Genomic DNA, 60,948 nt, shown 5'->3' with positions numbered 1-60,948 from the left:
CGCTGCCTTTTAAACCGGTAACAAGCGTCTGGCTCTTGCTCCGTTTAAAAGGCAGCAGCGCAGCGGCCTGGACCCGGCAGGAGGCGGTGCTGGGTCCCACGCTGCGCCTCCGCCTTTTAAATCAGTACCACAGGCAGAGCCGCAGCGGGGTTTCCAGCTTGCGCCCCCGCCGGGAGCTAACCCAGCTGCAGGGTAGTAGGGGCTGGGCAGCAGGCGGGTTGGCTACGTGTAACCTGCAGAGCCACAGCGGGGGCAGCGCGTGCCCCCCCACCCCCCCATCGTCTAATGGACTAGTCCATGGACGTTCCACTGAGTACTCGGTTGCCGGCCATTAGCACCCCTAGCAGGGACCTTCGCTCTGTCGTTCTCTGGGACCCGAGACTGCACAAGAGCAGCCCGACCCCGCCCCTCCCCTCCCCGGCAGCTTCTCTGCCTGCACCCCCCACTCGTTGCTAGGCGGGAACTCTCCCTCCACAGCGCTTGGCAGGCCCCGCCTCCGGCGGCCCGAGCGCGCGGTGCCTCTCTCAGTGCCTGACGTCGCCGTGTCATTTCTTGCGGGGCCAGACCCGGGCGGAGGCCGCTGCCCTATGGCGGTGGCGCTCTCTGCGGCAGAGGCTTTGGGTCGCTTGGCCGCGGCTCGCCCTTTTGGTGCAGGCGCGGCGCGGGCGCCTGTTGCGAGCGGGGGGCCTGCGTGGCGGCGGGCGGAGCAGGAAGCGGCCACGGGCGGGGGAGGGGCCACGTCTGAGAGCTGCGACTCACCTGAGAGGGGAGCAGGGCCTGGCTCGCCGCGGGGAGGCCGCCGAGATGCCGCTGTTCGCCCCCAACCCCTTCGAGCAGGACGTGGGTGAGCGAGCGGGAGTCCGGCCGCGGCGGGGAGCGGGGCCTGTCCGAGTGCCCCTGGGCGGCGGGCGGGGGTGTGTCGGGGGCGCCGGCCGGCCCCGGGGGAGCGCTGGGGCGCTGCGGGGGGGAGGCTGGGGACCGTGTTCCTGCCGGGCGTGGGGTGGGTGCGTCGGGGGTGACCGGGCGCTGCACAGCTGAGGGCTGAGCCCTGTGGCGTAGTTGGGTGCGGAGGCTGGTGACGGATTAGAAACGCAGCAGGGACACGGTCCCCGGAAACTGCCCTGAGCACCCCCCCCCCCCCCAAACGTACCGGGCACCTGCAGGCACAAGAGGAGACACGAAACGCGTGTTGCTTCCAGCGACTCTTGCTTGTGCGTAGCTTGGCCGGCTTCCCGGAGGGGCTCTCTTGGCTGCCAACTTCTCTTGTCAAGGGGTGGATTTCAGGGAATTCCCGTGTTTAACGTCTCCGACCGTGTCACCGGGAGCTGGGATTTCAGTCCTGACAGCGGTTCTTGCACTTCTACAACTTTTCTTGAAACAAAACCATTTTATAACATGTTTATACAACACAACTGGAATGTACATTGCAATGTTGCTAGTATGTAAATGCTGACCAATAACAAGGCCCCTGCCCCACGTACTAGTTAGCTTATTTTTTCCTTCGTAGTATGTAAAGACCAGCATTATAATAAATTACGGTAAGGGTCTGATTCATGGACAGTGATAATTTTTGAAATTTAATCATTTGGAAACTGAGAGATGATATGAATGCTTAGGAAGTTGGGAAATCAGTGGTACGGTATTCCATACTACCTAGTTGGTGTCGGTCCAGAGTTAAATTTCTGAAATTCAGAAATTTGATAGTGTTAAACCAAGCTGTAGCATTTATGAAAAAAATACTGATATGGATCAGTAAACAACTGGAGTAGATGGCTTGTGATAATCATTGAATGAAAATTGTATATACTACTTTCTTTTTGGCTGCAAGTCTCAAAATGTTGTGTTATATTAATTTAGGAAGTAGGGATGTTAAATTTCTATTAAATAACTAATCAACTAGTTGATGGGATTTCCATTGATTATTCCATTAGTCAATAAGGACTAGCACTTTCTGCCTTTCAAAGATTGAAATGACGTGTGGAGCCTGGGATGAGTGGGGGACTACCTGCTGGCCCCGGGCTCCACGCGGTGTTTCAGTCTTTGCAGTTCACAAGAGCTCTCTCTGGGGCTCTTGTACATTTCAAAGAGGTGGTGCCACATGGAGCCTGGGGCCAGCAAAGGACTCTGAGCTCCCCAGGCTCCCTGCAGTGTTTCCGCATTGAAATGTACTAGAGCTCCAGTGAGAACTCTTGTACATTTCAAAGGCTCCATGCAGGCTTCCTCTTTGAAATGTACAAGAACCCGGGGTGGGGCTCTTGTGCATTTCAAAGTTGGAACACAGCTGCTGCACTCCTGCCCCCTCCTACAGAGCTGGAGCTGGTGGGAACTGGTTCTTTGTGATAGAGGCAGCAAACTGGGGGAAGCGACTAGTGTGTCGACTGTCCAATAAGCTTTTGCTTATCGGGTAGTCAATTAGTCGCTTACATCCTTAGTAGGAAGATGTCTAATGCACAGGCAACAGTTTAGGAAAAGATACCATGGCAAAAGTGTAATTAGGACATTTGGTTGCTTCAAAAATCTTAATGCCCTTTTAGACTTTCACAGATAATATGTAAAAGTGACGCTGCATGTATGTAGTATCACTTTTATTATTATTTTTTTCCATAGTACTTTTTCTCCAAGGATAAATGTAATTTGACTTTGTAAAAGCTTTTAGGTAACTGGCATGGACTCTTGTAGCCCCTGGACGGAGGTTGACCACTGGTGCTAGTCCTCAGTCGTACTTGCTGGGGAAATCATAGTGAGGTGCTACAAGCTTTTAAACCCCTAGTCCAGTATTTCTCACAGTGAGCTGTGGGCCTGCTTTGGTAGAGCCTCTAGCTTCCTGCACTGCTTTGTTTATCTAAGGATCAGAAGCCACAGAACTTCATGGATCCCATTGGCTCCGGTTTGCCTTGGGGATGTAAACTACTGGTCGAGTAGTCAAGTCACTACTCCACTAGTTCCTTCCCTTCTCTCACAGAGGCAGTGGGAGGTGGTAGAGCAGGAATTGGTACTGGGGGGAGCTATCTTAAAACTGCTACTTAACATCCCTAGTTTGCCCTTGGCTGGAAACAGTGAACCAGAGCCAATGGGGGAGCAGTGAGGCTCTCTGGCTACAGACCCATAGATAAAGCTGCAAGGCCCGCTGTCCACTTTGAGAAGCACTGCCCTAGACTTAAGTGTTCTTGCTGTCATTTGGGGCTGTGAGTCTGTAACCTTAAGTGGGAGCCCTTGAAGAAGATCAAGTTGATATGAAAGCAGCTATGTACGCAAGTTTGAATGGCATTAAGTGGCACATTTATTTGGCTTTTCCATCTCCAGAGATCTCGGATGAAATCACTATTGAAGAATATTGGTCAGATTTTCACCCTGGTTTCAATGTCTCACAGTAAAATGTCTGGTGGAAGTGAATTTGATGACATTTACCCATGTTACAAAGTGGTCATGTAGTTCTACTTAGAAGGAGCCACTGAGGGTGTGTCCAACTAGGGATAAAAAGCCTACAGCTGGTCAGCATCAGCTGACTCTGGATCACAGGGCTTATGTTTTCTGGCTGAAAAATTGCTCTGCAGAGGTTTGAACTTGTACTGGAGCCTGAGCTCTAGGACTTTGCAAATGGAGTATGGTGTCCCAGTGCTCGGGCTCCAGCCTGATCCCAAATATTTACACAGCAATTTTTAGCCAGTTTTTGAGCCTGGGCTAGGTAATACGGTCCACCGCTGACTTTAGTCTACGCTAAAAATTTAATGTTCAATAATCAGAGGTAAATGTAATGGCAGGGGGGAAACAATTCAAAAGCTTACCAGTTTGGTATAAAAACCCATTAAAACTTAAATTTGTTTTATGGGGGCATTTTAAATAGCATTCAACATTCATGTTTTTTCGGTAAACTCTGAAATATTCTACACTATATTTTAATGAAAACTGCTCTATATGCTCTTCTACTATTTAAGCTAGCAGAATGAAAGAAATGCTAACCATTTTTTACTTTAACAACTTTTTTTAACTAGTGTGCTTATGAAAAATATTCCCTTTTTTTCTTCTTTCCTATAAAACCTATTATGAATTGCTGTTGACATATGGTTGAGGTGAAGGTTTAAAAACCTGCCAAACCAGCTGTGCATGAAGTCAATTCATTCTATTTAAAAGGCCTTATGAAGTCTATTTGTCTGCACCAAAGTAAGGATGTTAAGGACTAGTAGACTATCCGATAAGCAGGGGCTCTTGTACATTTCAAAGGAGGAATGTGGAAGTGCCTATCAAGTAGTCAATGGAAATTCCATTGATTACTCGACTAGTCAATTAACTGCAATTTAATATCCTTACGCCAAAGGGGACTTTTAAAATGGCTCTCTGTGGTGTATTTGCATGAGTCAAGGTTTGCGGGACTCAATTTTGTCTAGAATAGTGGGGAAGAGTTAAGAGCTTGGAATTGCCAAATGCATTAATGTTGTGCCATTCTTTAAAAAATGATCTAGGTGCTCTGTATGTGTTTTGTAAACCAGGACAAAAAAGTGGTGACTTTAGAAATAATAGGGCTGACTCCTGCAGATCCTTGTCATGAAAACACAGCTTGATGGAAGTGTGAATCTTACCAGAATAAAGATTTTTCCCTTCAGGACATTTACCCTTTTAAATCATAGGTTAGAACAGTGATCACCAACCAGTAGATCGGGCTCTACCTGCAGGTAGATCTTGGAGCCTGACAGATGATCCTGACTGACTTGGCAAGGAAGCTATCAAGTGCTGGCACTTCAGTTGTCCCTCCCCCCCACTGTCATGTTGCTCTTACCCTCTGCCTTGGAGCTGCCCCCCCCCCCCCCCGGGAGCCTCCTGTTTGCTGTGCAGGGTGTGGGAGAGAGAAGGGAGGGGGTGCTGATGTCAAGGTGTCCCTCTGCCCCCCATTTCTGTACCCTATTTCCATACAGAGAAAAGGGGATGGAGGGAGCTTGGCAATGCAAATCTGTCACACTTTCACACTGTGTGTATCTCTGTCATTCTCACAAACATACACTCTCCTTCATCCTCATCTTCTGACACAACACATACATGAGGGGTTCTTATTACTTCTGTTACTGCTTGCAAAGTGTGTTATTTTTGGTGTTTGACTGGTCTGTGCATTTCATTATTTTAATTTTTCTCTTGTGTTTAAATTTAATTTTTTGTGTAGTGAGTTCTAAAATGCCTAATCTGTCATGGCTGGAGTAATTATCCCTATGGTAGTGGTCCCCAATGTGGTGCCCGCAGCACATGCGTGGTGCCAGCCCCAGGCACATGGTGCATGGGTGGCCCCTGCCTCGGGTGCACGGCACATGCGTGGTGCTGGCCCCTGGCGTGTGGCGCATGGGCGGCCCAGGGCGCGCAGCGCATGCGTGGTACCAGTCCAGGGCACGCGGCACATGGGCGGCCCTGCCCCCGGGTGCGTGGCGCATGCATGGTCCTGCCCCTGGACGCGCGGCGCGTGAGCAGCCCCTCCGCCGGGTGCCCAGCAGTCCTGAAAGTTTGGGGACCACTGCCCTATAGTAATTGCTGCTCCTGGAAGTGGCTGGCATGTCCCTACAGCCCCTGAGAGAGGCAGAGCAGGGGGTCTCCACATGCTGTCCTTGCCTGCAGACATGGCTCCTGCAGCTCCCATTGATAAGTAATGGGGAACTGTGCGTGGCCAGTAGAAGCTGTGAGCTCAGTGCCTGTAGATGAGGGACAGCACATGGAGCCATTGCTGTACATGCCATCTGCTTTCAGGAGCGGTGCAGGGCCAGGGAAGGAGTAAGCCTGCCTTAACCCCACTGCTCCACCACCTGGAAGCCATCTCAATTAAATGGTGCCTAACTGGAGTCTGCTTCCTGAACTCCGGTCCCAGCCTTGAACTTCCTCCTGCCCCAGACGTGAGTCCCTCTGCACCAAAACTACTTCCCAGAGCTTGCACCCTGCAACCTCTCCTGAACCCCAGTCACCTACACTGGGCTAAGCCTGGATCCCCTCCCACATTTCAAACGCCTTGGCCCAAGACCAGAGCCTGAACCCCAACCCTCTTTCCCAGCCTGGTGAAAGTGAGTGAGGATGGGGAGGGAAGGCAGATGGAGTGAGCAGGATGAGACCTTGGAGAAGGGGTGGAGCAGAGGCAGGGCCTCAGAGAAGGGGCAGGAAGGAAGTGGGGCAAGGGTATTTGGGTTTGAGGTAGATCTTAAATTGCACTTAAATTGAAAAAGCAATTTTGTGGTTAGAAAGGTTGGAGACCACTGGGTTAGAATGTTAGAAATGCCAAAATACCTGCATATATATTTTACAATAGCACATAGCTGCTTTTGTATGATTTTTATTGCTGTAATCCAAATCTACATATGACTATCTTCCTTTTTAATCTGTTTTTTCTAGATATCCTTTATACTTGTGAAATTTGTTTTTTTGCTGTTTCTTGGAATACCTTTGAAAAACATACTAAACAGAATTTTATTTTGCCATGGGTATTGTTTTTCTTTCCTTAGATAGTAAACCTGGATATGTTTAAGTGAAAGCTGGATCTCTTTCTTAAAGCAGCAGAAACAGATAAACTTTTATGTAGGCTTAATCATTTAATATCAGAATTGGTGTGGAAATGATTGGTGTCAGAGTGTCAAGGTGATGAATAGTGAGGTTCTGGAACATACACACTTTTTAAAGATCCTGTTTTCATGTATATGTTTGAAGTAAAATACAAATGCCGTCTGAAGAATTATTCTTAAATATGCTACATAGAGCAACTGATGCTTCTTAAGAGTAAAATAGTCAAAGATCTGGAAATATTCGCTGAAAGTAGGTGAAATAGCTAACATGGTAGAAGGAAGTTATTTTTTGATTAAATGAGTTTTTAAATTCATGATTAGTCAGCTGAGGCAGCACTTGTGTATAACATACAGTAACAATGTTCAGTAAATCCCACTTCACCATTGGATAAGAGTGTGTCTAATAGTCATCCATTTTCTTGAAAAAGTACGATTCATTTTCTTGAAAAAGTACCACTACCCTTAATTAAATAAATCTGACAAAGAATAGATTGCCAGTGAACACCAGAAGAGAGCGTACCTGATAAAATTTGAGACCCTTTTTAAATGTACAGGCAGTCCCCGACTTACGCGGATCCGACTTACGTCGGATCCGCACTTACGAACGGAACTTTCTCGCCCCGGAAGTCGGGGCGAGAAAGCCCCGTTCGTAAGCTGCTCCGGTGCCCCTGGTCTGCTGGAGACCGTCTCCAGCAGACCAGGGGCACCGGGCGGGTTCCCGCGCTTCTGAGGCTTTGCCAGAGCAAAGCCTCAGAAGCGCGGGAACCGCTGCTGCTGCCCCTTGAGACCCGGTGCCTGTGGTCTGCTGGGGACGGTCCCCAGCAGACCACAGGCACCCGGACTGAAGCCGCAGCCGCGGGGGGGTCCCGCGCCTCTGAGGCTTTGCCAGAGCAAAGCCTCAGAGGCGCGGGGAACCGCCGCTGCTGTCGCTTTGACTGAAGCGGCAGCAGCGGCGGTTCCCCGCGCCTCTGAGGCTTTGCTCTGGCAAAGCCTCAGAGGCGCGGGACCCCCCCGCGGCTGCGGCTTCAGTCCGGGTGCCTGTGGTCTGCTGGGGACCGTCCCCAGCAGACCACAGGCACCCAGACTGAAGCCGCAGCCGTGGCGGGGTCCCTCGCCTCTGAGGCTTTGCCAGAGCAAAGCCTCAGAGGCGCGGCACCCCGCTGCCGCTGCGGCTCTGCTCCCCGTGTCCCTGGTCTGCTGGGGGGGAGGGCGCAGCTAGTGTGCTCCCCCCCCCCCAGCAGACCAGGCTTTTGTTTTGGACTCTGGGGCAGAGCAGCTGGGGCGCTGCCGATTGGTCCTGCAGCGCCCGTGGGCACTACTGGACCAACCCGGCAGCACCCCAGCTGCTCTGCCCCAGGTCCTGATTCAGCTGCTGCTGGTCAGTTTCAGCAGCGGCTGAATCAGGACATCTGGGGCAGAGCAGATGGGGTGCTGCTGGGTTGGTCCAGTAGCACCCCAGCTGCTCTGCCCCAGGCGTCCCCAAGTCAGCTTCTGCTGAAACTGACCAGCGCTGACTACAGGAAGCCCCAGGCAGAGTTGCTCTGCCCCGGGCTTCCTGGAATCAGCTGCTGATCAGTTTCAGCAGCAGCTGACTTGGGGACGCCTGGGGTTCTTAAGTTGATTCTGTATGTAAGTCAGAACTGGCGGTCAGTTTCAGCAGTGTCTGAATCTGGACGCCAGTTCCGACTTACATACAGATTCAACTTAGGGACTGTAGGTTTGTTCTTATCTTGTACGTAACCCGGGGACTGCCTGTATATCAGAATTAAATTATATCTCATTAAGCCAGAACATTTTTAATTTTGATGTAACACATCTGCTTGTTAGCTCTCAGCTATACCTCAAACTTTTAATTAAAAAATGCAACATAACATGTAGAAAACTTCTTCCTCCATTTGTATTTCAGTCTCTTTTGAGAAATAGCCACAAAATGAAGTAAAATTACCCATTAGTAAGAAGTTAAACTTTTTAGTTTTACTGAAAATATATTGTACAGTGATAATATATTTACTTAGCATTTGTGAAAGAGGCTCAGCAAAACTGCCTAGTTTTATGTACGAGTGTTTAATCTCTAGAGACCTCCAAAATATAATCCTTAGATGACAAGTGAAGATGTATTTATTGGTATTAGGTTCTAATCTGCATTACAAAACCATCACATAATTTGTCATGACTGGCTGCCTCCACTAAAGGGAAGCCAGGAGTGGAATAACAAATGTCTTGCAAGTTGGAAATAAGGTTTTTTGGCAATGGCATAAGCACAGTTATTGCCCAGCTCCAGTGCAAGTAATTCGGCTCCCTGTGAATGTTGTTTAATTCTTTAGTTTCATGAAGTATTTAATGCTCTCAAATCATATTGCCACAATAGCCAAGGAATGTAAAAATTCACATGCTCAATTATGTAAATATTTAAATACTCATTTATTTCTTTCGTAATTCAAGCAATTGCCGTTTCCAGTTTTGTGTAAAGACCTCTCCAAGTGCTATTTTAGGAGTTGGATGTTTCTCACGCCTGGTCCACACTAGCAGATTCGGTTGAAGTTAGTTGTGTTAGGTCTATTTCATAACTGCCAAGTAGGAATGTAAAATTTTGATTAACTGGCTAATGAATAGTCGATAAGGGCGCCTCCGCCTTTGAAGTGTAGCAACAGCTACAGGGCTGTTGCTACACTTCAAAGGCCAAAGCACTGTGTGGGGAACACGGGACCAGTGGGGGACTCAAGTAGTTCCCTGCTGGCCCTGTGCTCCCCGCAGCATTTCAAAGTGGCAGCGCTGCACCCTGTGGCACTGCTGCTTTGAAATGCTGCAAGGAGCCAGGTGTCAGCCTCCACACAGCATTTGAAAGCGGCAGCGCCGCATGGAGAGCCCTTTGAAATGCCACATGCAACCTGGGCCAGCTGGGGACTCCCAGCTGGCACCAGGCTGCGCACAGTGTTTCAAAGCAGCAGACTCTGGGCTCCGCACGGCACTGCCGCTTTGAAGCACCCCCTGTTCTCTTCCCCCCCCCTTGCTTCCTCTTTCTGATAGAGGCAGCAAGGGTGGGGACAAGTGACTACTCAACTAGTGTGTTGACTATCTGTTAAGCATTTGCTTATCAGACAGCCGACTAGTCATTCACATCCTTGTTACCAAGCTTTAAGGGCAGTTAAAGTTGATTTCAGTTCAACCTTGCACGGTCAACTTTGGGATAATGCAGATGCAGCGTTGTAGAAGTCGATGTTTTTGGACTCTGGAAGGTGTTCTTCAGTGTTCCAATGTGCTTGCTCTAGCTAGCATTTTCAACTCTGCTGCTTTCAGATACACAGTAAAAGCCCTAGAAATATTTGAGTTTTGTTTCCTGTTTGACCAGTGTGGGGAGCCCTGTAGCACACCTGACCATGCATGCTCAAGGTCGTAAAGGAGCTCTAGCATGGACCATGCAGGAAATACTGGATTTGTTTTTGTGAGGAAAGGAATCTGTGCAGGCATCACTGTGAAGCAGCAGAAGAAACGCTGATGTCTGTCAAAATCTCACAGGTCACGATGGGGAAAAAAAAGGATATAGCAGGAACATCCAAGAGTATCATGTGAAAATAAGAGCTCAGGGAAGCATAACAGAAAACAAAGGAGGCAAATGGTCAGTCTAGGTCAGAGCCTCAAACATGATAGAGATTATCCCAGAGAACAGGTCCCTCCTTGCCTTTGCATGGGTGGAGCAAACACACACTGGCTGCATATGCGCTTATAAAGCCACCTTGTACCCTCCCTCTTGCAGGACCCCTTGCAAATGTGGACCCCCTTTTGCAAAAGCAGATGCCTAGATAGCCATGACATGACTGTTGTACTTTGCAAGCACTCGTATATTTTCAAAGCAGAAGCAAAAGAGCAAGAACCCCAAACTGTTGCTTATTGTGTCTGCCACTAAACCAAGTCCAGCTGCCCGGTGCTGTGTTGTCTTCCTCTCTAGCGGGTACTTAAAATGATAACTTAGGTCTTGTACATAACACATGCCTTTTGTGCAGCATAGTGCTTCATTCATTGTAAAGGCGTAAACCTGTGTTTTACAGTGTATCTCCTCTAAAATCTACCCTTGTTTTTTTTCCCCAATGCAGCTGCAACAGTGACTGTTATCCACTTCCCCAGATCCTCCAGTACTTTGGCTATCACAGATCAGAATGAAAGAGTACACAGGATGAAATGTTTAATGAGCATATGCAGTCCACCTACACTGACAGAGCATAACTGAATACATGAAGGAGAATAATGTTACAGCTCATGTGTTCCAAACAGGAGGAGAGGAGACCATGCAGGGAATGCAAGTGTAAGACTCAGGATGAGATGTTGAGGCTCATGGGGGAGCAAACATAGCTGACGAGGCACCTGGGAGAGGCACAGGAAAAGCCTTTGGAGCATAGTCTCCTGCACCCTATGATAAATCACCTGCCCGCCTCACTGGGTTTCATAACTGCTTCCCCCAGGCACTCTAGAATGTGAGGGTAGAGGGCTAGTCACAGTCAGCCTTTCACTCAACTTGTAGGGATGTCTCCTGGAACAGAGGGCTGTCATTCCCACTGGGATATTGTAATAAACCGCTTGCCTTTGAGATCATGCCTTGAACTCCTTTTCTGTTTCTGTTCTGTTCTCTGTTTTCTAAGTAAAAATGTGTAATTTCAGAACAGGATCTTTAATGTTTGTGTCAAATATGTCGGGGGGGAACAGTCTACAAGCCAGAACCCATATGCAAGGGGCACCTGGTTAAAAGCAACATACGTGACATACACTTACATTGCCGTCTGGTCATTCATGAAACTGGTTTTCCAAGTCTCTGATTCGCGGTGCCCCTCAATTGGGTCTCTTTATTCTGCTGTTGTATGGCTGCTCATAATTAGCAGCTAGGTAATCTGCATCGAGCTCCCCATCCCACCAGAAACTTATCCCCCTTACTTTCACATATATTATGGAGCACACAGCAAAGCAGCCACAGCAATGAGAATATTTCTTTTGCTGATGTATATCCTAGTCAGTAAACTGTGAAAGCATCCTTTTAAATGACCAAAGGCCCATTCTACCACCATTCTGCACTTGCTCAGCCTGCAGTTGGACTGTTGCTTACCTCTGTTCAGACTGCATGTGTACAGCTTCATGAGCCACAGGAGCAAGGTCCAAGCATAACTATATTGGCATTTCAATACCTCCAATGGTAATTTTCAAATCCGGGAAGAAAGTTCCATCTTGCAGCTTTCTGCAGAGACCAAATTTCTTAAAAATGTGTATGTTGTGCACCTTTCCCAGCCATCCTACATTGATGTTGGTGAAACAACCCTTGTGATCCACCAGCACCTGCAACACCATCAAGTACATCTTGCAGTTTATATACTCTTTGGCAAGGTGCTGTGGTGTCAAGATAGGGATATGTATTCTAAGTATTGCCCCATCACAGTTAGAGAACCCACTTGCGGTCAAACTATCCACTATGTCTTGCACTTTTCCCAGACTTGTACTTTTCCCAGAGTCATTATCCTCCTACTAGAAGGGTATTGATCGCGTTGGCTGCTTGGATCACAGCAGTCCCCTGTAGATTTACGCACTCCACATTGATTCCCAGCTGACCAGTAGGAGTCTGGCATTGCAAGCTTCCACAGGGCAGTTGCCAGGGTTGTCAGAGCAGGTCTCGTTCTGGTATTGCTGTGCTTCAGAGTGGGGGAAAGCAGTTCACAAACCTCCGTGAAAGTGGTCTTATGCATGTGAAAGTTTGCAGCCATGGATCATCATCCCATAGCTGCGTAACTATGTGGTCCCTCCAATCTGTGCTTGTCTTGTGGAAGCAGAATCAGCGTTCCACTGTGTCAATGGGATCAACTACTGCCAGCACATGCCAATTGCTCCACTTAATGGGTTTCTTCATGTCTGTATTTGTGGCCTCCTCACATTCTTTCTTGTTCCGGCAGCTCCTGGCTAGGCTCTGGAGAAATGGCAGCATAATGTGTGAGGTGTTTGCAGTGCTTGCCACAGCAGTTTGTAGCTGAGCAGGGTCCATATTTGCCATGCTATGGCATCTGCACAGATAACCAGGGAAGATGGGGAACATAAAAATTATTTGCTGTTCCTTTCAAGTGCAGGGCGGGAGGAGGTAAATGCATCATTGGGAGGCTGATGATATGCACCTAGAACCAGCTTCTGCAGTGTGTTTGTCCCATCAGGCACTGGAAGCCTAACCCAGAATACAAATGGTTGGCAGTAACTGTGGGATGGCTACTCACAGTGTATTACTGTTAAAGTTGAAGGTAGCCACACTGTCGGGGATGTACTATGTTGACCTCAAGTGCCCAGTGAGGAGATGCACTTTGACTTTGAGGAGTAACGTTTGAGTAACTCATTTTTTGAGGAGTAACATTAGTTTGAGCCAAGGAGTTTGATTCGAACTAACGCATCCCGGAGTGCACTTCCTCGTTCAGATCATCTGGCGAGTGGAATAGTACGTGGGTGAGATTATGCTAATGAAGTGCGGGATATTTAAATCTCCGCTTCATTAGCAATTTCAGTTGGCTACATTTGCATCCCTAGTTCGCACTAGGGAGCAAGTGTAGACGTACCCTTAGAGACTTAAGGGGATTTGGTGGTTTCTCTTACTGTAACCAGGTACCACAAAGATTATGATCATTAAGATAGGCCTGCTTATTAAGAGTATTTGATGGAACCCAAAGCATAAATCTGCGTGTTAGCTTTTCCATATTGAATAGCATTAGAAAGCTATTTTAAAACTGTAACAATATTAAAAATAAATCTTAAGACAACACAAACTTTTAAACTTGTCTCTTGAAAATGATTTGTTTGTTTGCTTATGTGATTAAAATGATATGGTCCCACTGTGAGATCTTACAGTTGAATTTGTAAGTACGTAACTAAATGACGTTAGGCTGCCGGGGGAGGTGGAGTGGCTGGAACACAATAAAAGGTGGATGAGCAGAAACACTTTAGGAGGAACCATGAGTTTTGTAAAAGAGTAGTTTGTGTTTATTGCTTTGTCTTTTCCTCTTACCAATTCCTGACAGTGGTGAACTGTCATAGGAAGTCTCATTGAAGTATGTATTTTAAGAAGACAGTTGAAGAGGCTAGTTTATGAAAACAATAAAAAAAGACTATAAAGAAAAGGTGATTCTTAACTTCATTTACTAAACGTGTAACTATGTATAGACTTAACCTTCAGAAAAATCTAAATACAAAGGACCTCAACATGAAACTACTAAACTAATTATGCAGCATAGTATATTAAGGATGTTAAATATCAGTTAATTGAATAGTCAAGTAACCTCATGAATACTTATCAGTTAGTTGACTATTTTGTAGACCTCGGGGGCAGAGCCAGCAGCACTCCGGTCTCATTCCTGAGGAGCCCCTTGCCACTCTGTGCTGCTGCCTCTGTATCAGAGGCAGCAGCGTAGGGTGCCAGGAGGGAGCTAGTCTGCAAGGGGAGCCAGTTTAAAATTCAGCTCCCCTTGTGGACGAGCTGCCTGTAGCCACGGGCTGCTACCTCTGATAAAGAGGCAGCAGCCCCTGTCTAGGGTGAGTCTGAGCTCCCGGACCCAGCACAGACCGGAACTGAGCCGGGCTGTCTCCCTGCCCAGTTCCTAATACACTTTGGGCTCGTCTACACTGGCCCCTCTTCCGTAAGGGGCATGTAAATTTCAAGAGTCGTCGTAGGGAAATCCGCGGGGGATTTAAATATCCCCCGCGGCATTTAAATAAAAATGTCCGCCGCTTTTTTCCGGCTTTTAAAAAAGCCGGAAAAGAGCGTCTAGACTGGCCCCGATCCTCCGGAAAAAGTGCCCTTTGAAGTAAGAATAAGAGCCTCCGGAAAAGGGCACTTTTTCCGGAGGATCGGGGCCAGTCTAGACGCTCTTTTCCGGCTTTTTTAAAAGCCGGAAAAAAGCGGCGGACATTTTTATTTAAATGCCGCGGGGGATATTTAAATCCCCCGCGGATTTCCCTACGACGACTCATGAAATTTACATGCCCCTTCCGGAAAAGGGGCCAGTGTAGACGTAGCCTTTGAATGCAGAGCTGTAGCGGGGGTAGGACCTGGACCTGGCTTGAGCCAGTAATGAGCCGAGCTGCCTGCCTGCCCAGTTTCTAATACACTTTGAATGCAGAGCTGCAGCAGGGGTAGGTCCCGGACCCGTCACAAGCCACGACTGAGCTGGAGTGTTGGCCAGCCTGCTAGAAAATGTACTGGCAGGAATGGGGGGGGGGGGAAATGAGTGTAATCTATAGCATTAACCTATAGGCTTTTGCTTATCAGTTAATCAACTACACTATTACATCCCTATAGTTAATAATTTACAGCATTAAACTTTGAAATACAGGTTGAACCTCTGTAGTCTTGTACTCTGGTCCAGCAATATCTATGGTCCGGCATGATTTTAGTTTGCCAGATGTCTGCTTATCATGGGTGTGGCCAAGTTTCCCACATTCCTATAAATTTTGCTTATAGCCATCAGTCCTGGCTTTCAGAGTTCTGTGCTGCTGTTTAGCTCTAATTTGTCTGTAAATATCTTCTAACAGCCCAGTAAGCAGTGGAAGTGTTGGTAATGCTGTTAGACAATATTGACCTTCTATGGTCCAAATAGAGTTGCCAGATGGTTTCAACAAAAATACCGGATACACTTGACATTACATCACAATCTACATTACACCTTATTTAGAAAATACTGGACATTTATATTTTCTCATTTATATTTTCTCAATTTGTTTCCTGAACAGAAAGCTCAAATACTGGACTGTCCAGTTCAAAATTGGACACCTGGCAACCCTAGGTCTGGCAAATTCTCTGGTTCAGGACACGGAAACCAGTACAGTCTTTTGACTTTTGTTTCTGATGAATGCTAATCGTACTACTTAATCTTGCTGTGTAATAAAATGACTTGTGTATATCATAAAATATTACCTAAACTTGCAAACAGGGCTATAGAAACCAGTAAATGTCAGCATTGGTTACTTTAGAAAAATATCACCCTTGTAATTATGTATAAAAGGTGCTCCTGTAACAGGAGCTAGTCACTAAATGATAAATCTAAAGTCTGTCCTTTCTTTTTCTTTGTAGAAAAGGCCACAAATGAATACAATACCAGTGAGGACTGGGGTCTTATTATGGATATATGTGACAAAGTTGGAAGTACTCCTAATGGGTAAGATGTTTCAGCTTCACAATATCTTATTTCACGTTCATTTAAAAAAAACAAAACAGTGTGAACCACTGTTGGAAGAGTGGAGCTTCCATATCTGTGCCAGCTATGCAGAAATTAATATGGTCAATTAGCACTTTGATAAAAAGTACTAACAATGTCCATAGTTGTGTTTAAAAGTGCCTGAAGAAGTAGTTTTGAAACTATTTTAAATTTTCTTCCAAAAGGATTTCCAGCAGAATAATTGGTGTACATTGGACTCATACCAATTTTCATGCCATATTGCACAGTAGATAGTTATTTGTATTAAATAATGTGGCATGAAATCCCTAAAGCATGCAGGCCAAAAGGAGAAAAAAAAAATCTAGGTTCATTGCAGGAACTTATTGAAAGGGAAAGTTACATTTGATGAAAAATTGTATGTGTCATAGACGAGCATAAGACGGATTGAGGGCAACATGGCGAAGAATAAGTCAAGACCAAAATGAAGTTTAATATATTTAAATACAAACAGTAGTTGAAGCATCCTGTAATAGTCCAATATAACAGCTGATCTTTGTCTCTAGTTTGGCTGGCTTTTATCAGTCAAAGGTAACTCATGTTTTATAATGTACAGGCAGTCCCCGGGTTACGTACAAGATAGGGACTGTAGGTTTGTTCTTAAGTTGAATCTGTATGTAAGTCGGAACTGGCGTCCAGATTCAGCCGCTGCTGAAACTGATCACCAGTTCCGACTTACATACAGATTCAACTTAAGAACCCCAGGCGTCCCCAAGTCAGCTGCTGCTGAAACTGATCAGCGGCTGATTCCAGGAAGCCCGGGGCAGAGCAACTCTGCCTTGGGCTTCCTGTAGTCAGCGCTGGTCAGTTTCAGCAGCGGCTGACTTGGGGACGCCTGGGGCAGAGCACCTGGGTTTGCTGCTGGGTTGCTCCAGTAGTGCCGCTCCTCGGCGCTACTGGACCAACCCGGCAGCACCCCAGCTGCTCTGCCCCAGGCGTCCTGATTCAGCCGCTGCTGAAACTGACCAGCAGCGGCTGAATCAGGACCTGGGGCAGAGCAGCTGGGGTGCTGCCGGGTTGGTTCAGTAGCGACCAGAGCGGCGCTGCGGGACCAACTGTCAGCGCCCCAGCTTCTCTGCCCCAGGCGTCTGGAGAAAAGCCTGGTCTGCTGGGGGGGGGCGCGTACTAGCTGCGCGCCCCCCCCCCCAACATACCAGGGAGACGCGGGCGGCGGACCGAGACGCACTGCGGTCCCGCCGCCTGGGTCCTCCTTGGCTTTGCTCCCTGTCTCCCTGGTCTGCTGAAGACCAGCAGACCAGGGAGACGGGGAGCAAAGCCTCTGAGGACGCTGGCAGCGGAACAGCCGTGGCGCGTCTGGGTTGTCCCGCTGCCAGCGTGCTCCATGGCTTTGCTCCCCGTCTCCCTGGTCTGCTGGTATCCAGCAGACCAGGGAGACGGGGAGCAAAGCCTCTGAGGACGCCGGCAGCGGGACAGCCGCGGTGCGTCTGGGCTGTCCCGCTGCCAGTGTGCTCCGCAGCTTTGCTCCCCGTCTCTCTGGAGACCAGCAGACCAGGGAGATGGGGAGCAAACCCGTTTTTAACTGCGGATCCGACATAAGTCGGATCCGTGTAACTCGGGGACTGCCTGTAGTTATCTTTGCATCTGTGGAACTATCAACACAGAAATCTCGGAAATCTTTTGCCTGATTTTGCAAATAATGCTGATGTTTAAGTTTATTGAACTAAATATGACCAGAAAACATTTTTTATACATGTGACATTACACACTGCATAGTCACATCTTGTTTAGTCAGTCTCTTATTTATGTGGGCTGATAAAATGATGAAATGTTAATTATAAACAAACATTGGGAGGGTTGGACACTCTCTCTCTCGCTCTCTCTCTTTCCTATATATATCTCCACTGAAAGCATTTAAACTATCTTTTTGAGGGAGGTGGTGATTTTGTTATCGGAAGTGGTGTAATCGTGGTTGCAACCTCTAACTTGAGAAGGATCTTCTGTGTTACTTGTCTAACTGGAAAACTATGATTTTGGGCTCTTTAGCCTTTGAGAGAAACAAGTCTAAACTTTTTTCCTTACACTTTTCATGTCCATTCTTGTACAGTTCAAATGTTTTGTGTTCAGCTATTGGGGATAGAATAGAATGATTTATATCTGTTTTGCTACACAAAACCCTACTTTTAAATCAGATTTAAGCTGTTTAAAAACTATTTTTAGACTTTGTGCTATTGTAATTGTAGATTAAAATCTCTATATAATCATTATAATTTTTAATGCCACTACTGATGATATATCTTATTTGAAGTTTACAAAATTGCTGAAGGCAAAAATCAAAATATTTAAAATGTAGACCCTGATACAGGAAACATTTAAACAGGTATGTAATTTGAGTTACTCTTAAAAGTGATTTCATCAGATATATATATATATACACACACACACACTTAAAATCAAGCATGTACCAAAGTGTATGCAGCATGGGGGGTACAATTGTATTTTAACTTATTTCACTCAGTGCTAAAAAATCTTTGTCATTTTAAAACAAAACAGTATCATTGTTAATAATTAAAAGTGTTTTAGACTTTGAATATAATATGGTTATAGTGCTCTTTATTTACCATAGGCACTGTTTAAAAAAATTAAAGTTACGCTTAGTATAGATGAACATTTTATCGGAGACTTCTTAGTTGAAAAAATATCTGTAACACCTGAAATCTTTCTAACATTTAGGAAATTAAAGAAAAAAAGTGAAAACAAAAAAAAATCTGCTTCAGCATATTGACTCTAAAATAATTATAAAGAGCTAGCAGTGTGCAAATAAGACTGAAATAAAAAAATAATTGTTTCTATCCACCTGGAGATTTTTTTTCAATATCTAGACAGAATGCACTCTTTAAAACATGGTAATTGCTTTGTATTGTAGAGTGTCTTCTTCTTTCTTATCTATTTCAGGTCATCCCATTCATGAGGTTGTGTCTCCAACCATGGGTGGCAATTCCCAAACTTGCATTTTTGTAGAAATATCAAATGTTGGGTTGGCTAAAATGTTAGCTTTTAAAACACGTATTGTGCATTTCATTGGCAGACTTGACTTCACTAATTGTTAACTACATGGGGACATTTTCATTTGTGATTCACAGTGACTGAACTATGCCATACTATCTCTGATATTTCTTAATTCTCTCCTAGAGCAAAAGATTGTCTCAAAGCCATAATTAAGAGAGTCAGTCATAAGGTACCACATGTTGCTTTGCAAGCACTCACAGTAAGTATGCTATACTTTATTTTACAGAACTTTACATCTGTATCTTTATGTACTCAGGCAACCATTATGACCAAATTCTGTTTATGATAATAAACCTGTTTAACTCCAGATGAAGTTGGTGGGATTTGCATGTTTATCTAAAGGTGGAATTTAGCCCTGACTAATCACTTTATTTTTTTAACAAACACTTATTTTGGATAAATCATTGCCATAGCTGTCTTCAACATTTTTTGTAATTTTATTTCTGTTGTCAGCTGCTAGGAGCCTGTGTGTCAAACTGTGGGAAGATTTTTCACTTGGAAATATGTTCCCGTGATTTTGCAAGTGAAGTACGTGGTATAATAAATAAGGTAATGAGTTAACTTACTAAATATTCTTAAGGAATGGATGGAATTCTTGATATGAATTTTCTTTGTGCTCTCAGTATATTTGTGACAAAGCCTAGCTTTTATTCTGTATAGATAATATTTGCCAATTCTGATGCATTTGCAAATACAAACAACTGACATCTTGCTTATGCTGAAATCTGTGAATACTTTCATTTGTGTGGGAAAATGCTAAGGAAGTGACTCTTGCAGCTACCTAAGGTAATGACTTAAATCATTTGCAGTTAGTTACTATGGGAATCGTAAGAAAAATTTGTGGAATCTTGCTAAACTTGTTCACTTGATAATGTTGAGGTCTCCTCTATTTGAAGAAACTACCTTTTGCTTGAGTGGGAATAAATTTATATGGAAAAACGACCTAAAAATGCTTAGGTTAACAACAGTACATGGTAGGGATGTTAAATTTAGTTTTATCAGCTAATCAACTAGTCAGTGGATTTCCCATCGACTAGTTGATTAGTCGATATGCAGGGACACCGCAGCTGGGTTAGCTCCTGCCCTACATTTAAAAGGCTAAAGCACAACAGGAGGGACCCAGAGTGAGCCAGGAATCAGCTGTCCCAGCTTGTGCCAGCCCTTCCTCCCCCGCTGCGCTTCTGATTTTTAAATGTATTAAGAGCCAGCAGGTGCTTAATACCTTTAAAAAGCAGAGGTGCAGCGTCTGGGACTGGGCATGAGCCGGGAATCAGCTGATTCCCGGCTCACGACCAGTCGCACTACTCCCCCTTCTCCCTGTGGAGATGGTGCTGGGGGGAACTAGCTTTTAAGACGGCTCCTGTTCCACACGTGGGGGGGTGGAAAGGAAGTGTCTAGTAGAGGGACTAGCCAGCTATATGATAAGCTTTTGCTTATCAGATAGTCTGTTAGTTGCTTACGTCCCTAGTGAACATGGTTAAGTTTAAGTGAGAAATAGAAAGCCTTCCTTAGATCTTCTCAGGCCTTTTCTACACTTGCAAGTTTTGTCACCAAACGTGACTAAAGTTGTGACAAATTACAATTTTGGCGACAAAAAACTTCCACCCTCCGTAGGAGACTTTTGTCTCAATGGGCACGCACAATCCTGAGCAAAAAGAAAACAGGAAGGGAAAATGTAAGCTTACGTGGCAAGGTTCAAGAGACTTTTCCAGTCAAACAGCAATCCTTCAAAATATGGAGATTAACTCCAGTGAAGCCATTCAGCAGTAGTTCAGTTTACAGCAAGCAGTAGGGTAAGAGAGAAACTACAAGGGCTACAAGTGAATTTCAGAGAACAAATAGCTAAGATCAAGAAACTCTTAATATGTCAGAAGCATGGTGAAATAATTGGTGGGTCATGTGCAGGGCTTGACAAATGACGGGGAAAACCGCTCGCCAACCCTGTACTGCGCATGCGCAAGAGCCGCATTGCTCATGTGCGCGCCGCGAATGAATGGGGAACGCAGCTGAAATCTACTCGCCACGGGCGAGTAGATTGTATAGTTTGTCGAACCCTGGTCATGTGGACTACCGGGTGTTAAAGAAGGAGTAATTAAGAAAGCTAAGGATTTTGCTGAGAAGTTGAATAACTTCTCTGTATCAGATGTCACCAGAGAGGCTGTTGGAAAGATTCCTAACCAAGATCTGCTCCTTTTTTTTTTTCTTTAAATGTGAGGGATTATCAGAAATCAAGGCATTAGAAGAGATACTAAAACAAACTGATAACTTAAAGCAATAAGTAACAGGGAGCAGATACCTCCATGAGTTCTGAAAAAGTCCAAGTAGGAAATGAATGAATTGCTAATAGAAGTATGTGTCGAGAGAACCCCAGGTCCGATGATGCATACCCAAGGGGGGGGGAGAACAGAACCAGGTGGACCGTTTTAGTAAATAAAAGATATTTATTTATGACAGTGATGAATTTATAGTATTTATTCTAATATTTTTAATAGACCATGATAATGAATTTAGAGTATTTATTATATTCTGCAATTTCTAGTTAAACTTGTCAGAAATATAAGGATGGGAACGGCAAGAGGAATAGTCTCTATTCTAAAGATATCCAGCTACACTAATTAAATAACAGTGGTAACTACCAACTCTATGTACTACCCAAAAACAATTACAACACTAAGCTTATACAACAAAGAAAATCAAATCATACAAACCAATTTACACAGCATACGGAATATTTCAAAGAAATCGGTTCGGTTGCGAAGGCCTTGGTTACTCCCGGGAGTCGGGGGAGGTGACTGGTTGGTTGATCAGGCCGGCAGAGCTTTGAAGTATACGGAAAGGCACACACATGGTGGTACGTGTGTTGCGAAGACCTCCTTGTGCGAACTGTGCGATGGGTATTTATCACCAAGTCTGCACATCGCATTCCCGTGCTTGCATATTACCATATACGGCCCAGCGGTCACCAAGTGGGGGTTTGTGGGTTGGGCCGAAAATGTGCAGGTTTCATGCAACCAGGTAAGCCCCGCAGTTCTCATGCCAAGGTGATGGGTGGGAGAGTCCAAGGCTATTTTCCTCTTTTCACACCTTCCCTTTTTCTAAAGGCAATGGTATGCAGAAAGGGTGGGCCGGTTTCTCCCAAGGAGTACTGCAGCCCACTATAGCAAGAGCAGCCTGGCCAAAGTTTTTACAGGGGGGGCAGGGTTTTTTTTCTAACAGTATGCAATCCTGTTTAAAAAGAGCAACTGAAATGGGATTGGAGGATAGCAAATGTTTTACCTGTGCAGGTGATCTGAGATATGAAAGACCAGTGTCATACATCTGTGCCTGGTAAACTGGTTGACATGATGATTTTAAAAACAGAATAATAAAACATCTGGAGGATCATGATACCATAGGGCCTAATCAGCATGGTTCCTTCAAAGGGAAATAGTATCTCATTAACGTAGTCGAAGTCTTTGATAGCTCATAATTAGAGTGGGTTGAAAGAACATCAATGAAAATGACTAGGGCCGTGGGAAAATGCTCCCATGAAAAGAGGTTGGGATTATTCTTCTTAGCAGGGAGATAAATAAGGACATAAATATATAAAGTAGTGATCAGCATAGAAAAGGTATATTGGGCTACTCTGTTCTTAGTGTCTCATAACATGAAACAAAGGGGCAAACAAAGAAATCAAAAGAAATTCAAAACCAGTAAAAGAGAATACTTTGTCTCTCAAAGTATATTTAGACTGAAATTATGCCACAGGTTATTGCAGTGAGACTAAAGCTCAGCAAGACTGAAAAAGAGATTGAAAATGGGTAACAAGAATATGCTGAGGTTTTAGTGCTAACAATTTGTTGAAAGGGATGTTAAATGTTATACTTCAGAATTTAAGATGATTTAATCTAGGGATTTGGTGCGTTGGGGTCAGATTAGCTCTCAGATAGGCCCTCCATGGGTGTAATTGCCAATGCCATCTGGTTCTGGCTAAGGGGCTTGTTCGTGGTGTAGTTACTTGTGCTTTTGCTACTTGAGAGCTAGGACCTTATCACTTGACAGGGTCTTAGAACCCAAATGTCTACATTGCAATTAAACAGCTCCTTAGACTATGTCTATACAGCAATGTAAGCTTAAGGGTATGTCTACACTTCAGAATAAGTTGATTTTATTTAATTTGACTTTGAGCATCTGATTTATCAAATGTGACTTTTGCATGTGTCCACTAGGTGGCTGTAGTTGACAGAGCACATCCTCCCTGCCAGGATTGCATCAACTCAAGGAGTGATGCACTGTGGGTAGCTATCCCAAAGCCATTACAGCAGATTGGCACCCTAGCCCAGAATTCCAGTGCCTCATGGGATGAAAACATTGTTGTGGATAGTACTGGGTGTCTGCCGTCACCCTCCTATGTCTATGGCTCAGAACCAGAGCAGCTGTTCTGCTAGATTTGTCGTATGGTACACTTGTCTAAGCTCCTTTATATTCATGTAGCATTGCTGTGCGTCCACAGTGTATCCTTTATCCACCATGCCCTGTGTGACTTGAGCATAGATATCATTTCTTCTGCTGGTTCAGAGTTCTGCCTGCAGGGACTCTTTCCCCCTCTCCTGCCCCCAAGCAAACAGATACAGCACCTTTCCTGAAGGTACCCTTCTGGAGTGAGTTCTGCTCACCACTCCTGAAAGCAGCTGGCATGTACAGCCATGGCTCCATGTGCTGCCCCTCATCTATCGGCATTGACACCACAGCTCCTACTGGCCACAGTTCTCCATTATTGACCAATGGGAGTTGAAGGTGTCTGAAGGCAAGGACAGCATGTGGATATCCCCTGCTCTGACTCTCTCAGGGGCTGCAGGGACATGTCAGCCACCTCCAGGAGCACAGTTACCACAGGGATAATGACTCCAGACATGACAGGTTCATCATTTTAGAACTCACTTCTCAAAGAATTAAATTTAAGTGTAAGAGAGGGATGGGACTTAGGTGCCCATAAGGAGCACATGGTACATTAGTCCCTTTGATGCGTGTCTCAATTGAATGACTGCAGTTTGAGAAGCTTTTATTCTTAATTACCATCTACTCTAAGAGAGGGCTCTCCACTTCTAGGCTTAGTCATGTTTGCAGGAAAATGCCAATGTGCACCTGTTGTGAGGATAATTAGGACATCAGTCTCCAGGGCTGTCAAACTATTAAAATGAAACTTTGCAATTCTTTTAAAAATGGAACATTTGATAAAGATGTGTTTTGTTTGATTTTTAATTTATTTTTGTCTTTTTGTGTTGAAGTTTAACATAAAAAATAGGTTTTGGAGGAAAAACATGTGCACATATACCCCCAGTCTGACTATTGAGCAGTGAAGTACGTCCTTAAGCTTTTTGTGCAGTGTGCTCCAGTATCCCCAGGAATCCCTTATTTGTCCCTGCTGCACCCTCTGAGGCAGAAATAAAGAATCCACCGGTGGCAGTGGGGAACTTCTGGGGCTGACTTCCACTTACCTCCTTCACAGTGCTCTGTGTGGGCACCTTTGCACATGCAGCCTCAGGGTCGGCCTGGGAGCAGGAGACTGCACAGTACGGGACCAAGCAAGCTACCGTGCAAGGTGGGGATGCAGGAAAGCTGCAGGCTCAGCACAGCGAGGGGAGGAATGACCCCTGTTACCAGATTTGCCCAATACTCTTGGGTATGCTCATTTATTAGGGTTACTCTTATGGGACTGGGGAAGGTTATCAATTCTATCAGTGTGCTGCTTGTGCTTGCTTGTGCTCTCATATGGAGCTGAATTCTCTCCCTTTTGTCAATTCCCCCTTCCACTGGAGCTCTCCTGCAGGAACTAGGTTCCTTAGGATGGGGTTCTTCCTACCGTAGCAACACACACTTACACTCAAACCCACTAACGGAGCACGCCTGAGAGGACTGGGTAATCAGCATTCACAAGCTGTCCCTTCATATGTCCCTGGATTCAGCAGGCTGAGTTAACAGCAATGCCACACTGCACCCTCATGTGCCTTTGGACTCAGTGGGCTGGATTAAACTGCACTTTAAGCTGCCATCCTCATAAGCCTCCAGGTTCAGCACCCCCTATCCCCACTTTCGCACCACAGTCATTCACTGGTAAACCACATGATGAGCAAACCCCCACAGGATTTTGGGCACTACTGGGATCTTTAGCTTGGGTACAAGAAGTGTTGTTGCAGAGCGAATGGGGAAGCCAAAACAACACCCCTTGAAGAGTGAGCGAAAGAGAAAGAAGCAACCAGCTTAATAATGAAAGTTATTTATTTCTGAGTAGTGAATAGATATCAAACGGTTACGATATTAAATCTAAATTGGAACGGATTAGAAATGTTAAGGCTAGCTAACCATATAACAGTTTACATAGGGCAGAGTCAGGAGGCTAGGCTTAGACATAGGTAGTTGGGGGAGAGAGATCTCACTACTCCGTGGAGCTTGCACTGTTCGGGGTTCCCAGATGGTGATGGGATCTGGGGGTCCAGAGGGCAGGAGACGAGCAGAGCCCCCAGCACAATCAGATAGGAGATGAAGTCTCAATGGAATTGATGCAGTTTAAATCCAGGTATCAGAACAGTTTTTCTTGGGGCAAGGATAGGAGTTTTTATAGGGATAGGTCAATAGTTCAAAGAGAAGGAGGCGAGACAATAGAGACTGATCACGCCTGGTTACGGGTGATGGGGAGGGATAGCTCAGTGGTTTGAGCATTGGCCCGCTAAACCCAGGGTTGTGAGTTCAATCCTTGTGGAGGCCATTTAGGGATCTAGGACAAAAAATCTGTTAGGGATGGTACGTGGTTCTGCTGTGAAGGCAGGGGACTGAATTTGATGACCTTTCAAGGTCCCTTCCAGTTCTAGGAGATAGGCATTTCATTTCAACTCACAATGCAACTGGTCAGTTTCAGTATTTTGGATGTCAATAGGATCGTTACTAGAATTGGTCTGATATTGACTAATTTGGGTGTGAGCAGGCCTGGGTTCATTAACATCTGGAGTAGAGATTTCCCATCAGGCAGTGCTTCTTTGCTTTCGGTATCCCATAGTTCACTGCGGTTCCTGCCTTGGAAGAGCTGGTCTCCATTCTGTATGCTAATGAGATGTCTTTCTGTTCTGTCTTCAATGCAGATGAGGCTGGGGTATTTCCTTAATTAGTTTAGGTGTGACTTTCCCGGCCTTTTCATTGCTTTGTCTGATTCTAGCAAAGGCTTACGGGAAGGGGGGGGGGGGTTTCCATGAGTGTCACTCCCTGGCTCCCCAAGAGTACAGGGCTGGTAGGTAACACCCCTAACATCTTGACTGTCAGGAGCTGCCTTCAAACTGTCAGTTTTGCTTCCTGTCCCAGGAAGTTCTGAGCAACAGTGTGGAAGAGATGGAGTCATGACTTCAGGAGGCTGTGGGGAGGTTTTGGGGCAGCTTTCTCTCATTGCCCTAACAGCACACGCTGCCCAGGGCTTCTACACATGCAGCCCCTAGCGGGGTAGAGGAGTCAGGGAGCAGAGCATGTGGCTGCCCTCCAGGGAAGGGGAGCAGCTCCAGCGTTCAGAGTGTTGCCTTCCCCAGCCATCCTGAGTGGGGAACTTTACCACTCCCATTCCTTGCAGGGCAGCTGCTTAGTTCCTGCTCTACTCTCTGACCCTTGCCCCTCCCTATGACTAAGTGTGCAAGGATGCTTGGGAAGCATGCACCAAAATCTGTCTATGCTTTTGTGACTAGGAAGCAGCTTTCTTTGTCAAAAGCTTCTTCTAAGGATGTTAAGAGGTGGGAAATTGACTAATCATTTAGTCAATACAGTTTGTAAGGGAAGGCGCTGAGTTCTTGCTGACTCCGGGTCCAGAAACTACCCCCACTGTGGCTCTGCAGTTGAAATGTAGTAGGAGCTGGCACACAGGCAGCCCAGCTCTTACTACATTTAAAATGCAGAGCCACAGAGGGGAGTAGGTCCCAGACCTGGCACGAGCTGGGTCAGAGTAGTCCCAGCTTGCACTGGGTCCTGGACCACTGCGCCACTGCCTCCCCTGTCCCCCCTTCCTGGCAGAAACAGTGCTGGGGAGAACCAGCTTTTAAGCCGGCTCCCCCCAACTCCTGCTCCCCCCCTTGCTGCTTCTGATACAGAGACAGTAAGGCGGGAGGGAAGTGAGTAGTCAGCTCAGCTACCCGATAAACCTAGGCTTATTGGGTAGTTGACTACTTGAGTAGGCACTTACATCCCTAGCCTCTTCACTGAAAACTAAGCTTTCTGATAGCTTGTCTGCAGACCAGTGTTCAGCAGACAATGGTTTAATGCTAGTCTGAACTGCTGCTGTTTAGAAAGGGAGTTGTGGCTTCCATTTGCAATAGAGCACAGTAAACAGCACCAGAGATTGTTGGCATAGAGAGGACTAAAGGACTAAGAAACTTGCCCCAAGAGACTCTGGGATATGTCCAGAGAATGTTCTGGACCTGAGGCACACTAGGGCAGGAACAGGCAAAATACAGCCCATGGGCCAGATCTGGCCCAGCAAATGTTTGGATTTAGAATGCCACAATACTCTGGCGAATGGGAGCTGCCTGGCCTGGGTTTGTAAGTTTCTGCAGTACCTGGAGACCTGCTGACCCTCTCCCTCCAAGGAGCGTGCTGCTCAGATAAACGCATACTGGCCCAAGCAGTTGACTGTTTTTAGCAGCATGTAGAGGCACAGCAGGCATGGAGCCTACTCAAGTGTCCTGCCGGGCTGTCTAAGGTAAGTACCTCCTGGCAGAGGTGGCAACCTGGCAAACTGCTCCCTCCTGTACTCCATCTCTCTGCCCCCGGTCACAACCCAAGCCCTCTGCATCCCTGTCCCTGGTCATAATTCCCTCCCAGACCCTGTACCCCCCGCTTCACTCTAGTCCCCCACACTAGGTCACAACCTTCTCTGTCACCAAGATTCCCTTCAAGCACTCCAGTCATCTACCTAGAGCTATTTCCTGTACGCAGCTTCAGTCTGAGACTCTGCATACCCTTCATTAATATAATAGAAAAGTATAGCCCTTGACCACTTAATGTATTCTTGGAGTCGTCCCCCATAAGAAATTATTGCCCACCCCTGAGCTAGGGCCACATGCATACAGGAAAGCAGCAAAACTTGAATCCTGGGTCCCAGTTCAACATTAGCTAAGTCCCTCCAGACTTTCAGGGTCCTGGACTCAAAGTTCAAATTCTACATTAACACAGTTGGTGTGTGGATGCATTGCTGTATAGACATACCCTTAGCCTGAGCCCCATGATCTTGATCTAGCTAACATTGGTTCCGTGGGTTTTTTTAAATTCTGTGGAGACATACTCTGAGACATGAAATGGTTTACAAAGTTGCTGTGCTCCTTTTTCAGGTACTACAAATTCTGTATTGTAGATTTACATTTTTACATGTAGTTTTGAGAAGTGGAGTTTGGGGGTGTCCTGATCTATCTCTACCTTTTGGTGAGGATTTTTTATCTGCATTGTATCTGTTCTAGCTTAATGGTTCCAAAAGGGCAAAGATAACTTATCGCCTTAAATTTTGTATTTGGATCTGAACAACATTACTTCAAAAGATCTCATCTACTTGGCTACGTCTAGACTGGCATGATTTTCCACAAATGCTTTTAATGGAAAAGTTTTTCCGTTAAAAGCATTTGCGGAAAAGAGCGTCTAGATTGGCACGGATGCTTTTCCGCAAAAGCACTTTTTGTGGAAAAGCGTCCGTGCCAATCTAGACGCGGTTTTGCGCAAGAAAGCCCCGATCACCATTTTCGCCATCGGGCTTTTTTGCGCAAAACAGTTTTTAGCTGTCTACACTGGCCCTCTTGCGCAGAAACATTTCCGGAAAAGGGCTTTTGGCCAAACGGGAACGTCAAAGCATTTGCGCAAGAAGCACTGATTTTGGACAGTAGAACGTCAGTGCTTTTGCACAAAATCAAGTGGCCAGAGTAGACAGCTGGCAAGTTTTTGCGCAAAAGCAATTGCTTTTGCGGAAAAACTTGCCAGTCTAGACGCAGCCCTTATGTTTTTTCTCAGGTTTTGTATAGTAGTTGACTTAGGATTTTCAATGGGTTTTCTAATCTGATTTCTTATTCCTAGTGTAGTTTTAATGCTTGTATTAAAAGTCACTGGCCTGTAGCAATATTGGTAAGTGCCTTCCATCGTTTTGTGAAAAATTGAGAGCTTTTGAGATTTGTTCTTGATTTGATGCAGAACAAACATGAGACTAAGATGATAGCCACATTCCCTCTACAGAAAGGAAACACGACTGTGCTCCCTACCAAAGTCTACTTAAATGTGATGTAGGAGCTGCTGTGCTAGCTTTGTGCTACTTAAGGGATCATCCTATATTAATCCTCTAGGAACAAGATGTGGTGGTTGAGATACCAAAATCTATTGGTGGAACAAAGGGACTGTGCTGCACTTCCAGGTTCTAGACATATATATATATATAATACTTGTGTAAGATTCAATGCATTATTTAAGGTATAGATAGCAAGATCATGTAAAATCATAACCTTATCTGAGTGTTTAATATAAAAGGAGATTCAATAATATAGTGTTTTGAATGATTGGTATATAGTGATTTCTGTTGTTTCTGTGTCTATAAATATGTCCTTCTTTATGTAGTTATATATTTAACTTTTGTCTTATAGGCTCATCCTAAAGTATGTGAAAAGTTAAAAGCTTTAATGATGGAGTGGTCAGAAGAATTTCAAAAGGATCCTCAATTTAGCTTAATATCTGCAACTATTAAATCTCTTAAAGAAGAAGGAGTAACTTTTCCTGCAGCTGGATCTCAGGTAATGACAGATATAATTCTGATCTGACACATCTGAAAGCCTAAATGTACAGTTTAAAAGACACTTTCCATAATCTCAGAATTTGTCAAGAATAATCTCGCGTGTGCGTGCGCGCGCGCGCGCACACACACACACACACACACACACACACACACAGAAAGTATTATGTGCTGATTAAAATAATTTCATGAACTTTGACTCTTGCCCTGCTTAAACATTGAATGATGCTTTTTGTCTGATAGCCAGCTGGGACTTGTCAAAACAAAAATAAGATTCTTGCTTTGGAGGTAAAAGCATATGTTATAAAGGAGAGATAGGGCTAAGGCTTAAATTCATGGATGGAGAGTTCTTGGGTCAGGTTTGCACTGCCAAACTTCTGACTAGGGATGTTAAAAAGCATTTATTTTTGTACACATGGAACCACTGAAAATTTCAGTGGTTACATTTTATGGGGGGGGGGGGGCGGGCACACAGGCTCTCACCTTTATCCCCAGCCCCTATTGTCTCTGTGGGAGGCAGCAGCGGAGGGTTAAAGCCAGCTTCTGCCGAGCTCCTCCACTCCCCTTGCTGCTGCCTCTGTATCACATTACAATTAAAGGATTCATTGCCCATTACAATTTTTTCTTGCAAAGAATGTTTGTATAGGACTCATGAGAAACAGTTTCACCAATAGGGCCTTAAATTGAGTGTACTGTTGCTGGGACCTCAAGCCCCTTTCTCTGGTAGGGTTTCTGAAAGCTTCGAGGCGAATCCCACACTGTGGTATATGTGCCTTGCTTTATTCCTGTTAATCTCTTTAAGGTAGCAAATGACCAGTTTTAGTTCCTTTCTCCCTCAAACCCCAAACTAGTAGGAGTGGAGAGAGGCTCTTTGTCTTACAGGAAGAAAAGTCTCCTTGTGAAGTCATTGCTTAGGTGCTCTTCAGTGTGACTTCCTTTGTTGTTGCTATGTTTTAAGGGAATTGCATTGCAACAGTGGGCAGTATGAGGGGCAGAGGGCATACTGCTGTGCAGAGATGGGTAGAAACAACAGTAATAAATGATCTCCTTGTGCCTAAAAAAAACAAACTAAAGCCCGGGAAAAACATTTTTTAAAAAGTGATTTCCACTTATTGATGAAATGATGGTGAGGTAGGGATCCCTCTTTACATAGTTAAAAAAACCAGTAACTATAACTTCTTTGAGTGATTGCTCATGTCCATTCCATGTATGTGCACGTGTCATTGGAAGTTTCTTCCTTTGCAATTCCCATTTGGCTAGCAGAGGAGCCCCCTGGAGTTTCACCGTAATCGGTTAATACATACCTCTGCTGGCCCTCCACCCCCTCAGTTCCTTCTTACCACTGGCTTAATACATCTCATGATGTTCTTGGAATGTGCTTTTGTTCTTGCTCTGCAAGCAGGTCTTGGCAGTTCTCTCTCGTTTAGCTAGTTAAAGTTTCACGGTTCACTGTTCTTATCTACGTTGTTAATAGTTGTTAAGTGTTGTACTTAGTGTTGAACTACTCAGGTGCCTAGCTCGCTTTGCATCCCCTTCTTGTTAGGTGAGACTTGTCTGATCCCCAAGGCTTCAAGCCCTATGAGAAATGCCAGAAGCCTATGCGTTGTGGAGACCCCCATGGAGCCTGTCTCAAGTGCCTTGGTGAAGTCCACCTGTCTGAGGTGTGTAAGATCTGCAAGGGCTTTAAACGGTGTACCAGGCAGGAAAGAAAGTCCCACTTGCAGATCATCCTTATGGAAGCGGTCCTACGCCCAGCACCGTCATCTGACCTGGCACTAATGAATCAGTGCGCTGGCTTTGGTGCGGGAGGCATTCAGTCGCTCGCACACCTCTCTAGTGCTGTGAAGGCCTCGGCACCAGTCTTAGTCCCCGGTGCCCTAGAAGGAAAGGAGACCTAGCAAGGGCAGCTCTCCCTTGAGGCACATGCTCACTGTGCACCCTCAGGCGGGGCACATGGCACCAACGAGCACAACACCTGAACCATTGCAGGTGGGTGGACACCGCTCTAGCCCGTGCCGAGTCTCCAGCCCAGCAGGGGACCTCCCGGAGTCCTCTTTTCTGGACACTTTTGAGGCAATGAGAGACTTGATTGAGCTGACCTCTTCCCCAACCTTGGCACCAGTCCCAGCTCATGAGCGTGAGCCCAGACAGCACCGAACTTTAACCTTGGCACCTAGTGCCCCAGAAGTGAGAGGGCATCATTACCCCACCCCGGGGACGTCAACTTTGACCCCGGTGCTGGGTTTGGCACTACTCCCAGTCTCAGCATCGACTGCAGTTCTCACCCGGACCTGCGCATCAGCAACAGTACTAGAGTCAGCACTAGCACAGGGCCCTCACCCGGCATTGACCCTAGTACTTGGTCCTCTAGCCATGGGCCCCTCTTGTGACGGCGCGTTGGGGGTTCCCCGTCTCCTGCACCCCGAAATGGCACAAACAGACTCCACCAGCCAGTGGAATTGAGGGTGGTTTATTGCTCCTCCAGCACAGCGCAGCACAGATGTAATCTGGTTACAGGAACTGGGGCTAAGAGGCTTCAGTGCCCCCCCTTGAGATAGGGGAGTCCCAGCCCCCTCCCCAGCTCCTTATTCCCTGCCTTCCAGCCAGGAACTAACCAACCCTCTTCCAGCCCTGCCCCCCAGCCAGGGCAGCATTCCACCTTCCTTTGTTCCTCTCCATGGGGGGGTGTCTGTCCAACAAGTTTGGCATTACCTTGGCCTAGTGAGGCTTTCCCTGCTGGGTCTTGCTCCAGACAGCAGGGGTCACCACAGCCCAGCAAGTACCCCCACTACGTCACACCTCTCTATTGGGCAGATGGGCACCACCACCGGCTATGCCCCTGTCTCCTCCTCGGCACTGGGAGAAACTGGAGTCAATGGCCCAGCATGCTCCAAGTGGAGGTTGCCAGCCATCACCACCACCCCACCGTTCTGGTCAACCTCGGAGTATTCACCTGACTTGGATGCAGAATCAAGCTGGTCATCCTGGGGCTCCAGGTCAAGGTTGTGGCACTGATCCTACTTCCTTCGCCAATTGTGGCATCGTAGCACCCGCAACTTTGGCACCATGAGCAACAGCAGCCATGGCCCCAGTCTACCCCGGTACCAGCCGTGCAGCAGTCCTGGCCACCACAACTGCAGGCCCTGAGTCAGTGGCCTTTCTGGACCCCCAGGACCTACCACAAGAGCCAGAGTGTAGGCCCCTCTAGACTGGAGTCTTCCCAGGGTCCCCCCTTAGTAACCCAATTGACTCGCTCCCCGACATCGGAGCAATCTCTCTTCCTTCCCCCCCCTCCTCTTCCTTCCCCCCCCTCCCGGTCTACATCCTGCAGCCTGACACCCCCCCACCAGAGTGGCCTTACCCATGAATAAAACCTTGACAAAGATCAGGAAGGACCTCTGGCAAACCCAGCCTCTATCCCGCTGACTGATAAGAAGATTTGGCAGAGGTACTTTGTACCACAAGAGGGGAACGAGCACCTTTTCTCCCACCCACCTCCGGAGTCCCTGATCCTCCAGGCGGTGAACCAGAGGGAGAGGCAAGGACAGCTTGGCACACTTAAGAGTAGGGATGCAAAAAAGATGGACTTACTGGTCAGAAAGGCTTATGCCTTGGCGTGGCTTCAGCTTCACATAACAAGCCAGAAGGTCCTGCTGAGTCGCTATGTATAACACATGGGCTGCCATGGACAAGTTCGCCAGGCTGGTCCTGAGGAAGAGACCGCCTAAATTTAGATTCCTCTTGGAAGAGGACAGAGTGGTCCTTCATGCTGCCTTCCATGCCGCCCTGGACACAGTTGATGCAGCAGCCCACACCATGGCCATGGAGTTGGTCTTGCACTACAGCTCTTGGCTGCAGGTGTCTAGAGTTCCTCCTGAGCTTCAGACCACCATTCAGGACCTCCCATTCGAGAGACCATCCCTCTTCTCTGAGTAGACTGGCCAATGTCTGCACAGCCTCAGGGATACCTGGGCCACCCTAAAGTCTTTCAGGATCCATACACTGGCAGCCCAAAGGAGTTCCCTGCCAGCAGGGCATACTCCTTGATTTCTCCTGGCTTAGGGGGAGAAATAGGAACAGGAGAAGTAACAGATGCTATTCCCGCCCAGCTCAGGATCAGGGCCAAAGCCTCTCCAACAATCCCCAAGGGCCCTGCCAAGGATTTTGAGGGTACACCTGAGGGAAGCCTACTAGCCTCACCTTTCCTGTTCAGGGACTGCCAGTTCCCTTTTTGCTGGGACTGGGAGTCCATTACTTTGGACCAAAGGGTCCTGGAAACAGTAGGAAGGGGATCCCCTTCCTTTCACTCCCTCCCACTTACCCTCCTGCCCTGTCCCTCTTCTGGGACCCCTCTCACGAGCATCTCCTCTGGGAGGAGGTGTGACATAGTGAGGTGCTGTCTGCTCTGTAACCCGGTGTTCCTGCTGCTCTGTGGTGTGTGATTCCCACTGACTCACCCATATGTGTATTGGTCCAGACACCTAGTCCCAGCCTGAGCTAATAACAAGGTTCTTCCCAGGGGGAGAGACAAAGGAAGGGAGGTGGAGACGGCCACCTTGCTGTGGGGGCAGGGCCTGCGAGCTGGGCAGTCTTGGCTGGGAAAACATGGAGAAGAGACTGAACTGAGTGCTGGGGGTTCAGGGACCTATGTTCCCCTGCCCCAAGGGGTCTAGGGCTGCCTGGCCCTGACTCCTATATCCACATCATGCCTAGGCTGTGCTGTATTCTGGAGGAGCAATAAATCCTCTGTATTCTACTGGTTGGCGGAGTCTCATCTTGATGCAGACAGGGTGCAGAATTGGGGGGTACCCGACACGCCGTCACAGGCGGTACAACAACTCCTCCGCTTAGAAGTGGACAAAGTGGTCTCCCAGGGGTTCTTGGGCAGGGGTTTCTACTTCCGGTATTTCCTGTTTCCCAAGGCCAAAGGGGGTTCCAACCCATCCTGGACCTCAGGGAACTCAGTGCCTTTATCACCAAAGCCATGTTCAATATGGTGACACTGGCGTCCATCATCCCCTCCCTGAGTCCCAAAGACTGGTACGCTGCCCTTGCTCTAAAAGATGCCTACTTCGGTATTTCAATTGCACCGCACCACAGGTGGTTCCTCCGCTTTACAATGGGCCAGGACTATTATCAGTTTATCATAGACTCTCCCATTTGGCCTTTCTGTGGTCCATCGAGTGTTCACAAAGTGTATGACCATCGTCGCCGCTGCCCTGAAAAAGCAGGGGATCCAGGTGCGCCCCTACATAGACGATTGGCTTCTCCAAGGCCCTTCCTTGGACTAGGTGCTGACCCACATCATTCTAGTATGAGACCTTTTTTGGAAGCTGGGGCTGAATGTGGCCAAGTCAACCCTGGTCCCCACCCAGGTGTTAGTTCATGGGCACCCATCTGGGCTCTGCGTGGGCCACAACCTCACTCCCCAAGTCCCGTTTTCTAGTGATCGAGCCGGCCATCCTGGACATGCAGGCGTTCCTGATGGCCATGGACAAGACCTACATGTGCCTCCTCAGGCTTGTGGCCACCTGCACCTATGTTGTTCAGCACATTAAGCTTTGCATGCGCCCACAGTAGATGTGACTGGCATGAGTTCATAATCCATTCTTCCACCTTGGGAGAGAGTGGTGATGGTTCCCCCCAATGTCCTCTGTTGCCTGGATTGGTGATCCCAGGAGGAGGTAGTCTGCGCCAGAGTCCTGTTCTCCAGGCCTTTACCAATCCTTTGGTTAGTGATGGACGTGTCTGATTATTGGAATAAATTGCCAAGGGAGGTGGTGGAATCTCCCTCTCTGGAGATATTTAAGAACAGGTTAGATAGACATCTGCCAGGGATGGTGTAGACGGAGCTTGATCCTGCCTTGAGGGCAGGGGGCTGGACTCGATGACCTCTCGAGGTCCCTTCCAGTCCTATGATTCTATGATTCTATGATGCTGGTTGTGGGGGGGCTCATCTTGACAACATGTGGATCCAAGGAATGCCGTCGACAAATTAACTCTCCCTGAATATCAAAGTGAGGGAGCTGCTGGCAGTCCGGCTCACTTGTCTGGCCTTTTTCCCTCGACTCTGGGGCCGAATGGTTCTCATTCTGTCCAACAACATGTTGGCAGTCTCCTACATCCGTGGTCACCAACCCATTGATCGCGAGGCCTCGACCAGTCGATCACGAGTCATTCGGGCAACCCCACCCCCCATTTTCCCCCCCATCCCCGAGAAGCCCCACTACCTACCTCTAGTGTAGTGCCGGCTTCCCGCGGGGTGGACGGAAGTCCTGTTTGAAGCCCGTGTCACTTCCAGAAGTCCCGGAAGTTCGTAGGCTGCTTCTCTCCCACAGCTCTGTTGCGTGCTGGGGGACGGGGCGTCGGCCCCGGAGGAGGTGTGCGGAGGCTTCTCGGCGCCGCCAGCGCCGGAGGGGTGAGTTGAGCACAGAGGTTTCCCTGCACTGTGGGAGCGGAGGTTGGCCCCGGGGTTTGGCTGGGCCGGGCCGCGCCGCGGGAGGGGGGTTTGACCCCAGGGCAGGCCATGCTGCAGGAGGGGAGGGTGGGGGTTGGCCAGCGGGGGTTGGCTGGGCCAGGCTAGGCCGCGCTGCGCCGCAGGAGAGGGGTTTGGCCCCAGGGCAGATGCCTGTGGGTGTTGGCCGCGCTGCGGGAGGAGAAGGGATGGGCCAGGCCATGCCGTGGAAGGGGGGTTTGCACCAGCGGGGGTTGGCCCTGCCACAGTGGGGGGGGGGGGGGGTTGGTCCCGGGGCAGGCTCCCGCAGGGGTTTGGCCCTGCCACGGGAGGAGGGGGTTGGCCCCCGCGGCAGGCACATGAGGGGTTTCCCTGCCCCGCGGGGGGGGGGGGGGGAAGAAGAGGGAGTCAGGCCCGGAGGAGGCATGTGCTGGCTTCCCTCTCGGGGGGGGGGGGGGGAGAATCCTGGGACGAGGCAGATGCAGGGGACTCTCTGCTGCTACTGGCACCCTGTCCCCACTCCCCAGACCCTACTCCCCTGTCCCCAGCTACGGAACTCTGTCCCCATTCTCATCCTCACTCCCTGAACTCTGTCCCCACTGGCAAGACACTCTTTGCGGACTCTGGTACACAGGTTTTTGAAGGGGTTGGACAGGCTTTATCTGCAAGTCTGTCAGCCTGTCCCTCTGTGGGAGCTCAGCCTGATCCTGTCCAAACTCATGGGGCCTCCCTTTGAGCACCCAGTGGCGTGCTCAGTGCTATACCTTTCCTGGAAGGTGTTTTTATTGTGGCTATTACATCGGCCAGGCTTGTGTCTGAACTGAGGGCTCTCACCTCGGACCCCCCTTATACGGTTTTCTTCAAGGATAAAGTTAGGTTACGCCCTCATCCCACCTTCGGCAGGAAGGTGTTGTCTCACCTCCATGTCTCTCAGGATGTTTTTCTCCCCGTTTTTTACCTCAGGCCCCATGCCTCTGGCAAGGGAACAGGCTTTATACACTCTGAATGTTAGGAGAGCTTTAGCCTTTTATTGGAAAAGAACAAAGCCCTTCCATAAGTCCCCACAGCTGTTTGTGGCAATCGCACAACTGCCCAAGGGGCAGCTGGTCTCCATGCAGAAGATCTCCTCATGGATCATATGCTATATCAAGGAGTTCTATAGCCTGGCTGGGGTGCCAGCCCCTCCCCTTACAGCCCACTCCACTAGGGCACAGGCTTCCTCTACTGCCTTCGTGGCTCAGGTCCCTATACTGGACATCTGTAGGGCCGCCACGTGGTCTTCTGTCCATACTTTTGCCAATCACTATGCACTGGCTCACCAGGCTAGGGAGAATGCAGCTCTGGGTAGGACTGTCCTTCAATCAGTAGATGGTTAGAACTCTGAACCTGCCTCCTGGGATTTCTGCTTTGGAGTCACCTACATGGCATGCATATGAGCAATCACTCAATGAAGAAAAAACGGTTACTTACCTTTGTAACTGTTGTTCTTCGAGATGTGTTGCTCATGTCCATTCCAAATCCCACCTGCCTCTCCTTCTTCAGAGTAGTCGGGTAAGAAGGAGCCGAGGGGGTGGAGAGCCAGCAGGGGGTATGTCTTAGCAGATATACCGGTGCTACTACAGGGGACTCCTCTGCTGGCCCAACAGGTACTGCTAAGAGAAAAACTTCTGATGACACGTTCACATAGCGTATGCACCTACATGGAATGGACATGAGCAACACCTCTCAAAGAACAACAGTTACGAAGGCAAGTAACAGTTTTGGTTTCTTTTCTGCTTGACACATAACTATATTCATGTTGTCAATACATTTTCAGACTCTCACAAGTGCTGCCAAGAATGATGCATCATCAAGCAAAAACAAAGAAGATGAAGATATTGCTAAAGGTAAATTATTAGTCACAGCCTTTGGTTAGATATGTAACACTTATAAGTGTTCTATACTTGTGCTCTGAAACATTTTGTTAACGTGCATACGTTTTTCACTAAAAAAGAATGCTGTACCTAGAGAAAACTGTTCTGCAGAATGGAAAGTGATAATGGTGTGGGAGGCCAGAAGAGAGTAATAATGCTATTTTTAAAAAAACTTGTGAGGTGGTGGTGGATAAGAGGTATTCCACACATCTGCAGTTCACTGGCATGGGTCTAGGAAGGGCTGTTTGTACGGCAGCTGTTCCTCTTTGTGGAACTGTTGATCTCTTCCATTCTGCCCCAGTCTACCCTCTTGCTCTAACCTGTGCAATCTAAAATATAGATGTTTTAAAATGTTTTTATTCTTTATGCTGTCCTGTTGAATGCAGATATCTTTACTCATGTGACACAGCAAAGAATTTGTATGCAGTATTTCTGGTATTATCAGTAACATCACTGTCTTAGCACAAAAGCTGTATCTTACCAGTGAGCTGGTAATTCCTATTGTAATTAACATGTTTGCTTTTATATTTCAGAACTTGGTCACAGCTAGCTTCTTTTGGGTTTTCAAGTTGCAGGGTCAATTAAACTTATTGGAATTGAGACAAGTTAGAAGTTTAAGAATAAGTAACTTGAATTCAAAATACTTCTAATCAGAAGGAAGATATCGTGTACTTCATTTAGAATATAGAATATGAAATTGGTCTTTCACTTTTTTATCTTTAAGAAACTAAAATTATTCATACATAAACAATAAAATATACAAACTTACTTTTTTTATATTCCAAACCGTAGCTATTGAATTATCTCTTCAAGAGCAGAAACAGCAGCAAACGGAAACTAAATCCTTATACCCATCTGCAGAAATTCAACAGAACAATCAGAAGGTCTTAAGGAAGGTGCGAGCCCTGTATGACTTTGAAGCTGTTGAAGACAATGAGCTCACCTTTAAAAGTGGAGAAGTTATTATTGTTCTGGATGACAGGTAATGTGTGTTCAGATGAAGGTGTTGTTATTGTTGGCTGTCAACAATCTTTATTAGCTGTCTCCTTACTGTTATCTTTGTCTTTCTACAACTCCTGATATTGCCTTCTTTTACACCGTTCTTTACATTTGGAACAGCTTTCCAATTAATAATTTCTAACCATCTCTCGTTTTCCTTCCAATTACTTGCAGCTTGCTTCTGTATGTGTTTTCTGTTGAAGTCAACAGAGCCCTTTATTAAAATCTGCATTTCATTTGCCTTCAGTTTACATCTGTCCTGTCTTTAGTTTATAAGTACTTTGAGTCAAGGATTTTTGCTTTTGACCCTGACATAAAGCACTCTGGATCTCCAGTAATGATGATATATAATAAAGTCAAGCTCTATCTAAATATGGTGAAAACCCTGATTACTGACTGTGTCCATATTTGTTCAGGTACGAAATAATTGGGACAGTATTTAACAGTTATGCTATTCTTTTAAATCATCAACATGCTTTACAGTCAAATTATGGATATACTTTTAATGACAGTCATAGACTTCTCTAATTTTTAATTTTACTCTTCACTGTTGTTGTTGCTGCCACTGTTGCCTTGACTTCAGCTGGAAAAAAAGACCCGTCATTCTCTGCCCTGGTTGTCCTTATCTAGCAAACAGTGATTTACTACTGTTTCTCCTTTACCCCTATTAAGCATTAGAGGAGAAACTGCAATTATGTCTTTGTTTTTCCCTATTTGTGTAGTTTTGTACAACTTTTAGGTTAAGTTAGTGGGACACTGTCAACTACAAATGTAGTTAAATTCGTAATTGAGTTTTTAAAAAAAGCTTTAAGGACTACATCTCCCCATGAATGATCCTGATGATTTTCACTGTGTTACTACTACAGTTTTCCTGTCTGTAAAAATGCTTTTCTTCTTCTCTGTGACTGGGTGAAATAGGCTGTATTGAGACAGTTCTGTCAAATGATCAAAATTGAAGAAAGTAAACTTCAGTTCTTTAGTTGGAGTGTGGAATAGCACAGAATACGGCAGGTGCTGTAAGCCTGATCGTGCAAGTTGTTCTGAGCCCTTGACTACTATGCCAGTCGGGGGAAGCTATATGCTTTTCAGAAGGCACTCAGTAGTTTGCTGCAGTGGACACACAGCCTTTATTTGGGCAGTGTAATCACTGAACTTGATAAAAGTCTGCCGGAGGAGAGGGTTAGGGATAAAGCCCTCTATTAATAGCAGCTGTGTTATCTTCTTAGTAACTGAGGGTATGTCTACGCTACCCCGTTAGTTCGAACTAGCGGGGTAATGTAGGCATACCGCACTTGCAAATGAAGCCCGGGATTTGAATTTCCCGGGCTTCATTTGCATAAGCGGGGAACCGCCGTTTTTAAAACCCCGCTGGTTCGAACCCCGTGCAGCGCGGCTACACGGGGCACGGACTAGGTAGTTCGAACTAGGCTTCCTAGTTCGAACTACCGTTACTCCTCATTTCACGAGGAGTAATGGTAGTTCAAACTAGGAAGCCTAGTTCAAACTACCTAGTCCGTGCCCCGTGTAGCCGCGCTGCACGGGGTTCGAACCAGCGGGGTTTTAAAAACGGCGGCTCCCCGCTTATGCAAATGAAGCCCGGGAAATTCAAATCCCGGGCTTCATTTGCAAGTGCGGTATGCCTACATTACCCTCCTAGTTCGAACTAGGAGGGTAGTGTAGACATACCCTGACAGATAGAATGATGGAATCAGAAAACCCCACCCAGCTATTTAAAATCACTTTGTAAGTCTTTTTTAATCATATGAACATTTCCTAATGAAACATTTTAATTTCAGTGATGCTAACTGGTGGAAAGGTGAAAATCAGAGAGGAGTAGGACTGTTCCCATCTAACTTTGTATCCTCTAACTTAAATGAAGAACCTGAGACAGGTAAATTACATATTGAAAGCTACCACCTAAAGCTTTAAAAAGATGGGCAAGTGAAAGGCTCATCTCAACTTCCATTTAATCTGTGTACAGTGACTTGTACAGCTCATCTAGTACACCAGGAAGGAATCCAGAGTGGAATCCTGACCCTGTTCAAGTTGGTGGGAATTTTGCCTTTGGCTTCAATTGAACCAGGCCTTTCAACCCTGGTTTTTTGTCTCCCTTTTGCTAAATCACTGTACTTTCCTGTTACAGAAAGCTAGTTCTGTTGTTTCATGTACTCTGGTCTTTCAGGAAGAACAAAGGATATTTGAATTCAATAAGTTATCACCTAAAATGCTGCTGGAATATAGTTTGGACTCAGTTTGCCATTAGACATGAATTTAACATTGATTATATTCATGTTCAAGTCTATCTTAGTTTAAGGTAAAAATTAGCAGTTTGATTTATACCAGTAATGGCAGAAATAATTATGTGTATACAATAGCTTCAGAGGGATAGCCGAGTTAGTCTGTAACAGGAAAAATTCAAAAAACAACAAATAGTTTAGTAGCACCTTAAAGACTAACAAAACATGTAGATGGTATCATGAGCTTTTGTGGGCACAACCCACTTCTTCAGATGACTGGAGTGGTGAAAGTCCAGATCCAAGAATAAATAAGGGAAGGAGGGGTGGGGCGGGGGATGGGGGGTGGGAGAGGAGAGATAAGAGGAAAAAAATGGAGGGGAGGAAGAAAAAAATAATGTTGGTTTCAGGATATTAGAGAGACAAGGTAGGTGAAGTAGTACCCTTTATTGGAACAACTTCTGTTGGTGAAAGAGACAATCCTAAGGAAGAGCTAGTTTGTCTCTCTCTCACCAAAAGAAGTTGGTCGAATAAAGAGTATTACCTCACCCACTTCATTTCTTTAAGTAATTCTAAACATTTACGTGGTCATCTTAAAATGTCATGATATAAAACATATGTTGTCAGTGATGTTTTAGACATTGGTGCAGGTTAAATAGACACCCTTGCTAGATTCTGATTCACAGCTCTGGATACTTTTTTTTTTAGGGACAATGCCTACATTCCAAGAAGACCCTATCCTGTTCACAAGACTGATCAATGTTGCGTTTATTATGCTGTAATGCAACATTTTCTCCCCTTATCAAAGATCTAAGAGCATTACTTTCTGGGAGCCATTTTCTCCCAGATGGGAGAGGGATAGCTCAGTGGTTTGAGCATTGACCTGCTAAACCTAGGGTTGTGAGTTCAGTCCTTGAGGGGGCTATTTAGGGGCTTGGGGCAAATCTGTCAGGGATGGTACTTGGTCGTGCTGTGAGGGAAGGGGACTGGACTTAATGATCTCTCAAGGTCCCTTCCAGCTCTATGAGATGGTGTATCTCCATATATTATTAAGTTATTTGACTTTAAAGATTTGATATCAAAGAATTGTACTTGGGACTAAGAAAATAGTTTAAAAAGCTATGCAGTGTTATATATTTGTTGAGAATAGGAGGATATGTTTCTAGGATAGTATAGTAACAAAGATGAAGAGGAGGAACTGACACTCATGTTTTCTTAGCTACAGTGGATAAACCCCCTGTTACTGAAGAAACTACAGAAGAAATTAAGAAAGCAGAACCTGAACCTGTTTATATAGATGAGGTATGCAATGATGATTTTACAAACTTTGTATATATAAAACAAAATATATCAAAATATATACACAAAGTGGGAATAGCATACAAATAATAGAGTTCAGTTTTCACTTCAGTATCAGAGGAGTGGGGAAGAATAGACACCTATAACTGTAAAGGTTATGTAGGACATTAATAATTAAAGTGAATAAATAGATAAATAAGTGAGAATGTAATCTACAAGTATCGAACTAATATCTACTAAACTGCAAAGGTATGCAATAGTTTCATGTGTAAATAGGTACTTTCTTCTTTCCCCACACTTCTATTACAGTCACTTTTTCCATTGATGCAGTAGTAGAGAGCTCAGTCAGCCAGTCTGCGTGTAAGGGAGGGGTTGCAGATTTCCATTTTCTTAAAATATCTGTTTTGGGAGAGCATTGGTTATAGCATTCTAGAACACATGAATTTTTGACAAGTATAGAGGATGTGTGAAGGATTGGCATGTGTCTGCTTGGCTCTTCAGTACACTTTGAGCATTGCCAATCTAGCCTCTGGAGTTGGCTAGAACCTTTTAATGTCTCATTCTGGAAGCAGACATTTTTATGAATACAAAATATGGTATTAAATATATAAAGTTTTATGGCTATATTAGTCTTTACATATGTGATGGGGGGTAATCTGCACCTTAGGGACAGTAATAGTCCTAAGGTTTGAGAGCAGTAGAAATAAGGACCTAAAGAGGATTGGTGCTGGAGAGGAAATCCTGTCATTGTACCTTTAAGGGTCTGTGGCCAGGAGCCTTGCAGAGAAGTGGGGGCAAGGCTCTTCTTTCTCACCATTCCATTGGGAGTGAGCTGAGAGAAGGAGGACAGCATAAAGACTCCCTGCCTCCTAGGAGAGATCAGCAGGGAAGGGGTGGCTTTAATGCTTAGCACCCTAAAGGTTACTTAACAAAAAGTGGCTGCCTGAAGGGGAAGCAGGTAAAGGCTGTGAGCAGGCTAACCCAAAAGTCAACTCCAGAGAAGAGAGGTTTAAATAGTGTTTAAATAGTGAGTGAATGACTAATACATCCCAGTTCCATAAGCAGAGCAGGGAACTCCTCGTTAAAGAAGGGCAGGAAAGCAATCTATAGAAATAAGTGGGAGAGTTTCCAAAAAGAGACTGTTTCTGAGCACAGGAAAAAAGTATCTTCTGAAAGAAAAAGTAGTAGGACTAAGCCCAAGTTGATGAATGTCCCCAGGTGCATCTGAGTAAGGACTGTCTTATGTTTCTGACTACTCATGAATAATGAGACTCCTGGAAAGTGGTGTTCTTCAGTTAAAAACACCTCAGTCCGCACTTGCTTACAACCAAAGGGAAGTAAAGTCCAGCTGCATCACCACACCTGACTGAAACAGGCATGCTGGGGTAACGTCTCTACTCTCACGACATCTTTCTGTGGAAAAAAGATAATGGAGAAAAATCTTGCTTAGATCTGTGTAAAAAGGCAGTTTTCCATTTTCACGTGAATATTAGACAACTCTGTGCTGTGTTTCAGATATAACTATATTTTAAAGATATTTTATCTGTCATTCAGGATAAAATGGATAGAACACTGCAGGTGCTTCAGAGCATAGATCCTACAGATGCAAAGCCTGATTCTCCAGATCTTCTAGACTTGGAAGGTATTCTTATTAAATGTCTGAGCTTTTAATGTTTAAAGTGCTGTTGGTCTGCACTGATAGAAGGCTACAGTAGATATGTTGGGCATAGGTCTTGAGTGTTACACTGGTGTATCATTGGGACTAAAAACTAAAGTTGTTACTTAAACGCAGTTCTTGTTCTATGTTGTGTAAATTACTTGCTCAACCTCTGAATGTTAGGCCACTGATAGCATGGATCATTCAGAGAGATGTTGCTATCAGAACTCTGGTTAAGATGGAGCTATTTACCCTGTCACTTTTTTCCTCTGGGTAAAGGAATGGGTAATAGCATTTGATATTCTTAAATATTGTGATGCTATATGAAAATGTTTTTGCTGTCTGTCAAGAGCTTTCCCTTGAGTCTCTTATATGAACACATTTTCAAAAACTAAACCAATTATCTGTGTTGTGCATCCTACAAAGAAAAAATTGTTGCCATTTCTGGTCTTAAATAAATTATTGCTGAGAGGGTGGGAAAAGCTTATAATCAACCTAATCTATTTCTTGACACTGGGTGAACTGTAGTGGGATATATGTGTTAAAATACTATATCACTATAAAAAGCACACCAGAATGGCCATATTGGGTCACACCAGTGGTCTTTCTAGCTCAGTATCCGGTCTTCCAACAGTAGCCCGTGCCAGATGCTTCAGAGGGAGTTAACATAAAGAGGTTCATTAAGGGGTCTGTCCCCTGTCATCCAGTCCTAGCATCTGGCAGTCACAGGTTTAGGGACACCCCAGAGCATAGGATTATGTCCCTGACCATCTTGGTTAACAACCACGGGTGGGCTTATCTTCTGTGAACATATCTTAATTCTTTTAGAACACAGTTATACTTTTGGCCTAAACACCATCCTGGTGACAAGTTCCACGGGTTGACGGTGCATTGTGAGACAAAGTTCCTTATTTTTGTGTTAAACCTGCTGCCCATTCATTTAATGGTGTGAGCCCTGGTTCATATGTTATGTGAAAGGGGAAATATCACCCTTATTCACTTTCTTCACACTATTCATGGTTTTATTGTCTTCTGTCATATCCCCCTTTGGTTGTCTCTCTCCCTTAATCTGAACAGTCTCAGTCTTTTTAACTTCACCTGGTATGGAAACTGTTCTGTAGCCCTAATAATTTGTATTAGCTTTCTCTGAACCATTTACAATTCTAGTATCTTTTTAGAGATGGAGTGACCAAAACTACATACATTATTTAAGGGGTAGGCATACCATGGCTTTACATAGTGGCAATAGCCCCTGTTTGTCCAGGGCTGGAAATGGATGACAGGATCACTTGATGATTACCTATTTCTCTTCACTCCATCTGGAGGCATCTGGCATTGGCCATTGTTGGAAGACAGGATACTAGGCTAAATGGACCTTTGGTCTGATCCAGTATGGCCATTCTTATGTTATATTTTTTGTCTTATTAAATATATCTTCCTTATTGGTTAGTATACTCTTAGGGTACGTCTACACAGCAGTGTTATTTCAGAATAACTCATGTTATTCCAAAATAACACAGTATGCATCTACACTGCAAGCAGTTATTTCTACATAATGGCGAGCTGGAGGACTTCTCACTCCAATTCCTGCAACCCTCATTTTACGAGGAGTAAGGAAAATCGGAGAAAGAGTGGTTTACCTTGGACTTCCTGCTGTGTAGACAGCGCCAAAACCCAAAATAAGCTATTTCGACTTAAGATATGCAGTCAACATAGCTGAAGTTGCGTAGCTTATTTCGGCTTTAGCCCTGTTGTGTAAACATACCCTTAGAGATTAGATGAAAGATGTACTGTACATTTAATCCCTTTTCTTTACATGATCTATAGTGACTTTTAAATCTGTGGTGTCACTGCATGAATTCCTAAAAGTCATGCAATATGCAGTCTCAGTGGTGGCATTCTGGTGTATTTAGCTCTAGTAATTGACTTTCATTAGATGTAGATGAAGCAGTTTTGAGAGGATTATTTGAGAAATCTGGTGGAATTCCAATCCTGTTTGTGGGCAGTAGGTGCAGTTATATAGCAAACTAATTCTTTATTCCCCATGTCTTTTGGAAAAATGGTGTCTTTAAGAGCAAAAATAAAGATTTGGTAGTAGACCAATATTAATGAAAAGATTATAATCGGTCTCAACTAACACATTTTATTCAGGACTAGTCTTAAAGTTTTTATTGTACGATATATTAACACTTTTGTCTTCGTAGACATCTGTCAACAGATGGGTCCTATGATAGATGAAAAACTAGAGGAGATTGATAGGTGAGCCATAATCATTTACTTGTGTTTTCAAACACGGAGTACAACTGTTACATATGCATCACCTTCATTTTTCAGGATTTTTGGTTGGACACAGTTACCATATTTAACTATATCTTTACTCTTATTCTCCTACTTAAAATAGAAAATTGACATTCTTTATTTGTAACTTGTTAATTTTTACTTTGATTTTCATTTTAGTACGGGCTAGCCCCGAAAAAGATCTAGGCCCTGTTGTATTTGAGTACTGTATAAATAAATAAAATACAGTTCCTACCTCCAAAGAGCTTTTAATTTGTGACAGAGTAAAATTACAATTTTTCAATGATGTGAGTAGCCCTATATTTACAGTTGTATGAGCCTAACTTTCATTATGCTGCACACTATCATAAATAAGGGAATATACTCAGATGCAGTAATTTCTCCTAGATCTTTGAGTAGACTTTATGATAACTGGATAAAAAAAGAAGAAAGCAAAGAGAGACTGACATAAAGATAGTTAGGTTTTTTTTCAATTTGAATGTAAGAAGGATCCTCAACCTCTTTACTTACCCACTTTTCCAAGTCACATCAGTATGATAACTGGAATGGATCTGAACATCTTAAAAATACAAAGTTAGAGTTGCCAGGTGTCTGGTTTTGAACCGGACAGTCCAGTCTTTGGGCTTTCTGTTCAGGAAACAAATTGAGAAAATATAAATGTCCTGTATTTTCTAAATAAGATTTAATGTAGATTGTAATGTAATGTCAGGTGTGTCCAGTATTTTTGTTGAAACCATCTGGCAACCCTATACAAAATCTTTTTTTTTTTTTTTTTAATCCGATTTCGTTAAGACTTTGCTTAAAGAGCTTCTTAGTTAGACTGTTGCAAAATTCCCAGTGGTATAAGTAACTGAGTTTTGAATAAATTGTATGTTTTTAATTAGAAAACATTCAGAATTATCTGAATTGAATGTGAAAGTTCTGGAAGCCTTGGAACTCTATAACAAATTGATGAATGAAGCACCTATGTATTCAGCCTATTCAAAGCTTCATGCTCCAGCACACTATCCACCCACATCCGCTGGTGTTCCAGTGCAGGTCAGTTCCCTTTTCAGAAAACCTTTCTTTCTTAAAGGGTGATACCAAAACATAAAAGAAAACAGGCTTTATTGTTAGTTTCTAAATAATTTGATATTTCCTCACTATCATTAAATTCTATAGAATAAAATGTACTAAAACAAAAAAATTCTAGCACTAAAATTCACTTGTTAATCTTTGCAATATATTTAATAGGATATTGTGTTCTGAATGTTGAAGTTTAACAACCCAGTTAACTAGTTTTCTCATTATTCACGTTTTTCTTACATTTGAGTGTTTCACAGATGGATAGATTTACTGAGTCATATGTCCTTTCTTAATCCCAAAAGAATATGTTACTCTTCTATCTATTTTCAGGGAAATGATTGAACTTTATAATATGGTATGCATCATAAGGGCAGTGCATTTTTCCAGATATAGTAATTTTGCTTTGGAGGTATCATTTTTTGTTAAGCAATAAACACTTTGAATTAGTGGGTTAAAAAATTCCAATATTGGATTCAGAAAGAACTCTTATGTGTTCAATGTATGTTCATTTATGAAAGCAAAAAATGAAGAAAAGGCAGGGAGTATTGAAGGTCATACTTTGAAAGAAAGTAGAATATGACTGCTTATTTCAGGTGGGTTTTAAATGAATGTTAATTGTGCAGTGTGAAAAGAATAGTTACCATAGCTACTGCAACATCAAAGAAGATGCACTTAACCATTATGCCAGGCCTTGAACTCTTGGAAATAATGAAACGTTAATTATATTTGGGAGTAGAAAAGAAATTCTGGACATGAGACAATTAAAGTTTTTAACATTGTTTGTCTCTTCTGAGATGCTGCTTCATGCTATGGGAAAAAAAAAAGCTAAGTGGTGCTAAGCACAGTTGTATTTCCATATACGTATATTATGTTTTTTCAAATCCAAAATCAGTGTGCAACATTCATATCTGATGTGTATGTATACTGCATTGGCTTACTCTGCTTGTGGTTTGAATTGTAAAGGCTTTAAGAAAAATCACTTATAAACATAAGATGCATGCTATTTCATACACAGTAGAAATAGTTTATTCGTTTAAGTATGTCTTTAAGATGCAGTCTTTCACCAGTATAAAATACCTGATAAAGGATCTCTTGGCTTCTTTCTCCTTCATCACATATGAATAGTGCCTCCTTAGTGTTATGTAAGTCAAGAAATGCAGAAAGTAAGGTTTTTATAGCAAGATTAACTTTTCTCCTGTTGTATACCTTGTTTATTTATCACCTTTTTTATTAAATGTACTAACTTCTAAACTCTCTTAGAGTGTATAGACAAGGGAGGTACAGGTTAACAATCACCACCCAATCCTCTTGCTGAGAATATTTGCCTGTACTATGATTTGAAATAGCAACAGTACAAATTAAGGATGGAATAGTTAAAAAAAAAATGAAGCTGTCAAGAGAGGCAGAGTGAATGTAGGCAGTGTATTTATCACCTAAGGGAGCTGCATATCTTACTGCATCTAGAAATGTCTTCAAATGAACATCAGCAGATCTTTCTCTAACAAAGTTTCCTATGCATGGATACCGACTATCTTCTGTTAAATCCCCACCCACCCATAGAGATATGCAGCGGAGGGGGTGTTTTGTTCTTTGAAGCAATCATAAAAGTGGATTTCCTGAGCAGTCCTATTCTTCAGATTTTAGTGTCACATTCCTGCTTCATGGGGCTCTAAATGTGTCACAGAATCTGAGCATTATATTTTTGGACTATATATATTATTGTTCAATTCAGCCAAATTGATGCATGGTGTATATTCTGTTTCATTTACAGCCGTATTCTGTACAGCCACAAGGTGGAAATTACATGATCCAGGGTATGCACCAAGTCACACTTCCCCAAGGCTATAGTCTAGGACCTGATCAAATGGGCCAGCTAAGGTCCCTGCCTCAAACTATAAATTCTTCAGGAGCAACTCAGTCTGCTCAGCCTTCATATTTAAGGTAACACTTCAGCAAGGCTTTAATGTAAAATGTGTTTTCCCCTAGATTAGTAACCACTAAAAGTCTAGAGATGTGTAAATTGTTCATTCATGAATGTTAAAGGTCACTGATTTTTTTTGTGTTCTACTTCTGTTCAGAAATAAGCAAAATCAAATCATTTTTGCATTGGCTTATAGTATTACTAGCAGATGTACTTGGTGCTGCTCGCAACTTTAACTGAAGTAATTTTTTAAAAATAAATAAAAAATATGCACGATTTATTTCAATGATTGCATTTTTTTAAAAACGAAGGAAAAGTAAGGCTGGAGTGAGGGTGCAGGAGTAAGGAGAGGTAGGGATAAATGGCTTATGGTAGAGGGTAGGGATGTGAAGGACTAGTGGACTAGCCAATAAGAAACTGGTTTTCGGATAGTCAACATGCTAGGTGACTAGTTGCTTCCCTCCCTTTGCTGCCTCTATCAAAAAGGGGCAGCAGGCAGGGGGAAGAGAGGAGTGAAGAGGGTACATCGAAGCAACAGCACCACTTGAAACCTGGGGCCAGACCTCCAGCTCCATGCGGCGCTGCCACTTTGAAATGCCACATGCAGCCTGGGGCCAGCTGGGATGTCCCTAGACTCCCCACAGCGTTTCAGAGCAGCAGTGCTGTGTGGAGCCCAGGATCAGCTGGAGTCCCCAGCTGACTAGGATCCAGGCAGCACTTTCCCTTTGAAGTGTAGCAACGGCCTTGGGGCTATTGCTACATTTCAAAGGCAGAATTGCATTATTGACTAATCAAATTTTTGCATCAACTATTTGATTAGTCAGTTAGTCGATATTTAACATCCTTAGTAGGGGGTTGGGAGGTGTGGCAGGAGTCAAGCAGAGAGTAGAGGGCAGCAGGAAGGAGGTGAGGTGCAGAAGTCAAGGCAGAGGATGGTGCAGGGCTCAGGATAGGGGGCTGGGAGGTGGTGGAGGAGTTTACCAGGGTTGCCTGTGGTGGCGTGGGTGGCACTGCTCAGGCAGCAGCTCCTCCCAGGGAGCCATGGCAGTGCTTCCTGGCTAGCAGCTCCTCCAGAAGGGTCGGGACTGCACTCCCTGGAGGGTGGCTTCTCCTGGGAGGGGGGAGTCCATGTCTGCTTGCATGTCGGGTGAGGGTTGGGGCAGCTCCAGCTGCCTCTCCCAGGCCTGTAGCCTGTCGGGGGTGGGGGTAGCCCCATGCCTGCTGCTGCTGCCTCTTTGGCCTGCAGCCTGTCTGGGAGGGCAGCCCCTGGCCTGCTACTGCCCCTTTAGCCTGCAGCTTGTCTGGCGGGGGAAGGAGGGAGCAGCCTGCAACCTGCTGCTGTCCCCCTGGCCTGCAGCTGCTCCAGGGGTCTTTGCTCGGAGCAGTTTCCTGCACCCCCCGGTCCTGCAATCTGTTGTGGGGGGAGGGCACAGCGCTCTGCGGACTACTCCCAGACTCCTGCTTCCCACCCTTTCCCCTGCAGCCTGCATGCTATTGGAGGGGCCAGGCTCTTGAGGCTGCCCCCCTGTGGTCTGCAGGCTCTCCAGGGAGGGACAGATTTGGGGCAGAGGGCTCCTTACCTGGTCTGGTGGCAGGCAGGCTACTTACCTGGTCTGGTGGCAAGCAAGATGGTGGAGCCCCAGGCCTGTGGCCATTCTTTGTGCTGAAGCTTCCCCCCAGCTGATTGTGGGTTCCACGCTGCATTTCTCCGGAACCTGGGGTCAGCTGGGGACTCGGCGTTTCAAAGCAGCAGCGCCACACAGCTGATCCTGGGCTTAGCTGTGAGGCGCTGCCACTTTTAAGTACCCTCTCTTTTCCCCCCTTTGCTGCCTCTATGTGATAGAGGCAGCAAGGAGGGGAATTAACTAGTCTACTGACTATCCAATAAGCATTTGCTTATCGGATAGTAGACTAGTCAACTAGTCCTTAACATCCCTAGTCTCATTCCCAGCACTCTTCCTGTTTTCCAGGGACCACCAAACCCTGACCTTGGTTTAAGTTAGGTTAAGAGGAAGCTGCATTCCAAATGTGGTGGTCCTAGCTCGTCCAATTTAGGAGGAGTTCTTGAACAAACTGACTCTCAGACCTACTCAGACAGACACACTCTAAATTAAAATATATATGTAAATAAGGAAACAAATTTGGTAATTGTAACTGTCCCTGTTCTAAAATTAGATGATTTTTTTTTTCTGTTGCAGCCCTGGACCAGATGCTGTGTCAAACTCTGCGTACATGAACCAGAACTCTGGCCTTCAGTCATCTACCAATACAGCTACTTACACGCAACATATGGGAATGTCTGTGGATATGTCAGCTTACCAGAACTCTACATCTAGTTTGCCTCAAGGAGCAGGCTATCCTGTGGCAGTTCCACCTCATTCAGTTCCACAGCAACCAACAAATTACCATCCACAGCCTCTCCTTTGAAAATAAACTAGGCTCATAGTCCCCAAAGCATTCATAAATGTTGGTGATCCTCATGATTTAAATAGCCTGTAATTGGTATACAAGTATACTTTCCCTTGATTAAAATAATCTAATTTGCTACGTTATAATGCTAAGCAGTTATTTCAGAGTTAAATTTTCAAGTTTGACAGTTTAGAATTTTTCTAAAGACAGTTTGAGCTATTAAAAAAAATCATAAATAATGTCAGTCCCCACTTACGTAGCCTCCATTAACTAAAACTTTCAATCTCATTAAGTATCGTTCTCAAATCTAAACTTAAATAAGAGAATCTTTTCCTTTTAATGTTCTGGAAACTTGAGAAGGTGCTTTAAAATCTAATGATAGTGCTTTATCTGTTCTTTTTGAAGTCTCTTCCATTGTTTCAGAGAATCTTTTCACTACAATACTAGTTTGTCCAACATATCCCACCAGTTTAGAAAAATATAATTCTGTTTGTTGCATCATAAACAGTTCCACTTTGTCAGATGCATTACATAATAGAAGAATTGTATGATAAAGGAAGTCTGAAGTTGGGGACAAAATGTTCCTTGACATTATGGTAATGGGGACCATGTAAATACAATATGAAAATTAAAGATTTTGTACGTTATTACTAGACTTGATTTGGAGTACCCAGGGGGTCTTCTCTTTCCTTTACAAGGAATTCGTTTGGGATGTTGGAGCTCTCTTGCTCCTTCTCCAGAAGGGGTGGTGCTTCCAGCATTTTTTAGTTCCAAAGGTGGGTAGGGATGCAGCAAATAATTGGGAGTGTTCTGAGGTTGCAAATTACTTAACTGGAAATTTGTGAAGTCTGTCTGTGTGCTGTTTAAGGGTAGGAGAGGTTCAGGAGTGCAGGAGTCTGCCTTGTTTGCTCTCAAAATGGTGGAGGTGAGTTCCAGGAGCACAAATTACTTGTATGGATCATTGAGTTCTTGTTGTCTTTAGGGTTTCCTCTCACTATTTACTTGTCTAGAATACATTTGAGAATGTGTACTTATGCCACTGTGGATGCAAAGCAAAGATTTCTTGTTAGTGGGACTCTTTTTTCCCCCCTCCATTTTGGCCATAAAAAATAGATGACACTGAAAATGACAAGCATGCCTTTAAAAGAATCACATTATGCATGAGGAGCTGCAGCATTCACTGCAAAAGAAACAGGATCTGGAGGCTTTTCCTGACACTTGAATTTTTATGGGTTGTTTCTCTAAAGGAGTAGATGAACTGCAAGAGCAGAATTATCGTCCAAGAATATGGGATTTTTTCCTTTGATTGCTTAACTTCTGGAAAGTTGCACATCATTCTCCTCCCAGCTTACCTACTTGGCTTCTTAATATTATATTTATGCATATTTTTAACTTTGTTATGATGGCTGACATGTAGACTGGGAAGAATAATGGATATAAATAACTTTGATAAATAAAATTCATTAAATGCATGGAAATCTGAAAGCATGTCCACAAATGAATGTTATGGTGTATTTTGTTTTCTACCAGTTACGACCTTGTTACATTGTACATCTTCCTTGTGTTTTTTCCCCAACTAAAACTCACCATTTGTTCAGCGCCACCTCCATTTTTCTTACTGTTACTAAATACATTATTTAGTGTGATCTCGTTCAAACATGGCTTCATATTGGAACAATAAGGTATTCAGTGCCTGGTTATTTTATACTCAAGTTTCTGTAACTGGAGCTATAGTCTTTCCTCTCCAGTGTTTTAATTTGGCATTATCCTTCCAGGTGAAGATGTTCAGTATCAATGTAAAATGCTTTAATATGACACCTTGGAAGCATTGAGATAATGTATTCCATGTGTTCTTTGGCGGGGATGGGAGAGGAGGAAGAATCACGAAAAAACATTACAAAAGCTGCTGTTTAAAATTCTTACTATTTGAAAATTTGTATGTAAGGACTTAATTTGTTCCAAATATTTAATCAAATTACCCCCCATTAACATTTATGTAGGTTCTTCATGTTTTTCATTGAAATATAAGGAAAGTGAATCCAATAAAAAAGTCTTTGAGATGGTATAAATATTTTCCATTTTCTTAATTTGGGATGAACAGAGTTGGTGTGAAGTTAGATTAATGTGTTTGATTAAATTCTGATCTTATAATATATGAAATATAAATAGTGTGTACATACCCATTTGTCTGAGATTTTATACACATAAATAAATAAATAAATATACACACACACACACACACACACACACACACACACACACACACACACACACACACACACACACACACACATCCTCTCTATTACTCTTCAAAACAAACCCCCCTGACACTTCATACTGCAGGATTTGGCATCCTATAATCTCTTGTGATCCAAATCATAGACATTTATGAAAGTTGTAGATAATGTAAAGTATTTGTTATTAAAACTCTGTATTCAGAGGGGTTTGTTGTTAATGGGATCAGTTTTCTCTCTTCATTCTTCTATACCTTTATATTTATTTTTAAGGCCCGATTGTAACTAAATATGCTGCCAGAGGAACTGTTTAACTTCAGATTTCTACATTAGGTTTATACCTGCTGTCTTACATTGGGAGTAAATAATAACTTCTGCTATTTCATATAAACACGTAATTGTTAAAATAGGCATTTCTTCAACTTTAAAAATGAGAATTTTATTATTATATTTAACTTTGTTTCATTAGTGTCAAAGACAGACGGTGTAAACTTTATTCTTTTTTGAGTCGTTTGTTACCTGCTAAACACCCATAAAAATGTCACTTCACTTGAACAATGTGAGGACATCATTTATCTGTAGTATCATCATGCAAAGAATGTTTTAAAGGATTTTAAAATTTCAAGTATCTTCAAGTTGATAAGCACCTTGTCTATTTAATCTTTGTTTTTAGAAATTCTAGTATTCCAAAATAAAATTGGCAATTAATGTAATTGTTAAAGCTTAAACATGTTCTGTGTTCATTTTGTTTCAATGAGTGGATTTTCATTTTCATAGCTGCTGAAGTACAACATTCTGGAGTAGTACAACTCAATGAAAGCTAATATGGCTATAAATTCAGCTCTATTTTATTATTTTAACTGTTTTCCTATAAGAGCCTTTTTATCTATTTACATCTATGCATATTTTCTAAGAAATAATACATCACAATATTAAATATGAACAGCATTGGTTCCTTAAAATTTAGCGAGTCTCTTATTAGGGCATTTTCTACACGTACAATAGATAAATTATACACAAAACTCAAATTATTTTAATCTTTTTAGTAAAGATTGACTAGATCAAGGGAAGAAGAATAAATAAATACAGGCAGATTCTTGGTTGGTGTAAATTTTCATAGCACTGTTGAAGTGGAACAGTGACAACTTCCCTCCGCCTGGAGAGCTGCTCCCATAGTGCAGTGTGATTGAATGCATTCTGTGAACTCCTATTTCAGGTTAGGCGCCCATTGCTTCTGTTTGTCTAGATTTAAACTGAAAAATTTAAATGCTTATCTAAAGTAAAAGATTGTTGAGTGGAGAGGGGACTGCCGTCTATAGAAAATACTGTCTTCGGGGAATTTGCTGTGTTAATAGTAGTTTTGTTCCACTGGAGGTAGTAACCAACTGGCCTTTTGCCTACAGTATGTTTGCATTGCCTTTTGTGAATACAATAAACTTGTTTTAACAAACAGTGGAGAGTTTTCTATTTGTTTCAAACTTAGAGAAGTATGGAGCTCATCCAAGTCACACTGCTTTTTTTGGGGGGAGGAGGGGAGGAGGAGGTATATCTATATAACCTAGTTATAGTATGTTTGACACACAATGCCGCTACATAATGGTGGTTGATCCATGCTGGGGTGAGAAATAACTATATTCCTAAATATATATTATATTCAGTTTTATTGCGTATTGCTAGGTTTTATACATAAGAAAAAAATACTTTTCTAAAACTTCAATTACTGCATCTTAAAAGCTAAGGACGGTACTCTCTAAATAATAGAATCTCTCTTTAAACCAACACTAATAAACACCTAAATAAAATGAGGTTGCGAACCTACACAAAACAAAAGTAACCCCATGGTCTAAAGTAGGGATATTAGAGAGTAGTCGAGCAGAGTACTCAACTACTTGCCTCCCCCCATTGCTGTCTCTGTATGAGAGGCAGCAATGGCGGGGGGGGTGGGGAAGAGCTGGTGCTGGGGGGAGCCAGCTTAAGTTGGTTCCCCCAACACTGCCTCTGTGGTGCCACCTGCCCCCCTCCCCAGCTGTGTTTATTAGAGGTATCAGGGGATAGGGAAGGCTGCTCTGTCAGCAGTAGTCCCAGAAGGGAGCTAGGTTCCCCATCCCCTGGCATGGACAGGTAGGGTATGTCTAGACTACGTAGTTCCGTTGACAGAGCCATGCAGATGAGTTTACTAGGCATAGGAAAATGAATTTTTACATTTAAAATGCAGAGGTGCAGTGTCCTGGACCAGCGCATGCCCGGACTACTCGGTCCTGGCTCACGCTAAGTCCAGCAGCCCATTTGTGGCGCCAGGACTGCCAATGTGCAGGGGCTAGTCTAGCAGCCCCGGCTGCTGTGGCCACCCCCAGCTGCCGTGAACAGGTTGCTTGGCGGCAGCAGTACGGGTATGTTTAGACTACATGGCTCCATCGACGGAGCCATGTAGATGAGTTTACTAGACAAAGGAAAATGAAGCGGAAAATAATCGCTGCTTCATTTACATCAAAATGGCCACCGCGCTGTGCTGATCAGCTATTTGGTGGCACAGCGGGGCAGTCTGAACGCGCCGCGGTCAACAAGGGAAGCCTTTGTTGACATTCCGGTATGCCTCGTGAAATGAGGTTTACCGGAGCAGTCGACAAAGGCTTCCCTATGGCTCTTACTACATTTAAAATGCAGAGCTGCAGTGTGGGTTGCTTCCGGAGCCAGGACTGCTCAGCTCTGCAGAGTGGCCCCTTATTGACTAATTGTGTGGTTGATGCAAATTGTATCGACTACGCGATTAGCCAGATAACTGCAATTTAACATCCTTACTCCATAGAGTCCCCGTAGCATATCTAAGGGAAAGAACAAAAGAACTACATAATTCACCAGCCTGATATGCCTGAAAACAAAATGTTCCTGTGAGTCATTCTTTATCTGTAAGTCACTGGAAAATATATTGTCAATCACTTAAACTTATATTATCATCTTGAGTCACCTGTATCTTTTATATAATAGTGTCAGGTCAGTTTAGGCCCCAAGTTTAAGCCTTGGAACAATAAGCACTTATGGTAGAATTTAAGTTTTTAAACGATTTTGTTTTGGATACGTCTATACTGAACACTTATTTTGAAATAAGCTATTCTGGAACAAATACTCTGAAATAGCTTATTATGAAAGAGCACGTCTACACTACAGGGAAGCCTCAAAAGTATTCTGAGGCAGACTCCCCTGATGTGTACGTACAATCTAGATTTAGAGCCCCAGGAGGCACTGGGGAATAATTACTTTGAATGGTCCTGAGAAGGAATCTATTTTGAAATAGTAGTGGAGCGTCCATGCTACTGCTATTGTGAAATAGCTATTTCAGAATAGGCGTCGTTTCTCATGGAATGAGGTATACAGAAGTTGGAATAAGCCATCCGTTATTTTGAATTTATTTGGAAATAACGGAATTGCTGTGTAGATACTCGCATTGTTGTTTTGGAATAACAGCCGTTTCATCTGAAATAATGTTGCTGTGTAGACGCACCCAATATTGGTTTTTTCAACCCAGACATTCTCTCGCTACTAGGGTGAGAGAGATGTGAAACTGATAAACTACAGTTGAATCTGGACAGTTCCCTAATGTCTTAATTTCCTGAACAATATATTAATGTGGGAAGCCAGCCAACCCATGAGAGAGGTTGATTCACAATTAAAGAAACATTTCCTTACTATTATCAATGTAGGTGATTAAAACTGAATTTTAAAAATCTAATTTATATTTTACTATTCATGTTATGCACTTTTTGCACCGTATTCATCCTGGACAAAGAAGCAAGGCTAACTAATTTAATTTAAGAAATTCTAAAATCGACTAATTTGTGTGCATAGAGGACATTAATCAATTTGATTATACTAGGTCTCTTCTTACATTCTTTACCAGATGATTGTGAGGTCTTAGTTTATGTTGCCTGGCATACATATTAGGGAAAATGAAGAAGAGCGTATTTCCTCTCCCAGTGAATGTGTGGCCTGATTTTGTTTTAAATATAAACAGTGAATTAACTAAACTAAATACAGATAATCAATTGCATAATCATATCTTTCATATATCTTTTGAGACAATGTGCCACATCTGCAAGCAGTATTCAAGATGGGGACATAGTACATATTTATATAGAAGTAATATATTTTATGTCATTATTTATCCCTTTCTCAGTGATTCTCAACATTCTGTTCAATTTTTTGACTGCCGCTGCATATTGAGTGGATGTTTTCAGCAAGCTATCTATAATGACTCCAAGATCTGGCTCTTGAGTGCTAACAGCTAATTTAGACCACTTCTTTCAGAACTCCTGTGTGAATACCATCTGGTCCTGGTGACTTATTACTGTTTAGTTTATCTTTTTGTTCCAAAATGACATCTAATGAAATCTTAGTCTGGGACAGTTTCTCAGATTTGTCACCCTTCCTACCTCCCCTCCTCTCCCCTATTCCCCCCAAAAAGATTCAGGTTTGGGTATCTCCCTCACATCTTCAGCCATGAACATAAATACGGCCACACTGGGTCAGACCAAAGGTCCATCTAGCCCAGTATCCTGTCTTCCAACAGTGGCCAATGTCAGATGCCCCAGAGAGTGAGCAGGACAGGGAATCTTCAAACAATCCCTCTCCTGTCACCCATTCCCAGCCTCTGACAGAGGCTAGGGACACCATTCCTACCCATCCAAGCTAATGACCATTGATGGACCTAACCTAGAATTTATCTAATTCTTTCTTGAACTCTGTTAAAGTCCTGGTCTTCACAGCCTCCTCTGGCAAGGAGTTCCACAGGCTAACCATGCGCTGTGTAAAGAAAAACTTCCTTTTGTTTGTTTTAAACCTGCTACATATTAATTTCATTTGGTGACCCCTAGTTCTTACGTTATGAGAACAAATAAATAACTTTTCCTTCTTTGAGAGAGTGTAGCCAGACAGGAACCCCCCTGTAACATCCATTTTTGCTTGCCTGAAGCACACAGAGCAGTAAGATCTTTGACAGAAGGTCTGGATATACAGGCTGCTGTGACCCTGGATGGCTGTAAACAGAGATATGCCAATTGCTGACCAAGAGGGTGCCAAGGAGTGTCCTTGACTGAAACCTATATTGATACGAACACACACTGTCCGGGGGGAGGAAACCCCCCCCCCCAGTAAAAAAATGTCCAGTACTCACAGTTAATTTACACTTGCAAGAGAGATAACTAAAGTTGAAACTCCCTTGTAAGAACTGGCGTCACAAAGACGGACCAACACAATTTGGCATCTTAGGGTGTGTCTAGACTACCTAGTTTTGTCGACAAAAGTGGACTTTTGTCGACAAAACAATACCAGCATCTACACTACTGCGGAGTTCTGTCGACATAACGTCGACAGAACTCCGCGGTTTTGTCGACGCTGGTATACCTCATTTTACGAGGCATAACACTTTCTGTCGACAGAACTCTGTCGACAGAAGGTGTTATTGCCTGTAACACTGCGTCCAGACTACAGAGTTCTGTCGACAAAGCGGCTTGCTTTGTCGACAGAACTCCGTGTGTCTGGACGCAAATTGTCGACGGAAGTTTTGTCGACAGTATCTGTCGACAAAACTTCCGTCGACAAAACGCGGTAGTCTAGACGTACCCTGAGATAAGAAAGAGGATACAGGCCCCTATAGGTATAAAGATGGGTCCAGCAGCACACTTATTCTGAGTGTCAATCTACCATCTATCTGCTGGTCGGGTTAGGTGTTTGACCTCCCGAGGTTCCGCGGGGACGCCCACCTCGTATTCGTCTTTCCTAGGAATTGAGGGACCGGCTCTGGCCTAATACGCTGGAGTCGAGAGGCACAGAAGGGGGTAAAAATTGTACCTGTATGTGTCCTTTGTCTTAAGCGTACACATAGACTTAGAGCTCTTTAAAGATTAAGCTGTCACTTGGTACCATTATTTCTATTTTCTATCTTTATTTTCTTTGTAACCATTTTTAAGATCTATATTTGCTAGCAGTTAAGAAATAGAGCAATAGCCATTGTAACCATATGATTTATAAGCTTCTTTAATAAACCTGTAACTGTATAAGCTTTAACCTGATTCTTTCAGTTGCTGTAACAGAACCAAGGACAATTTAAAAGAACTTCAGCCAGTCATAAGGGACAGATATAGGAAGATCTGGGGCATTTGGATCGTGTCGCTTCCAGAGGACAGATCCGTAGGGGCATCTCTCAGTCTTCCCTAGGCTGCCCTCTGCGAAGGGATCCTGTATCCTAGCAGTTAAAATCTGAGATGTAATAAGCTCTTCCTATAAACTCTGGGGCATCTGTCAGCCTGTTGGCTGCCCTCCGCGAAGGGATCCCGATCCTAGTGGACAAAGACATGGACGTTAAACTCCTCGGGGCACCCATCAGTCTCTCCTAGACTGCTCACTGCGATGGGGCCTTGTGTCCCAGCAGTTGAAGACTCGGGTACAACACATACACACACACTGCCCTGACCATAGGCTGACAGAGAGACGTTCCCATGTGTGTTCCACATTAGGTCGGTTCTGAGCCTGAGAGTGGAGATTTTGTAGCAGTGTCCCTGGGGCCATCCACCAGCAGCTGTGTGCTGTTAGGCTGCAGGCATCGCGCATGCGCGAGCCCCTCCTCCCACTCCTCACTTCCTTCTCTACTGCCTCCGGCTACAGACGGACTCAGCAGTGCTCCTTAGCTTCTTCGTGTCTAGATTATTATAACGTCTTAAAACCAGTTAAATTAATTATAGTAGTTAGTGAATTTAAATACTTAGTTAATTACTTCGTTAATTTAAAAAAATCTAGATTAATATAAGGGATTTTTTCTTTTCTGTCAGTTAATCCCTTCCTGCAGTCTCTGACTGTTTCCACAGGCATTCCTAGCTCACCAGGGTTTCAATGCTGCACCTCACATAAGAGCCTATCCCAGTATCGTATG

At 44.4% G+C, this 60,948-nt stretch overlaps 1 protein-coding gene across 2 annotated transcripts; it reads left to right on the top strand.

Moving 5' to 3' along the window:
- The first annotated feature begins 574 nt into the window (after positions 1-574).
- On the top strand, positions 575-53,997 carry STAM2 (signal transducing adaptor molecule 2). Of its 2 annotated transcripts, none has more exons than XM_075933406.2 (14): positions 575-844; positions 15,604-15,688; positions 18,896-18,971; positions 19,226-19,321; positions 29,398-29,544; positions 37,814-37,883; positions 38,703-38,892; positions 40,706-40,800; positions 42,363-42,445; positions 43,997-44,084; positions 46,304-46,358; positions 47,282-47,435; positions 49,234-49,403; positions 51,582-53,997. In XM_075933406.2, the coding sequence occupies exons 1-14, from the start codon at positions 805-807 to the stop codon at positions 51,808-51,810; spliced, it is 1,578 nt and encodes a 525-aa protein (XP_075789521.1). In that variant the 5' UTR covers positions 575-804; the 3' UTR covers positions 51,811-53,997. The 2 variants fall into 2 exon arrangements, with proteins under 2 accessions (XP_075789521.1, XP_075789520.1); XM_075933405.2 differs by having other exon boundaries at positions 576-844; positions 38,772-38,892.
- Positions 53,998-60,948: the final 6,951 nt, after the last annotated feature.

This window comes from Pelodiscus sinensis, chromosome 7 (assembly GCF_052426305.1).
Source record: "Pelodiscus sinensis isolate ZL-2025 chromosome 7, ASM5242630v1, whole genome shotgun sequence".
NCBI lineage: Eukaryota > Metazoa > Chordata > Testudines > Trionychidae > Pelodiscus > Pelodiscus sinensis.
Note: the sequence above shows the minus strand (reverse complement) of the source record. Positions and strands in the feature narration are given on the sequence as shown.

Coding starts and splice junctions, on each gene's coding strand:
- STAM2 (XM_075933406.2), top strand. CDS start 805: ATGCCGCTGTTCGCCCCCAACCCCTTCGAGCAGGACGTGG. Junction 845..15,603: donor CCCCTTCGAGCAGGACGTGG/GTGAGCGAGCGG, acceptor TTTTCTTTGTAG/AAAAGGCCACAAATGAATAC. Junction 15,689..18,895: donor GTTGGAAGTACTCCTAATGG/GTAAGATGTTTC, acceptor ATTCTCTCCTAG/AGCAAAAGATTGTCTCAAAG.